Below are 72,089 nucleotides of genomic sequence, written 5' to 3'. Positions count from 1 at the left end.
AAAAAAGTGCATGTCTAGAAAGTGAAAATCACTAGCGGTGCTGAAAGGTTGTGCCACTGTTTTACTGGGAACTCTGTGTGGAAGAGGCTGTAGTTAAGCGTTTAGCATAATAGCATTGCTAACTGACCCTATACACTAAGTACAGCTGAGGCTGTTGGGAATTGTTTTTGCAGGATTTTGGTCACAAACCAAAGTACAAACTAAAATTTTAACCTCATGATGGCACTAGATAGTAAATGAATCAAAACAAAATAATTACAATTCATCTTGAGGGCAACAGGAATGTTTGCACCGACTATAAATAATAGGGTATCACCAGAGCCAGTAGGATACATCGTAGGTGGCAAAAAATTCTATGGTAATCCCTCCAGTAGTTGTTGAAATATGTCACTGAAATCAAAGTGGTGGACTGAAGGACCAGACTGACATGATGGAAGCAAAGATACTCCTACTGTATTGGTTCAGTAAACACATATAGCTCGGAGGTGCAGAGCTGTCAACTGAGTCGTCATTGTGTGTTTTTATGTCTTACAGTTTGTCTCTTGTATTACACATTGCACTGCTGTCAGAGTGACAAGCTGGCTAGAGGGACAGTAACACAGGAATCAGAATCTGTGCCCAGTCTGTTGAAATAACTTCCTCGTCTTCAGGGGTGGACTCCACATCGCCTGATGTTCTGTGGGATTCAAGGCCTCTGAGGCTTTCCACAGTGTGTCATTTCCTCCCTGGAATCCGTGGATTAGTCATATCACTTCCTAATGTCCTTGCCAGGCACTGGCCCTTTTGGCTGCAGCTCTCGCTTTGTCCATGGCTGCTTTTATGGCCTTACGGTTGTGCCACGGTCAGCACATGTCCACTACTGTCAAAAACATTATTTCCTTTGCTTTTCTTTTCCTTTTCCATTTAACTGTTGGAAAATTAAGTGCAACTGTCATACATTTCAATATAACTCCCAGGCTTTGAATGGCATTTGGCTGTGGACTTTATTGTGTGGCCAAAAGCAGACAGCACTTATCCAACAATCTTTCAAAACCATGCCCTTGTATGGTGTTTTGGTTAAACTATTAAAGGAACAGTTCAACTTTGTGTTAAAGTTAAACTTTGAGTGATAAAAGTCTGGAGTGTGTCACTCAAATTGCAGAGTGTTAATGAGAAAACAGTTGCTTTAACACTTTATTCCCTAAATGCTCTCTGTAAGGCAGATACTGCTCTCTTTCCTGAAGGTTGGAGTTGGCTGCTGGTTGGATGAAAAAAAAGGAAAGAAGGGAAGAAGAAGTGAAAAAAAAGAACTTTTCCATCCAGCTCCAAGGCAGCCCCTGGATCTGCATGTGGAAGTTTTAATGGGAGTCAGATGTGCTCCTAATCAAAGGAATATGGCGGGAAATGTTAGTGAGCCCATGCAAGAAGAAATGGGACTACAGGAACTGTGATAAGACGCAAACGACAGTGACAAATTACACTCCTTGACTTCAGAGCCAACAAACAAATTCACTGTAGGGCTATAGTTGTTTTTACCTCAGCTGGGAACATGATCATATGATGGTGTTACAAGCTATTTTATGAGGTGCTGGACATTATGGGACTAAAGTTTGTAAAACAGGGACAGACTGTAGATCTTTTTAGTTGCTAAAATATTAGCATTTGTACATATTATGATTATATCAGCGATGCAGATGAATATTTCTAACATACCTTGGTATTTAAAATAGCTATAGTCAATATTTTCATCATAACAATGGAACAAAAGACTGTAAAATCAGGGGTCGCTTATAATGATGAACCCCTAGAGAATGATCACCCGACTCCTCCCCTTAAATCTACAGAACATTTTAACGTCCTTCAGCTCATTGTTTTGTTTTTACGACCCGCAACTTTAATGTTTTTGTTCACTATCACTGCTCTCATCAACATTCTTTTTGCCTTCAGCTGGCAGCCATTTTTAGCAAAAAAGCATTAAAAACACAACTGTACATTACCCACTGTACATTACTCACTGCAGAGAGTGACTCATTATGTTGGGCATTTAGCAGCTGAAGAGACAGATATTTCCTTCAAGAGTTGATGAAGACCAAAATCAGAGCTAAACAGAACATTGGACATCTGACGAATGTCAGATAGCCAAAAATGGATGTTAATGTTGCTTCATGTCTGGTTGATATATCAATAGGCAAGTGAACGATGTTACTGTTGTAAGATTGGACAAGCCTGACAAAAAAGGGAAATGACAACTTTGGTTCCTTTAAGCCGAGTGCTTAAATATGTATTAGTTGCCAGGTGTTCCAGTGCGAAAAGGACTACAGTACTTTTCCCACTGGGATGCAAGACGACTTATAGGAAATAACACCAAAAGTTACTTTGGGTTAGCATGGAGCCTTACAGAGATAATATAAGCAAAAGAACGTTAGTTACCTCTTCGGTCTAACAATTATCCATGTCATCTAAAAGTTCTGTCAGCAACCAACCTATCTATCCTTTTACAATCTTTTTTTAATTTTACCACAGAAATAAAGAAACAACGCAGGCATATGTTGGTGGTCTGACATTAGGCTAACTCCTCTTGATGTAACATTAGATAGCTAGATAGCTAGTTTTTTTCTAGCATTAGGAATTAAAGATGTTATAACATCAGGCTAATGTGTCCTTAAAGGTTTTGTGTTTCGCTTTTACAGGTCCCTGAGCCATATAGACTTCATGAATGTGATGACATGTTAATGCTGTTTTTACATTTTGTTCCTGCTATCCCCAAGTAGCCGAAAAAGTGTTATTGCAGGTTTAAGTCCGTAGTAAATAAAACTGTAGTAAATATTACTGGCCTTGTGTTAAGGTTTGACTGATATTAATCAACTGCATTCACAGCTTCTCTTTAGCATTCTTTGTCACACAACTGTGTGTTATATTTTCATTATAATGACTTTCTCTTCACAAAAGAACTGTTACAGTTGCTCAGCGTATTTTTACGCTGATGTTGCACATGTAGTTAACACTCTGGTAATACCACAGTAGCTTGCTCCATTCTGTGACAATAGCATACCGCCTATCTAATGACCCACTGCACCAGACCTCGCTCTGTCTTTCTCTCACTCCCTCTGTTTTCCAATCATGCGTCCTACTTATTATATATCTCGGTGCCTGAGCATGCCCAGAGCACAGTGACCACCAGTGAGGCGACGGCATGAAAATGGAAGTGATGATGTCATGTGCTCATACACGTTCACAGGAGAGGAACAAACTCAGCTATTCGTCTTTGTCAAACCACAAGCTCCTTTCCTCTGCCTGTAGACTAAACACACTCGCACACAGAGGGGCATGCACTGTGTGCATGCACGCTCATGAGTGCACACATACACAGACATAAAAAACACATTATGAGACGTACACATAAGCAGCAGACCAACAGACAAGCACGAACTGACGTGCCAAACGTCCACTTGAAAGAACTGTATATCTAATTTGTCACTCATATGCCAGTCCATGGGGTCCCTGTCTTCTGTGGTGACTTTAACTGTTTATGAGGTTTCGTTTGCATCCATCTTACTCTCGCAGACACACGAACCACAGAGCTGCGACAGCTGTGACTTTAAGTCTTATAAAATAACCCCTGGTCATGCAAAAAGAGCTCATGGGAAAGCAGCACTGAGTCTTCGGCCCCCTCTTTCTCCTCAGGCATTGGCTCGATTATAAAAGGACACTTCATTGCGCTCCATTCTCTGTATCCAAACTGGCTTGGTTCACAGAGAATATCTGTGGTTTTTAAAAGTACTAATAAAGCGGGTGGAGTAGGAAAAACCAAAATAGAAAAGAAGTAAAAGAAAGCTAGTGTCACAAAAATAGGAGAACATGTAGGGAGCCTGTTGAAACATGTTTTGTCTATTTACAACACACTCATTGCTGCTGTCTGGAATGCCTGCATGCAACTAGAAGAGCAATAATCAAGGGAGCTGCAGGCTATGGCATCCACACAAGAGAGGTTATGGGTATTCAGCAGTTTGCATGAACTGTATTTCTCCCTCAGTCGTGCCAGTGGGGCACAAGCTTATAAGCATGCTTGTGTGGGATGCCTAAAATAAGAGCCTCTGGTGTCTGTTTTTGTTTAGCGCACTGCACGAAAAGGGCCACAGCAGTATCATCATCCAGGTGGGTGGCTGGTAACAGTGGATAAGGGGTTTTCTTGAGGCGTAGATAGTTTTTCCATTAAAATTGTATGTGGTGAAAAAACATGTTTTCTTAATTGGTCATTGTAAAGAGCAAAGGGAGTTTTCTTTTTTTTCTCGAACCCATATGCCGAGCAGATGGGATTAAACTTAACCGGCATTCACAGACAGTTATGGATAAACAACATGGATGGCCTGAGGTCTAACCTCCTCTTTATAATAACAAATTAGCTCACTTTAAATTGAAAGGGACACTTCCTCTGCACGCTGTGTGAATAATTTGGGTATTGATTCCACATTGTCCTGCCTTGCTAAGTGGCTGTCAGGGGTCAGGTGCAGGAGCGGACATGATCGAGGATCTGGTATTTATAGGCTGTGATGTCAGAGCAGCAGCATCTTCTCCAGACATCCGCTTGAGGTGATGTCTGCTGTCAGTAGGGTGCAGCAGTTGTGGGAAAGGTGTGTTTGTGTGTGTGCGTGTACGTACAAGTACACATTTATTCACACACACATACAGAGTGTAGAGTGAAGCGCCAGTCATCTGAATCACCTGGCTGCAGTCTAACATAGCTCACAAGGGCCTAGTGAAAGGTGGTGTACCAGCTTCAAAGAGTTAATGTTCCTCCACTGCTCTATTGTGCTTTCACAGACTGAATCACCCATCTGTGGTATTAAGGAATGTTTTCAGTCCTGTCTGGTATTTAGTTTCCCAAGTGAGCAATTTTCGGAGTTATGTGTCATTAACAGTCACAGTTGATGGAAAAGAGCCGAGGAGGAGCTTCAGTGGCTTCTTTACTCTTTCTATGTTTGAAAAGAAAAAAACAAGGCTAAAAATCTGTCACCATGCAAACAACTGAGTGAGACTGTAATTCTCATTACACACAGTTGGAAGGATGAAATAGAGAGACTTTGCTGTTCTTCCATATTCCCCACTACAGTTGTCAGATAGATGAAAGGCTTGGATCTATCCTAAATGAAAGAAAAACTTTCAGTTTATTACAACTGTTGTTTTCTTTTCTAGCTCCTGCCGTAGGTTATGATAATACTGTGCAGACCAAAGTAATTGCTGAGATCATAGGACTAAAATAGATCCAACAGAGCTATAAGCACGAGCAGCCAAACAATCTCACAGATTCTAAACAAACCTTCGGGTTATTTAAACTTATTTGGAAGAGAAAACAAGGGTAAACTAGAGACCATCTGGCGATGGGACCACACCAGCCGCAATGAATAATAAGGACGGGACTGTAAAGCTGGAGGGTGGTGGTGGGGCAATGGCCCTGTTTGATCTCAGCTACACGCATGTAAAATCCTGCAACTATCTCGTTGATTAAATCTGTCCACAGTCAGTACGACATAAAAAAACACCTGGCACTAAAAACAGCTTCAGTGGTAGTTCTCACTAAAGAAGTTGTTTCAAAGACCACATTTAGCTGTAATGGACATGCACACAGACTCACAAGGTAAAAACAATACCAGCCACACACTGTCACAGCTGGTAATGATACAGTTTCTATCCAAACTGTCCATTGTAAACACTGGATAACACAGTTTATAGACTCCTGGGGCAACTTTGACCTACATTATCTGCCACCTCTCTGACTACTTGTGTTTGTTGCCCTCTCAGCCTATTTTGTTTCTCATTGCTTCCAGGTTCTGAGATCTCACAATTATTTTTGAGAGTACTATGTGATTACTTCCAATATAACAGACAGCCACCTCAGTAACTACCATATTAATGTCACGTTTGGCAGTAGTTATTTTACACCAAACTTATCTCTAAGCCAAACCATAGTGCTTGACAGCAACCATTTAAAAATAAATATATTAAACGCTGTTGAATAAAACAGACTGATAATCTATTAAAATGTACAGAGAACGTGGTACTGAAACCGAATTGTCTTTTGACCAACAAATTACCAAGAAGTTTATTATAAGGATTATACAAGTAAACATATTTAAGAATCTACTTGTGCAGAGTGAAATACATAATGAACTGCATCTTTAAGAAACAATTACACTGCCATCAGTGCTTACAAGCCCACTGAGCCGTGACTGGCATCGACAGGAGTTCAGAGAGGACACTGAACACCACAGAAGCTGATTCCTCTCAGCATGAGCCGACAGTAATATCGCCTCCCAAAACGCTAAGGCATATAAAGCTGATTAGTCAGCTAATAAATCAGATTAACCAGATAGAGATTCTGGGACGAAATAATAGACTGTGAGCCAACAGATACAAGCAGGGATAATCACCATAATTTCAATATATCCCCCCTCTGCTGGGGACGTAAAAGACTGTCCAGCTGCCCAGCGGAACCCGTTTACTCTCATTTATCACGTGGTACCTCCTATTTTCTAATTAAATCTTGAAATTAAAAAGCATTTGAATCTGATGTTTCATGTTTGGTTTGTTAACAACTTAATCATTGGCAGAATAATTTATGACAATTCTGCTGCTACCTGCCATGTAAACATGACCCAAATAGTAACTTTATTGACTTTGGACAGGACTGTCCCCTTAACTTCGCTATGCCACTCCGCTCGTCAAAATCGATGAAGTGCACAGACTGTGATAAATTGTTACAGAAGATTGGATATTCGCACTGGAGAAGTCTTCTGAAAAGGGACAGCTATCTCTAAATGACACCACAATTTTCCCAAGACTCACTGAATCGAAACCAGTGAAGTCATGTGCTGCGAATGGGATTTCTACCTGCTGGGATAATCTGGGAGCTAAACTTGGAGATAAGTGCACGACTGTACTCCCACAGAGGACAACTTTTATGGATTTAGCTCAGCCAACTTTTACCCCGGGCATCTGGCAGTAAACCAATGGTGGGCAGCTCAACATCAAGATTATAGAAGGAAAACAGGTCTGAACTATTAATAAAACTAAATGAGAGAAATTGAGATGACCACTAATGGGTGTAGACACATGGGTATTGTATGAAGGGTGCAGCCAGGTGATAGAAAAAAGAAAAAGTCTCATGGGTTGTGGTAAACAGACTGGAAACCAAGTTTTAGTGGACTACTGCCATTGGTCAACAGAGGGATACACCGGTTCAGTGTCCTCTTATGACCTAACACATGGCTCAGCATAATGTACAACATATCCTCATGAATATTTCAAATGATTATTCTAAAATATGACTGTTGCATTAAAAGTTGTGAAACGGCCACATGATCGCAGTTCTACACAAGTGAAACTTGGTTAGGTTTAGGCACCAAAACCACTTGGCTAAGTTTAGAAAAAAAGATCTAGTGTGTGCGTTAAAATAGCGATTTTTTAATGTTCACTTAAAACAACAATGTCAAGTGTCGTTTTCATACTGGAGACAAACAGTGGTCTCCTGTGTTGCTGTGCTTCTTGACCCACCTGTAAACTGATATCCTCCTTTTGCATACTTTGTCGTTCTTTATACTATGTTGCCTCGCTTCCTTCTTTTCCCCAGTTGTAATTGCTATGGCCACTAGAGGGCTTCTGCCTAATAACAAACTATATGGGTCATAATAAGCTGTGCCTGCTGGCTCACACATGGTAATCAAATGGTAATGCATTACTTTAACAAGCTCTGAAAAGGAGCAGCTACATTGATAACTTCTATCTGTTCTGGGGACGCCGGTATCTTTTCAGTGCAGATGGCCTCCACCCAAACAGATCTGGAGTTCAAGTATGGATTGTCTTTTTTTGGTTCCATCTGTGACATCCATCAGCTAGGCGCAAGATGATGCACCCTGACACACAGCATGAAAAAAAAAACACTGCAGCCTCAATGTCAACATGTTGACAACCAGCTCATAGATCAGTTTCTTAATTCCTCCTCCCTTCACTCTTCCTCTTCCAAGCCCCACCTTTTGGGATTTGATAGAATGGAAGTGCCAAAATTCATCCCCGGTCACTTCCACCCCAACCAAGCACATTCTGTAACACCAACCTTGCTGATAAGGAAGACAACAAAAACAGCTCTCTCCTCCCCAGGCTGATGAGACTGATAGAGCCAACAAGGTCACTCAAAGTTTCCTTCATCAGGCTCTTCTCCTTAACTTTAAATTCCTATTGCTAGGAACTATTTAGTTTAGTAATGGAATGAAAAAGATAGATGCAAATGAATAAAATATAATATCTTGGGCTTGAATTATAATTCCTCATGCCAAGCTGAATTCTTAAACATCTACACGTCACCTTAATACACTGCAAACTTTTTTGATGACTTTGCTGAACTGCTGTATCATCTGCATTTTAACATTGATGTTGACATCCCCCAGGACAGCAGCACTAAAGAACTGTCTTGTACTCTGAATAACTATGGACTGACTAAGCAAATGACGGGACCCACGCACGATAAGGGGGCAGAGTATCAGATCTTCATATAATCAACACTTCTCTACTCTTAGGTTATTTCCCACAAGCCCGGAATGTAGACACCTCACTAATGAACAACAACCTGGAAAGGCCACCATGGTGCCTCTAATTTTCAAGTTAAGTCATTGAAGAGGCTCTTTTTCAACAGCTTAACACCCACTTGGCCCCTAAACAATTGTTTTGATGTTTTCCAGTCAGGGTTTGGACCACACCACAGCACTAAAACTGTTCTTGTTAAGGTCTTGAATGACATCTTGGTATTATTAGATCTCAGTGCTGCATTTGATACGGTCGAACACAACACATTATAAGACAGACTGGAAAACTGGGTTTTGAGGCACAGTGCTAAACCAGTTTGAATCATTTTTCAAAGTATTCTTTCAGTCTCTTCTGTTCAACATCTGCATTTTCCCTCTAGCTGAGATTATGGAAATTAACAGAATATTTTACCATAATTATGCAGACGACACACAGATTTACATAGCAATATCACCAGGGGACTGGTGAACACATTCAACAAATTTATGATTGGATGTGCAACAAAATTAAGTTGAACAAAAACTGAAATACTTGTCTTTAGACCCCCCCAAAATAACACATAAAACATAAAACTCAGTGTCAACCTCCAAATGTCAGTCCAGACATCTTGGTGTAGTCGTAGACTGAAACTAAATTTTTCCCATCCAGATTGAGACAATTACAAAATCCTGTCACCTTAAGGATACATCAAGAAAATAAAGACTTATGACTAAGTAGACTTGAGAAAACGAAGCATGAAAAAGATTTCTTTGAAAAAACGAAAGAAAAAATGGCAATGTTCAGGTATGATGTATGACCACATATCTCAAACTTGTTGAAAGTAGAATGTGCATATCTTTTAAACCAGGGCTTAAAACTTTCCTGTTTGCTGCTGCATTTTATTAAATTAAACCTGAAACCTGAAAAGTGAAGCCTATGCAGAAGTGCTATAAACCTGCATTCTTTCCAACGGCCAGCCGGGGACGACACCACTGGTTACAAAAAGAAGTTTGGTTATATAAGGGAGAATATAGGTAATATAATACCTATAATAATATAATATATAATATAATATAATATAATATAATAATATAATATTGGTAATATAGGGCGTTTATACAGGCAGCAAAATGCAAGTAATATTTATGTTTTAGACTGCTTCGCCACCATCTTGCGGACAAAATCATAATGATTGACGGCTACATGGAGTTTAAATGGTTCAAATGATGTCACACTTGGAGAGAGTGAATGGGTCAAACAAATGGCGGACTTTCACCCAGGTAAAGTAAATGACTGTTTACGTAACTTCTGTGGCTCACGTCACCCAACTTCACTTCCAACATTTACCTACATTTATTTACTGTTTAAACTGTCTTTTCTAATACCTTACCAGGAGGTTTTGGAGGCCCTAAACCTAGGTAATTGGTTTTATAGCCTAAATTCACAGAAACTGCACCTTTTTTTAAAACTGTAAACTGTACGTGTATATGTAATGACGTGTGTGTTTTTAGTACGCTCCGCTGTACAGTGAGATGCAAAACGCTCACATGTGTCATTATGGGTAGTATTGACAAGCGGTCTATTCTGTCAGTAAGGTTGGAGATTTTGTTTGATTTATTACCTCTGCAAATATTCTTATCATAAGTCTGTTGAGTAAAAGACTCTGTGGCTGTTCATTTTGAATAATGATTGCTCCATAGCTAACCAAGCTAATTGGCTACCACTACTGTTTGCTGAATACAAACTGAAACAAAAACAGCAGTTCCCAGTTTCTCAGAGTATGGGTTGTAAACCACCATGAAGAGTAATATTCTCACATGGAGCCATTGAAATCACAGAAATAAAAGAGGGTGTGACCACTCATCTTCACACACACACACACACACACACACACACACACACACACACACACACACACACACACACACACACACCCACAAAGCCAAAACCTTGTCAGTATGGCTGCCCAGCCCTTCCTTCCAAATTGAGCTCCAGTATTCCTTTACTTTGTAGAAGTCCCACAGAACCTTTTTAAAATTGATGTTCACACAGATTTACTTTGCATGTGAACTCTCCTGAATGTGTCAAAACTTTCCCTTACGTGCAACTGTGATCGAGTTGCCTGTAACTTTTACAGAGGAAATTCTTTCCTAAAACTTTCTGGGGTTTGAATTGGGGATTTTTAAATCTCTCTTACTGGCACAAACCACTATTGAATAAGTCATTGTGGTGAAACAGGCCAATCACTGAAAGCCATAAAAAGAGTTACCAAGCTCCCACTGCTTGTGGGTAAGTTCCATGACTCTTACAAGACTGTTTATCCCAAATTCATGTCCAGATGTACAACTTTTCATGCATTTAAAGCATTATGTAACATTTTATGAAATAGACTTAACACCTCAGTGGGTTGCAGCAGCTCTTCTTGTCAACGCTTATCTAATTCACACCTTCCTGTTGGGCAGAGCTAAAAAAGGAAAACTTTTTCATTTCTCATTGTTCAGAAAGGAAGTGAGAGACTGTTAAGAGTGAGATGGGAGATGCTGCTGCTCATTATCAGGTCCTGAAGATGATTTTTTTCCAGGATGCAGGGGAGGCTGTCTCGGTTGCTGTTAGTCCCATATGTCACCGGCTGGTGGACAGCTCAGATGGGTCCTCTTTAGAAACTGTATGTCTCCTGTGGTCTCTCAAGCCTGCCCAAAGAGGATAAATAACCATCTGTAGCGTCTGATGAAGCAGCTTCACCATGACCCGTCCATCGGCCTCCATGGACTCTTTTAGCACTTTCTCCTTAATGGAAAAGTCATGTCCTTGCCAGTATCTGCACCAAGCTCAAAGTAATGGGATCCACTGCAGGCCAGTGAAAGACCATTAAACCCGTGGAGTGACAGTGATGAGCAGAGCATACTGTGGAGACTCTGCTTAAATGTGAACAGCAGGAACTCCTATTACAGCCTGACTCACCTTCTGGCAAACCTCGAGGCATTACCTGGCAACTGAAATGACACTGAGCTTCAGCTTTTGCTCTTTGATGACTTTTCTGTCTGAATAAGCCCTGTGAACTGATTCTGCATTATGAATGAAATCATTCAAAAGACTATGGCTCACTCTGCACCGCCTTACAACATCATTTAACATGAATGTTTTTGCAGCTGCATTATTTGTACATTAACTCAGCAAATCTTGTTACAGAAAGTTTTCCCAGGTGAGAGATTGAAACCTTCACCGGTGGCTTATTTTCACTGAGAAATGTAGAGCGAGGCTCAGGAAAACCGTACACACAGAGCCTGTAGTGTCTTGAGAATTAATATGAGCCCACAAATGGAAACAAAAAGTCTACCTTGTCTCTTAATTCAGAGTAAAAATATAGAAGGCCTCGCAGAGCCCAAATGGTATAAAAGTATGAATTTAATTGCTTCCAGACATGATGCAAATAGAGGAGGTGCAGTACTGTAACTGCACAAATACACTGATGTGGATGAATATTTTTACAAGTCAGTATGTCTGGAATGACTGAAATTCATTGTGACGACTTGATGAGCCATCACACTGAGGACTGACCTGTACTCTCTGTTCAAAGCCTGAATTGTTCAAAATCAGGTTTCAAAAACTTGAAAGTTGCTCTGTGATTTTGAATTAGATCTGCAGAAACATAAAACACTGTGGCAGCGTGATGACAGGCCTCTGCTGTTGTCACCATAAATGAAAGCTCCAGGACTGGGTTTCACAAGCTATCCATAAATCTATTACTAAGTTTGTGTGTGAAGATATTCCTAAGTTCTTTGTAACTACTGTACTGGCAAGATCAGCCATTTTATACCCCTTTTTCTACCAAGGCAGTTCCAGGGCCGGGTTTGAGTTGGTGTCTAATCTTGTACCAGTTTCTTGTGTTTCGACTGCCAAAGGACCAACTCTTGGAAAGGAAGATTGGTTCCAGAACGGCACCAACTCTTTGCTGGTTTTGAACCATGAACTGCTTACATCAGGGGCTAGGTGATTATGGGGACCAACAAGACCAACTAAAAATTGTATGATTCATTTTATTTTATTTGTTTAACTGCAATGTGATTGATTGTGTTAGCGGGTTAGCATTAGCTTACAAAAAAAGTCGAACATCAACATCTTGTGTTCAGTGTTAATAAGAACCTAATCACATCCACAGTATTCAAGACAAGCAGAACACTTGTTGTACCTGTCATCTTTGGATGCCACTGTAGGCTCGCAAAGCCAGGAGCAACATTTGTAAAGACAATGTAGTCTGCCATTGTTCTATTATTATACTTGCTGAGAGAGCGTAGACTTATACAGACATATACAGTGAGGTAATGATGTTGTTCTTGAGCCTGTGAAAAAAGTGAGGTTCTGAGAAGGTCCGCAAGTTGAATCAACTGTGAACCAACACCAGCATCAGACCAGCAAAAGAACTAGGTTTGCGTCAAAACGGGTATGATTAAACCAGGTTGCACCATTAACAATTTTAGTGATTTTAGAGATTTTAGTCATGTGTTAATTGGATGTAGGAAGCATCTGTATATATGTCAAATCAGTAGCAATGGATTATGTTAACAGGAAATAATAATGGCGTCACAAGCTCATTATTTCCAAAAATAACAGTTGGAGTCAGCCCAACAATACATCAAACTGTTTGTGTTGTATGTATCGTATGTATTACTGTTTTACATCTTGCATATATGGAGATGTGTTTGGCATATTCATGTAGTTTAGCATGAGGCAGTATTTGATCAATGCTTACCTAGCTAACGCTGCAAGACTAATTTGACAGTATTAGAACAAAGTTTTATAATTCGAGATATATTGTGTTGGAAAATGTAATTTAAAATCTTTCTAGTTTAGTGTCAAAACTGCAACCATAACTGGGAGAAAATAACTTTCCCACAGCACATAATTGTCAGGGCAGTTTTTTTGTATGGGAACATCATTTTCAGAAGACAGGGTTGTAAAATAAACTCATGATGGGGTGGGGTTGAAAATAAGATAATGAAAAATGTGTCATTATACTTTTCCCTTTTTCTTTTTCACTTTCTTTGACTATTTCCTCTCTCTCTCTCTCTCTCTCTCTCTCTCTCTCTCTCTCTCTCTCTCTCTCTCTCTCTCTCATACACACACACACGCATACACTGGGGCCTCTGATTTCCTGGCATTTCACTACATTACACATTCACAATGGCTGCGGCAGATATTTTGGGCACAAGTACTAATGTAATTTGCAGGAGGGAAGACGAATAAATATTTTGACAGGACCTCGCATTGTGTGACACAGATTAAGTCCTTAGCTTGTGTGGCAGTGAACCAGATCAGTGTTTGGCATTTTGTTTTTGTCTCCCGGTAAATTTTGATTACATTCTGCAGAGCGTTGATCCAAACAAAGAGCGAGCCTCTTGTTAGGAGAATAATTCCTGCCTTGTTCCTATCCCATCTGCAGTGAGGGCCGGATACTAAGCAGAAAGGCATTTAGCTTGAAATGGGCTGAACCGAACACAATCAGATGGGAATGTCACATTCATTGATCCATACGCTTGTGCATATGCTAAGCTGATGGATGAAGAGCTGCTGTGATAAGTGCAGTTTTAATATTACTGGTGTTTAAACCTGATTGGCTGGGAGGAGGCAGCAGAGGGGATAAAGCCTGGCTGCAGCAAAGTGACAAGTTACAGTGTGTGTGTGTGTGTGTGTGTGTGTGTGTGTGTGAGAGGGTGGCTTTCCCTGAAATACTTCAGCTCCCACCCACTTCCCCTTATTCTTTAACACTTAACATTGCAATAAGGAGTAAAAATGTTGCATGACATTCCATTGAATTAAGTAATGTCCTGTACAGATTAAAACATGTGCTGCATGTGAAATACCTCTTGTTGTGTTGTGCTGCTCTCACCCAGATCACTTATCTGCAATGCCGACCTCTCAGATTATTCAGTGTTACTCAGCAGATGCTCAAATTGCTTTTTAAAATGTGACATTCATGGCCTTCTCCTAGCAAATTGTCCATATATGGAAACAAGGAATCTCCAGGCCTGTTTGTTCTTCCACTACTCAACTAAATCAAACTGACCGAACTTCTTTCCCTGCTACATCCGGTGTTTGTTTGTGTTGACTGCCGGAGCCATGTGAACACTGATGAGTGTGATTTTAAACTGAATAAGAATTTATTAGGTTAAAACACTACAAATCAAAACCAGACTTTGGTAGTGCAGGAAATGGTGATTGTGTCCAGGGTAAGCCCCAGAGATTCATTTGCAGTGATTTCTTATTCCCTCATGTCTGAGCAGCATTGTTGCCAAAGGCTTATTAGGAAGGAGGTGATGTTGCCATATAGCTGATTAGATTTTTTTGTTATGTGTAAACAGCACCGTTGGCTTTGTGTGTGTTTCAACATTACCCAGACAGACAGAAGACTGAGCCAGCTGATTGTGGTTTGGGCTCAGTCTCAGTCTGTGTGTTAGTACACCGAGGTTCTCACCATAATGCTTATGGTCCTGTGTGTTTAAGTCTGGCACACACACACATTTATATGTTCATTTGTGCACACACACATTTAGATGCACACAAAAAACAAAAGAAAGACTCCAGGGCCCTACGCTCAGATGCCCTGCCCAGTCTGTGGAAACAATTTAGACTACTATGCTATGTCGTAGTGGGAGTTGTGCCATGGAGTATATTAAGTGTATATATTGGATTTGGAGAGTTTGTGTGAGCTTTTAATATATTAGCTGGCGCCAGGCTGGCATCCAAGCCTGTGTGCACTTGAGATGTGAAATCAGCGTCTATTAGGCACTTATACACTGGTATTGTAAAGGAATTAGCAGAGGTGCAAGAACTGCTCAGACTTTGTACTGAAGTAAAAGAAGCAATCCCACAGTGTAGTTAAATTTGTACTAAAGTATGAGTACAAAAGTAGTAATTATGCAGAATGGTTCATTTCATATTATAGTTTTGATTAATTAAAGGCGCAATCTTTAAGCTGAAGCCTGAATTTTAGTTTTTTTTCAATTAAATAACATTATGAACAGAATGTGAATAAGTGACAGTGCTGACATGATGTCAAATATGTCTATTTATTGTGTTGCAGAGATATCTACTGTCTTGTAATATAACTTGTACCTAGAAAGATGATAATGACTGGATGCAGCTAAACTGTTACATGATTAGCAGCTTTCTGCCTAAAACTGAAACTAAAATTAAGATCGACACCCTAACTTAGATTTTAAGGGCTGTCGCAATGGACAGATCCCTTTGAAAATCAAGCTCCATCCTGGTAGAGATAACTTGCTGAGCGGAGGTGATTTGAGAAGCAGAAGTGACGCAGGTGAATCAGAATCCATGGTAGGCTGCAAGCGGCCCTGCATAAACCTGATTTAAAGCATCTTTTTCGCCATGCCGGCTCTCTCCTCAACAAGCTGTGCGGATTACTAACCGCTGCAACTATGGTCTTGTTATGGTGATAACGGAGACCTGGCTGCAAAAACAACCCCAACTTAACTTTGCTGTGGAGCTAAAGGCCCCATCGTCCACCATGAAGAACCGATACTCAACTCTGCATTGCACCCAACTAGCCTCTTCTCTGCCAGGCTGTTGTTCTCTGTGCACTTTATTTGTTGATTATATTTATTATTAATCTGAATGTGTGGGGTAACTACTTAAAGTTATTAAATAAATACTCAAAATACAGTACATTACTTAAATAAATGTACTTAGGTACTTTCCAACAATGGGAATTAGGCTTTTGGACTGTCTGTTTGTATTGAAGCCTTACAGTAGTATATACATCATCAAACCACAAGTGGACACACCCTGATTCTACCAGAATTTATTCATCCCTGCTTCTGACCACAACACCCTCTGAGGTAGTTTATGAGAAATACAGATGTCTGGTTGACTGAAAATAAACAGAGGCAGCGCTGAAACATGAGTGTGCCTTAACCGAATTAGTCCTGCATGCATACCGTATCCCAGAAGATTGGTAATCAACCCAGTCGGTATGCAGTTGTGCTCTCTTTTACACACTTTGAGATGTGAACTGAGTTGCGCCTCATTATCATTGAGGAACATCTACCCATCAAAACATCCACAAGCATGGAGAATATTCTCTCGTTCTCTCCGTGTTTATACTGAAGCTGTGCCTTTGAACAGCCCCATGGCTGTATCCCATTACATCCAGAGGGATGAGCTGAGGGCTGGTATGGTGAGCAAGAAAGCAGAGAGGGGCCTGCGTATGATTCTAATCAATTCAGGCCTCGGCTGTAGCAAACGCTCTCTAATAACTTCTGGAGATGGATCTGACTTGAGAGGGAATGCAAACCAGATCACTTTGGAAATTCCACGACGCTCTCTTTGCAGCAAAAGCCCCTCTTCTAAAGGAATGTGTGCTAACATTTCCCCTCAGCTCCCTGCTCTCCCACACACACAGCTGCCCTTCAGAGAGTCACGCCAGAAGAGTACAGGCCGCTGTTAAAAAGGCGGAGAGGGAGAAGAAAGAAAGATAGACACGGCGGCTAATGGCTGCTCTCCCAGCTGCATGGGGTCTTACACATATAAACATGTCAGGAGAGGTTGGGGCAAAGGAGCGAGCAAACAGGAATGGTGATGGAGAGAGGGAGATTGAAGGGGAAAATAGGAATAAGTAGCCTAAAGTGGGACTATAAAGAAAGGAAATACAGAGATAAGGAGAAGGGAAATCGATCAGGGCTGACAGATGGGTGAGGAAAGAGGAGAAAATGATAGAAGAATACAGAGAGGGAGAGCAGGAGCAGGGGGAAAGGGGTGTTGAAGGAGGAGAAGAGGCTGTGCTGAGACGTTACTTAAAGTAGCCTCGAGGTGATGGATTGTCTGAGCAGTTTGGCAGGACCATCCATCAGGTGAGGAAAGGTGGTGAAAAGAAAAGTTCAGATAAACATATGACATAAAAAAAACACCACCAACAACAACTTCAGTTACAAACGATGCTGGAAACATTTTATATTCTTCGGGATGTAGAGCTTGGTAAACTTTGTGTGACCTGCTGTTTGAAAGTGTGGTGAACCACAAGCAAAGTAACTGCACCATTAAGTAAAGTTAGCTTATCCTATGTCTGAAAGGAGATTAAGATGTTACTCTAAAATCCTGGCAGGCGTTCAAAATCCATTTCGTTTCCACCATATGCCTCAGCCATGCAGTCTCCACTGTGGATCCAACAACCCAGTGCCCACGATCAGTTCTCATCTCACTGAGGGACTTCAGGAAAGATGATAAAGATCAGTGAAATATGTCTCTGCAGAAAACTGCAGATATATAAATCTAAAGATCTAATAATTTCTGAGCCTCAGACACTGTACAGTGAGCCAGATGTTGGAGACATTTTATAGCACTTGTGGGAACTTTTGAGTGAATCGATGTTTGAAGATCAGAAGAGATATTTCTAAGGATCATAATTTTATGATTAAGATCCCTGCAGAGAGGCCAAAAGCTGTGTTCTTTACAACAAATATCAACGTACCTGTCCTTGAGTTACTGTCCTGTGCACACATGGTAAAAAACTCTACAGGGTCTTTATATCCGATGTTACTGTGTTTGTGTTTTATTATTCAAAAGCAGCTTGAGACTGGAGCAACAAATTCTGTGGGTTTAGCAGGAACTTCGTCCACATTTTTCTTGCATACTTTTCACTCTTTATTTGGATTTCTCTGTCCGGTGTGCATGGCGGGAAAATGGGTTAAAAAAAATGGGGGAACAGAGTGGGGCCCACTGGTCCCTCAACATCCCTGTGTTGAATATGAAAATATATTATAGCATAATGTGTTCAGTATGCAAGCTTGAAGGAAACCATATGAAAAGATCCCAGACAAAGAGCCTTCTGTGTTCCAACTGACCCCCTCCCACCCTCATCCTTCGTCTGCTTCAATTGAGAGAGAGCGAGAGACAGGGAGAGAGAGAGGTAGAAAGGGGGAGGTGTGTGTGCAGAGTCGTTGGAACTGAAAAGGGGCAGTACACACACTCGCTGCCTCACACAGACAGACCCACCGGAGTACAGGTGAGCAGCATGACTAAACACACCACAAACAGGAAGGAGCTCTGAATCCTGGATTTTTATCTGTCGCTGTGAAACTGTGATTGCTGCAGACTTTATCACCTGCGGCCCATTATATTTATCTTTTACGGGGTAAGACACTATCTTTGTTTGGAGAGGGAGAGAGAGTGTGCAGGAGGAAGGAAGTGAACTGAAGCAGAAGAGGAGAGAAACTTTGAAAGTCTTTGTTTGAGTAGATGACAAACATCTGTGGCCGCTGTTTTTCCCCTCGGTGCAGGCTGCAGACTTGAAGAAGGGGGTTGGCTTGCTACATTAGCGCTATGGTCACTGATATCCGAGCCTATTGTCCTGACTGTGTGGAGCCTGCTGTGAAGCCAGGTTATAGACTTGAACTGCACTGTGTAACATTAGATGGTGTATCCAATTAAAGACCTGGCTGGAGCTGTATTGACTTACATATATAAGTAATTGCTTCCTGTTAACACAACAGGTGAGGCCCATTAACTGCTTTACAGGGGGGCAAGTAAAGTTTTTCTTCAGCCATGTGTTACCATAGATATATTCACTAATGATACCCCTTTAGTTGCTGTGACAGAAGATGCTCTGTAGAAAACTCATTTTGTCAAATGTCTAACCGAGGAGAATAACAAAAAGTCAATACACCTCCAGAAATAATCCCTGCAGTATTTATATTATTTTCACACATCTTACATTTTTAAAAAGTGCTTGTACTTCCTCCCTTTGATGTCTAACAGTTTTCAGATTATGACTGATTGTTTTAGAAGGTTCCCCCCTCTTGGCACCGGATCATACACACCTACTTCAAGTGCTGTGCCTCTTGAAGTCCTCCACCTGTGAGAGTAGGATGCGCTGCACATGAAGCAGACACTTTATTACAAGGTTTTCCTCTGCATGATTTATGATTGCACTTGCACGATTCTGAAAAGAGGAAAGAGAAGCAGAGGGAAAGCGACATCTGTGACTTTTTATTGGGAGTCTGTGCCTTGCAGTGCGTGTTAGATGTCAGTCATCAGCCAGCGCAAGCCCAGGCATGTTGACTATCACAGCCTCCTGAGGAATTATGAACCAGGAATGCCAATTTTGGAGCACTACCCAAAATTATTTTGTAGCGCTGCAAGGGCCCTTGAATGGTTCTTTGTCTGAGCTAGAGCGAGAGGGAGCAAAGGGCCCTGCTAAAGCCTTCAGCATTTACGGCTAAATGATTTTTGCTTGCCAAACTGTAAAGGATCCAGGCAAAAGGAAAGAGATAGCAGATATATAGCAGCTCTGCCCCTGAGGGATGCAATCATAAAGGTTTGCCAGTCAATGTCGTGACCAGATCCTCATTATAAGCTTGGTAACTGATACACTTCAAGTCTTACAGTAGGTGGAATGCTCGCTCACCTGACATCCACACATCTCACATACTTCAACACATGTGAGTCAGGAGCAGCTGATGATGTACAGATGCCATACCAGAGGTGAAAATGCATGCAGCGTATGAGTTATTAGGTGGCTAACATGCTGTCTACAAGTTGGCTATTGATGCAGATGTGTAATAAATGTACAAGACAACGGCCATGAGGGACAAATGAATGATTACAGTTTGTACGCCTGCCAAAGCCATTTCTTCTGTGCGTCATCACTATGCTGCACAGAGCTGTGGGATAGATTTGCTGTCCACATATGGATCCATCATATGTTGACGATGTACAGGAACTCTGTGATTACACACTAAAGTGGCCTACGGGCTAGACTGTAAATGATATCCTTGGCTCTAATCACGGAGGTCAATGGGTGGCACAGGAACACTGTGCGGGGGTGGGGGCTGACTTGGACAGGTGGGCACCATGAAATACCTTTTGAACTTCAAGGTAATTGGAGGGTTGAGGGAGGGGAAGAGATGAGATCAGATCTTAGCTATGGGAAGTAGATAGAAGCAGTTAAAGAGGGGAAAATCTCAAAAAATACACCCAGGGTGGATATTAAAGGCCCCAATGTTGTAACTTTATTCTTATGTTAATTTGGGAGAATTTGTTAATATTTTAAAGATTTATGAGATATATTTATTTGTTGGGGCATATTTGAGTTTAATAAGAACTGAAGTATTTAATTTAAATGTAAAAAGTAAACACATTATTTGCATTGTATCAAGGGGACGTCAATACCCATAATGCTTTAGGAGGAAAATCAGAAGTACAAAAAAAGTTGGCCGGAGAAGAATAATTTTTTTTCTCACCAAGTGATTTTAATCTCTGAGTCCTGTCTTGTCATTTTTTTAATAGAGATAATTTACAATACCCCATATTGTAAAAAAAACAACTAATGTTCTTCATCTTGAATGTTCATCGTCTTTTTGGATTATAAAGTGGGTCTAGGTGCTATGTAGATACTGAAACTGTGCCTGAAACTGTCACAACTATATAGTCGGATGCAGTGATGGGGCTGATGCTGAGGACTCAGAAACGCTGACCAATCAGAGCAGACTGTGCTTAAAGAAAAGGTGCTAAAATGGAGAGTTTCAGACAGATTTAAAATCAAAGTATGAACCTCAAAATGAGCACAATATGTCCCCTTTAACAAGCTGGTACCAATTAAAATATTACAATAACAGACACAGAAAGTGGCAGATGAGGCTTTAGAGAGTCCATGCCAGTGTTATGTTTTAGTCTCTGCTCATGTTAATTTTGAGTATCCTACATCTGTTCTTTGTCCGGCATTTAATAAACATTTGCAGACTGGATCAAAGACGTGTAATCAAAGCATATTTCAGTCAATCTGCTACAGTAGTGTTGACGCAGGACCTCAACACATGTTCACCTCTGCTTTCATTGATTACAGTAAACATGAAATGTTGGAACAACAAAGCCAACTGTGAATAAGAATGCAGCAAGATGAGGTGCTAATCTAAAAAGACAATGCGAGTCTCCGAATGAGATCCAGATAGATGCAAACACATCTGTGGGAATCAAAGAGCTGTTGTCAGTGTCTAAACAATACCAGCTTTCATCTCTTCTCACTTGACACCATCACGCCAGTAAGCGAAATTGTGGAGGATTTTTGTTTTTTTTCTGCAAAGGAGGTGGGGCCGTGTTTTGTTAGGGTTGATTGTGTTCAGGGGCCAATGAGCAGTCCTCCTACAGACTGTCATGACTCAGCTGTCATGTCTGAGGGAGAGCGTCTCCACGAAACACAATCTTGAAGGGATGCAAACAAGTTTACGGCGCTTGCACACCTTCAAAAAAAGATGAATGTGATTGTGGTTGCTATGCCTCTAAGGAATTTGAAAAATAATGATTAAGTGTGTACTTCTCTGCACAGCTCTCCCACTCTCGAGTGTTACAGTGGTGACTCACGAGCTAAAAACTAAAGCAACCGTGATCAGCTTCAAGGAGAGGCAAGTCTGATCAAGGAAAAGGATGTGCAAACACTGGTTTATCATTACAAACTTTGCTAGTGGGTATTATTAGCTTTGAAGGGGAAACATGACACTGCGGATCTAATGAAATGCTTTATCAGATAAGAGGGAGGGATGCCTTAGATGTCAATGTACAATCTTTGTCTCTTTCCTTCATGTTGCATGCAAATCTTTAATCCTCAGTCACTTTCTCAGCATTCTCTATCACATCACAGACCCCGAGGCAGAGATAAAGCTTGTTTCTTTGGCAGGTTTATTACACATTTCCGACCTCTACGCCTAAATGACCTCAGGCTGACCTTCTTCCATCTTTGGAGACAACACTGAGTTTATCAGGTTCAGACTTTTATAAAGGCGTCTCCTCATTTCCTTTTCCACCCCTTTAGTTCAAAGTTCAAAGAGAAGGCAGATCTTCATCTTTAAAGACAGAGAATTAGAACTTTCATTGTCTCAAAAATGGACATAGGTTGAGTTTTATGCTTTTTGGAAGTAAACCAATGTTCATTAAAAGTATCAGATGAGCCAAAGTGAGTGTATTAAAATGTTCTTTAAGCCTCTTTTCTTTCTCTTTGGAGTCACCCACTTCAATTTGTAGACTCTCTGTGGGTACAAAGGTCAGGTCTTTTGGACTGCTTTCTTAAAACCATCAAGGATAATTCTTTATATTCCATACAAAGCAGTGGGTTGAAACTCGTGCTCTTACACAAAGGGCGATGATAGAAAATCGAGTAGGTTTCTTGTACCAGCTGTTTGCCAAAATCGTGGGTCGATGTAACATCCAGCTTTTGTCTTTGCAAATGTCACATTTAAATAACTATAATCATAACTGAAGAAAAGTTTGCATGGCTAAATATTTACCTGAATATTTCTATTTTTTTGCAGGTGGTTCGGGACGGGAAAAGGACACAGAGATGAATTAGATAAACTACAGCAACCTTTTATCCTTCCATCTACAGCTGGAGCTTGGCATGCCAAACTAAAACTGTTTTTCACAGACTTTGTGAACAATAAGACAATCAAGGACCAAAACAAAGAAACTGAAAGTCTGAATGGTGGAGCTGCAGACCGCAGAATTACTGTATTCATGACAAACTCCTAGTTCTAGTGTGCTGAAGCATTTCAGCATTAATCAAAGCTACCACCAGAAGAAATAAGAACTTTCCTTCTAAACTGCGGTTTTGTGAATAAACAAAAGAACAAAATGGATTATCCTGCCTTCAGGGGCTGTGTCTGGCTTTAATGTATAAGAAATAACACAGAACACCAGAATAAAGCAACTTTAATTGAATACATTGGAGCTCTGAATACAAACCAGTCTCTGAAATGACCTTTCCAGAGTGAAATGTTATTCCTCACATGCACCTAACAGCAGGAAGCTGCCATATACACAGTTCCCCTTCACGTCACTGTAGAGTTATGATCTCCAAGATAAAGGGCAGATCCTTTTCTCCGAAAGAAAAATAATCTGCAGGCTGGAGATTGGGATGCAGACAAAAAGCATGTTTTGGTGACCAAAATAGCTGAGGAGGAAGAGCAACGTCTGGGAAAGAAAAAAAGGGAGTATTAGAGAGATGTGAATAGAGAAGACTGGATTGTTTCTCAGCCTTTTTTGCCAGATTTTCAACAGAGCAAAACAAACTTGTGCAATTTCTGTGGCAGTTGTCCATGGGAACTCATCCAAGGCACATCGGAGCTGACCCTCATGGGAGGTCCTGTTAGATCGACAATAATACTTCATGAAGCCCAAACTAAGAGCACACTTTTTCCGTCAAATTCCAGCTGACTACAGGACAACATTTGGAAGGATTATTGCTGAGAGTGGAGCCACTACCGGAAGCAGCAGCTTGGAAAGCTGAGCAACTCCTTTCCTTGTCCATTTTTGTTTGTTTTCTTGTATTTCAAGAAGTATTCACTGCCTGCCAGTAAGGACTAAAAACTTCCATCTTCCAACTTGACCGACAGTTTCATCTTATCAGGAGAGAAGATTGAGCTGACTGGAACGAAACGCTCACATATCCTCCCCGCTGAGGGCTTTTGTTTCTGCTGCAGCTGAAGCATTTTAGCATGGAGATGGAGAAGGGACATACGTCTATCAGGAGAGGAGTGAGCTGGAGTCCAGGAGGATTGAGAAAACCTCTCCAGGCAACGCAAAACATGCACACCCCTGGGACAGATTGCAATGCATCATGGGAGACGACAGGATTCAACAAAGAACAGATGAGCCGGAAAACAAGTAAGTGTTTGTTTATCTGACGTTTATTCATCCTTTTTTGGGGGAGCCTAAGCAGCAGCAGCAGCAGCAGCAGCAGCAAGAAAGTGTATTGTTGTTTCTTCATAACACAGAAATGTAGTTGTAAATCCATTTCCGGTGGTTTGTTTGCAGGGCTGCCTTAATGCTACAGTGTGGCTTCAAATGCAGTATATCATCATATCACAAGACCTATAACTGAAGGGAGTAGACAGCAAATAGAGAAAACAGGCAGCCCTGCCTCCTCAGTGCAACTTGAAGCTCTCTATGAAACATCTGTTTCCATGCCGTAAAAATACAGGCTGACCCAACAGCAGTGGAAATGCAATCATGCATCACTGCTAAAGGGCAGTTTTAATATACAACACAGCCACTGACAATAATAGGCTAACTTGTGCTGTTTGGAAACTTTCTTGGACGTTTCTGTTTACTTTCACAGCTGTCAACCCCCCAAATAAGTATGAAAAACGGGGGAGTTCACACTCCATAATAGCACCAACGACGTTTAATTGCGAAATGGCAAAATGGAAAAACGCTAACAATACTCAGCTGGAAAGATAATTACCTCTGGGTTGTTGGAAGTCTGTCTGAACAGTATTCAAAGAGAATAAAAAGACATTGTGCCGTGAGGAAACATAACAGAAAGGTCACGGCCATCAGATAACTGCTCTTGATAAAGATCTATAGACTCAGTACCTCCAACACTGTTCCCATCAGTCATTACTTGCTAATTAGTTTCCTCAAATGGAACACAGATCACCGACAACAACACAGCAGAGCAGTTAATAGTCGAACACACCTCTGCAGGGACTTTTCACAGGAGTAACAATATGAGCCGCAGAGCCTCGTGGTGTTTTATTTCCCCCATGGGATCCACTGAGAGTTTAAGTCACATTCAGTCGGGTAAGATCCCAGGACCCCTGTTAATCCTTGTCTTTCCATACCGCTTCACACATCACCCACGGGGGCCGGTGCTGTCATCCCGCTCACCCCACAGCCATCGCCCGGAGAAAGATAACATCCGACAGGGTAATCTGACCTTTGATACACAAATACAGGGCTGGCCTCCTGACTTAAATCCTCCCGCTGTGGGGGCAGTTTGCCGTCTGCTCTCACCCACGCAGCAGGAGGATGGGACAGAGGGCAGAGGGATGAGGTAGGGAAAAAGGGGGGCGGACAATGAGATGTGGAGGTTCTTGCATCATTGACGAGGGCTGAGTTTTGTCTCTGCTGGAGGACAGGAAATTCCTATCCTGCCCTCACAGGTTAGAGCTTAGGGCCCGGAGAGTTCAGAGAGGGCAGGCACTGGGTTGGGGGAAAGTGTGCAATAAACACACACATACATGGTGATATCCAGACAGACATGGAGGGCAGAAGAGGTCAGGAGCTGGATCTCTGGAGTCTCAATGGTCTAATCCATACACACATTTACTGGAGTATCTCTGGTCTCCTTTTCCACTTCAAAGACTGCAACATGGGTCAGACACTTCCCTTCCATCACAGGACATTAGACAGAGATAAGCCGCTCAATACTCGCCATTGATTGGACACCTCTCCAGAACTGTCAAAACAAAGTGCAGTCTGTGTGCAACATCAATACTTTCGCATCAGAAGCCCTGAGCTCTTTCTCAGAGGCATGTCTTCGTTTTTTATAATTAGCAGAAACTCTGCGGAGGCGCTGGTGCAGAATTTGAAAAAGTGAAACGGAGCTGGAGGCTGAATGACAGACAGCACAGCCTCCAGCTATACAGACCACCCCCCTCCCTCCCTGCCTGCCTGCCTGCCTGCCTGTCTGTGTGCCGGGCTGCGGAGGAAAAGAAATCCGATCCCGTGTCTCGCTTCAGAAAGGGGGTGTGAAGCTATCAGGCGCAGTTAAATTGAAAACTCTTGTGGAAGTACAACAAAACAGCGGAGCTCTGATTTTGAACATGAAAAAGGTAAGGGATTAGGTACTAAATTGAATCCAGCAGCAAGATAAATTCAACTTTTAGTTAACTTTGGGATAGTTTATAGCCTTGAATTAAAGCTGAGGCACTTTTCCTGTTTTGTGAAGAAATATGATTTGTTAGTAGCAGGGTGTTGTTTTTGTTACTGGAGACATTGACTACCGCCTATAAACTTTAACTGATTTTTTTTTCATAAAAGAAAAAGTTGTAACCAAAGTCCATTGAAGTTTTTATTTTTTATTTTTCTTAGCTTTTCTGTATAATCACTCTCTTCTCAGATCTTCAGTAGGAACTATAACTTTAAAAAAGAAGATTCATGCATTTATTTAAATCAAGTCTATTGTTGTTTCTAGGTTATTGTAAAATTTTCATTTCTTCACACATTACTGAGATTGGCACTAATTGCTTGGTGTCATTTAATCAGACAACAACCAAAGTTTTCACTGTAAAAATCTAAAACAAAAGTCCAGATTCAATAAAAGTACAATTTGTTTTCATTATTCTGGTCCTGGTATCAATCACTGATGGGATTTGCACCTGCGTGTTACTTGATAACCGGTCTGGCTCCCACTAGAGGTAGATGCTGACAGTGAGGGGACTTTTCATTTCAAGCCTCACTGCTCTGGCTCTGGTATATCAAGGTAGTCTGAATTATAAAAAATTAAATAGCCAATAAATATGTCATTGGGACCAGTGGTGGTATCCCACCCATATTGATAAAAGGCGCTGACTATACATTAAGTACCTGTGTGGCAGGTTCTCAGCAGCAGTCTTTAAAGGAAGGTGATTTATGCTTATGCCAATAGTGGTGAGAGGTGTGCTTGTTTAAAGGGTTGTGTGATAATGCTTTTATGCTTGTTATATTGTTGTCACAAATATGTAAGGTGGTTGATATATGTCCCTTTCATACGGAAATTATATTCCCCTGTCAGTGTCAGTGATTGATTTAGTAGATGCTGACGCTGATGTATTTCCTTCCACATCATCATCAGCAAATGTTTATAATTGAAACGGGCCCTTTTCTGTGTATTAAGATAATAAGATAATAAACATATGCTGCTGGATTTTAGATGGGTTCTTGTTATAGGGACTCATGTGTCACTTACAAAGAGTTAATTCAATTATTGTGACTGAAAGTCTGTAAAATCAATGACATATGCATATTATTCCTTTTCACTGGGCGAATGATCATATTGGCTTCTCTATGCCAGGAAAACCTGCATGCAGAATGAGCTCTATAGCAAAGCTTTACAAGTGATTGCTTTACACGTAGTTGTTGTGATTGGCACATGATTAGATCAAATAATATAGCTGTCTGGATCCGTCACCTTATTAAATGAAGAGAGAGTCATGGCTGTAGCAGCTGTCTGAGAAACCTCCCGGAGAGACGTGGAATAACTTTCTTCAGCCGGAGTTACATAAATTAGATGAATAATCTACCAGATGTGTCACCACAACCACTTGAAATGTCCATCAGAGACATATAACTTTTTTATTCTGTTAAAAAAAAGGCAAAGATGCAGCTTTGATTTTCCTCCTGTGAACTTTAAAGCATGATGCAGTCGCTATATTTAAGATGGGAACACTTGATTGTATAGTATGTTTATAGACAGCAGTCGAAAGATGTCATTTTTGGGAGCCGTGGATTGTAAAAATGGTCTATTAAGGGTTCGAGCTGCAGTATTGCACAAATTAACTACAGAGAGAAACCAAAGGCATGTTGGAAGCTCAGGCAGGGAGTTTTCTCAGCGGTGGAGGAATGCTCAGGGAGGGACTACTGCAGATGGCAGAGGAAATAGCTCTGCTGCCTGGAATGAAGCTCTTAAGCTCAAAAAACAAACTGTCAGTTTGAACATAGACACAATTTCAAGGTAATCAGCAAATCTGCAACCTCAGTGTAAGACATGACTGACAACCATTTATGTTGGCACTGTAGGAGACCTTGACCTACATCTTTTTTTATTAACTTTAGTCAACAACCTGATTAAAATGTTTCTCCGCCTACGTCTGTTAGTTCTCTGTCTACAGTTACGGTCTGCTGAGTCAAGTGTCCACAAAGCCGTATTTGGAATCAAAAGCGCTGCAAAAAACAATCAAAACCATATGGTGCAGGAACAATTATGTGGGTTTTTAAAGAGAATATTTAATCCCAGACTTGTTAAAAATTTGTCCTTGCTGGTTCTCTCTATTTGTACATAAAAGTGGTATGGTGAGATTTAATTAGATGATGAGGGAGTTGTTTTTGTTTGAACAGTGGATTTTACTAAGTCTTCTAAAGTTAAAATCCCTTTAATCATTAATCAAACATCTCTTACACAAAAAAGGCAAGATCCCCTGTTTCTCTCATTGATCAGGCTTTTTGTCTCTTTCACTCCAGATCTGACCAGGAGTGCCAGTTTATCAGAGAAGGAGCTAAAGGAGGCTCGTGTCAGGAGTCAGATCATCGCTGCTCAACTCACCATACCTTCCAACTCCAGCTCCAGAGGCGTGCAGCTCTTCAACCGGCGCAAGCAGAGGGTCAACGCCTTCACGCTCGAAAGCTGCGGAGAGGGGTCAAGAGGGGACGGAGCTGAGGATGTGAAAACAGAGACCTCATCTAACAAACTAACATGGGCAGAGAGGAGCACTGAGGACAAGGATAGAGACCTGAACTTTAAGAATACAAAGCCGCTCTTTTCACCACCTGGGAGGGTTCATTCAGTAGGTGAAATTATGGAGGAGCCAGGTAAGGGTTTTCACAAGGGAGACGACATGGAGGACAGTGTTATCCAAGAGAGACATTTCCTCCCTGTCAAGGAAGAGCAGGAGGAAGAGGAAGAGGCAAGAGATAAAATCCATGAGGAGCTCGAGGAGAAAGTCAAGGATGAGATTCCCCCTGAAAGTAATAATACTGATCCAGTTCTGATGGGGCATGCTGAAGGGGAGGCAGAGATAAATGGAGGCCACTCAGGGCCAGTTCCCACTGGAAAGCTCCATAATGGCTGCCACAGTACCTCTGGACCTGAGAGGGTGTCTGTGCCCTCATCCAAGCAGACAAGCAGCATCATCAATCGAACTGCCAGGCCCTTCTTCTCACCGCTGACAGTGCAGTCTCCAGAGACAGCCAGCCCCGTCATGGACATTCCCCCTGCTCCTTCTTACGCTACTCCTCCTCTACCTATTTTTACTGCTCCACAACCTATGGCGTTCTCACCACCACCTCCTCCGCCTCCATCATATCCCACACCTCCTCTACCGGCCTTTACAAACCAACCCCCGCAGACCTACTACTCCAGTCCACCCCCAGTGTCTCCTGTCATGTCCCCCTGCTCCCCTCCACCAGCCCACCAGTCTTCTGTATCTCAGTACCCACCCATGCCGCATTATGGCCCTCCAACAGCCCCAAAGCCCTCCACCTTTGTTCCTCAGCCTACTGGGGAGAGGAAACCAATAGCAGCGATCAAAACAGGAGTACTCGAGGAAGGTGCTGCTAGAAGAGGAAGTCGGAAGTCAATGTTCACATTCAAAGAGAAGACGGTGGTACCTCCGAACCCTGAGCTGCTCTCTTTGGTGCAGGGGGCGGATGAAAGGAAGAAACACGGACTTAGATCTGTGCCTGAGCCGGCACACGAGGAAGAATTGCTGGCGCTTGGGGCAGAGGCCTCCAATTTCCTCGCCAAGGAAGAAGACAGGGCCGAGGAGGCAGCAGCTCCCGAGTGGGCTTCCTGCCTCAAGACTTCCAGGACACGCCCGAGGGCAGAGCACAAGCCAGAGCAGACCCTCACCAATGTGTCAGGAAAGGGGGCTGAGCTGTTTGCCAGGCGTCAGTCTAGGATGGACAAATTCGTTGTTGAGAAGCAAAATGCAGGACAAATGAGGTCTCCTTCACCCACGATGTCCCTGCCACCGTCTTGGGTGTACCCATCTAACATGCCTGGCAGGGTCAAGGCCATTGCTAAAAACTCTGACATGAGTGCTCAACTTTCACAAAACCTAAAGGCACAACAAGCCGTCAAGCCAAAACCAAAGCAAAAAGCTCCAGCTCCAGAGCCAGTTCCAGAGCCGCCTCCTTTGGAAAATGGTTGCTCCAAGATAGAGATGGACCTGTCGAGGCACCGGCCCTACCAGCTCTCCTCTTCACTCTTCATCCTTAACCCTGTCAAGGACCCCATTAGTACCCTACCAAGAGGAGCACCACAGTCCAAGAACCTGATATCTACCCAGCCTTTGTCTAGACAGACTTCCTTACCTAACCCTCCGTCTCACTTCAGTACCCAGTGTATGTCTCCACAGCTGCCTCTCAGCCCCCCAAGAAGAGGAGCAGAATATCCACCAAATCCAGCCTATGGGCAGCCAAGGATCAGCTCACCTATGTCGGCTTTTTCTCCAGAGCGAGTGTCCTCTCCCCGGTCAGGGGTCCAGGCACCGAGGCCCACGTTCTCTGCCAAGAAAGCAGGGATTGCACCGCAGGTGTGGAGACCCTCTCTGTACTATTATTAAAAAATGTGTTTACATCTGAAGAATGGTTGGAAACCTGAAACTGAATTTAGTAGGGCTAAAATTAATTAATTAATACAGTTTGCTGCACTTCTTTGTTTAACTCGTGCCTTCTGGTACTTTTTCTTGTACTGTAGATATATAACAGAGTGAAATATTTTTACGTGTGAAATGTTTTAATCCTCACATGTATCAGAAAGCAACTGATGTATAAGAAACGCAATAATAATTGCAGTTAGGGCCAGACCTTGTCTGTTTCTTCCAAAATTACCAAAGTGAATTGTTGAGAGAATTTCTAATTGTATTTTTTCCACAGTAACAAACACATTAACAGCAGTAATTACCCTCTGTTAAAATAAAAATGTGCTTTGATGTAATCAGAACCCAAAGCAGCTGAGCATGTCAGCACTAAAATACTCTAATTTTCAGTACGTTTTGAATTATGATGAGAAACAACCTCACGCTTTTTCCACTTTGTCTCCCAATTCTGTGGGCACAAGGGGGATGCTGCTTCACAAAGCACTTTAACAGATGGTCTGGCATCTGCTTTATGATCTATGATTTGCAATTTAATGCTGCTCACTGACATGAAAGTTGCAGCGAGAGAACTCCTTTTATGTCTTTATGTCTTCAGGGTAATTTACTCTGCTTTCCAGCATTTTCTACCTAAATATATGGTGTGTACTTGGATTCTTTGATGTTTCAAATCTGCGTGCTGCATACTAATTTGCATCATGGACCTACATATATATTGTTTCCGTGACTTAAAGCAGTAATTCCAGAAGTATTTTTTTTCACAGGACATCATCAATCACTTCAGGGTTTATGTTTGTTTCATTTCATAAACTTTGATTCACTGCTCTTTTCTGCTGTTACTCTGTCTGTTATGATTGATTTCTGTGTGTTAGGGTGAGTGTTTCTTTCTCTGATTAAAACTTTATGCTAACACTCTGCTGTGACCTCTTTCTCCTTTTTCTCATTTCCTGTCTGGCTTCTTTCAGGCATTCTTTTCACTATTTAGTGTTTGTTATTCACTTTTCTGCTTGCCTTGCAGACACTGCAAACACTTCAACATGCTAATAAATGTTATGCCTCCATTAAGTACACAAATCATTTCCAACAGGATAACAATATATTTTTTTACACAGTACGTGACATTGTAATTGGAAATTATCATTCCAGCTTGCCATTGCAAGGTCTTTTACACTTTAATAAGAATTTCAGCAATGTGTGTTCATGTTAAGACTTGACCCCTGGTCTTGAGGGAAACAGACATTCAGACAAATGGAGCGACCTTTGACCTGGGCCTTGTTTCTTTCACAGATGCCCTGAACTTTTGAAATATGATCAGCAACGTAAATCTTAAAAGACCATAACTTCTCAGGATACTGTGTGTGCAGTTCAGTCTATAGCACTAAATCCAGTCTTCATATTATTATCATTCCAAGTGGAGATAGTTTGATCTTAATTAGTTTGTGCATAAGATGGAATGCTGCCCTTGCTTCAGTCGAGTAACTTCATATCCCAGTAAAGGTTAACCACCTCAGGAAGGCCAGATGCCAGTAACCTGAGAGAGACACTAAAGACCAGGCCTATGTGTGCTGGCAGCTTGGCTTATAGAAGAATTAGAAAGGAATACACAGAGATGACCTGAATGCCACTGGGGCTTAGACTGAACACATAAATACTGTTTTACCAAAACAGATTCACTTTCACTGTCTCGTTGCATAGAGCTAGTGCCTGCTGATGCAGAACAAAACAAATCAACTTGATAGAATTTATGTAAAAAGGACATGTATTTATTCCAACGTTGCACAAGAATTATAGAAAACAAAAAGAAGTTTGTGTGTTGTTGGTTTGAATATATGTCTCCAATAGACTAACACATATTATTTGTCATGACCCAACAGACACTAAAGGATTCCTCCCCTGCTGAAACCCCCAGTGAGACTCCCACGCCAACCAGGACACCCAGCCTAACTCGACGGTTCAGCAGCCCAGAGGGCCCCGCCACTGGGACATGGACTCCCAGCCACCAAACTAATCGACCCTCCACCAGCATCCTAGCTCATCGCTCAGTCACTTCCCCTGTATCCTCTCCGATGGGTACGAGATGCCAATCCCCTATGGCCGGTCAGAATATCCAATTTTCAACGGTTACCTCCACCACTACTCCCAGACCCTCTCATACACCTACAGTTACCTCTCCATGCTCTCCACCTTGGGGTTCAAGATGTCAGTCCCCAATGGTGAGCCAGAATACCCAGTCCTCCAACACTCCCTCTGTTCCTGGCTTCAGACCATCCCAAATGTCTACGACTACTTCCCCTCTTTCTCCTCCTTGGGGATCCAGGTGCCAGTCCCCAATGGTCAACCAGCAGTCTTCCTCTGTCACCTCCATATCCACGTCCAAACCCTTCCAGACATCTACAGCCACATCCCCACGCTCTCCTCCATGGGGATCAAGATGCCAGTCCCCTATGGTGAGCCAGAATACCCAGTCTTCCAGCATTTCCTTTGTTCCCACTTCCAGACGAACCCAAACAGCCACGTCTCCTGTCTCTCCTCCTTGGGGCTCACGCTCCCAGTCTCCTGCACTCTCTCAGACCAGTTTATCCTTCTCTGCCACTAAACCTCTGTACACATCGTCTGCCACCTCTCCTGTTCCCCCACCCAAAGACAGTCGCTGCATGTCCCCCATTATTAACAACCCAGACTCTAAAGCCAACCATCGCCTCCTGGCCAAGAACATCATTAATGCAGCCAAACGTAAAAACAGTCCCTCCCCTGGAGCACTGAGCGGTCACAGCCTCCCCATCTCACCTCTGGGAAATTCCCACCATGGCTATGACTGTCACAAACCACCCATGAGCCCTTTCCAGTCCAGGGCGTATGGTGCCCAGTCCCCCACGTTCACCAGCCCTCCTCAAACACCAACACAGAGGATCTGCTCCCCTGTGAGGCTGTACAACACTCGCTCCCTCACAGACTCTGATGCCTCTGTGGAGTCTGAAGACTCAGGCCTCCGATCGCCCGGCCTGCACTCCTACAACACCTGTCCCCGCGGCTGGGGCGGTAGCCTGAGGGTGAAGAGAAGCACCGTCTCCACTGACCTGTGAGGGTGTTATCGGAAGGCAGCCAAAGCATGACTTCACTTTTAAAAGACTTTTGGGGCATTGGATCAACCAGTAAAAGAGTTTCTGACGGCATTTCATCTTCCAATAGAAGATACCTTTCTGTAACTTTGAATACCGATCCTGGACAATGGTGAATGTTATATCAAAGTAGTATTTTATATGACTCACATTCTTATTATGGACTGACAAGAACAAGCTTTTAACATAACGCAGTTGCTGTGGCTTGTACGCTTCTTACATACCAAAAAGACTGAAAATGCAGTAACCAAAGATATTTGAATTCACTTGAAATAATGTTTTACTTTCTTCACAGCATACATTCACAGCCTGTTCCAGCTAAATAGTGTCTAAGTAAATTGCTTTTTAATGTTATTAAGGAATTATCATTATGTTTGCTGGTCTGATGCAAGTCAAAATGGGAAGAGACTTTTTTAAAAAGACAATTAAAAGGCATAGAAGGGACACATGGAATGAGTAATGTGTAAATATATAGATTATTGGACTGACGGTTCTTACAATATGGCATTCTCATTGTATTAGCAAAGGATCAAATTTAATTACAGTGAATACTGATTTAGATAATACTGCTTAAAATGAGTTTCTGTCATTTTTCCACAAATACACAGTAGTAGATGGGACACGTGCTATTCATATTATCATACATGGTCACAATATTCACCAGTTTATTATACGTTTTAATCAATGGGGAAATCAATCATAATTATCGCAGTGCAATAATCAGTTTAACAGTGTATGTTATGTATGTTATATGTCGCTTTATGTACTGCATTTGCTAAAATGAATGTAAGCTTTACAGACAGATTGACAGAGAATGACATGGAGATAAAGAGATGAAGAGTCATGTGGAAGTTCGAGGTTTGGGTATTGATGCACCTGTTCAATCAAACACTGTTTCCATAATTCACATTACAGTTTGATGTTTGACTGCCTAAGTTCTGTTGCTTTAGCCGACCATCTGTAATGTTTTTCATGAGGAAACAGATTAACATATTTCGTGCCTGTACTTTTTGTACAAAGTGCCTGTTTGGATGTGGTTTAGGAGCAAATGTGAGAGAAGGTACAACAAAATGTTGTCAAAAAGGGTTAGAAGAATGTTGTATGTTGTGAAATACTAATCTAAGTGTTTGTGAGAAAAGGACAAGAGGAATGGATCGTATTTTAAATACATACATAACTCTAATGTACATTCTGTTTAACTTCTGAAGTTACTTTTTATACTTGATTTGCACTTCTGTTCATTCCAGTTCAATGGCTTAGTTGGCATTGTTCAAAACTTAAGTTGCTGTTATTCATAAATAAATAAGCCAGCAAAAATATACACGACTGTAAAAATCGGAACATTCCTGCACAGTTCAACACGTTGACGTGATGGTAGCAGTTAGCTGTAAACCCGACTGCTGCCTTCAAACCACAACCAGCTTTCCATTTCAGCCATTTCACACCATTCCCATCTTGCTCAGTCCTGCACCAGCACACACAAGAGATCAGTCCTTCACTCTGTGACATGCAGGCCAAAAGCATCAGCACATTTCTGAATATTTACTTCTGTGTGTCTTCTGAGTGACAGGGACACCTGCGGCATGGTGACCTGGCTCCATCAGCAGGATTAAGCATATTACTGTCATGGATTGGTTTCAACCTGGGTCACCTCTGGACAAACCAAACACTGCTGACATCCTACACAGAAAATAATCTTTGCATTTATGAGTTCTGCAAGAAGCAGACTTCTTTTTTGGATGGGTTCTGTGATTGCATGCCTGCATTCTTCTCAATACAGCTAATATTTTTCTCATTTCAAAACTGTATGATGTCTAAAACTGAATGCAAAATAAAAAGAGATGACACACCAATTTAAGTAAGGTATATTTGTCTCTTTTTTTAATTCATTATTACACTTAATAACTCTGAACTGAACATTGTGGAATAATTAAATCCCCCCTTTTCAAATATACATAACCAAAATAAAACAATATGTGTGTTTTCTGTGTGGTCAATTCATATTAAACACATGAGTCTATATATGTTTACTGTTAAATTGTCTTTTAATTATTTAATTCTCATTAATGACCCACCAGGAGTGTGTGGTGGTGTCTGTTTCTGCAGAAACCCTGCCATCTGCCTGTTTACTCTCTTTTCTTTACATTTTGCTGTGTCGGGGACATATATGGGTGTCACTCTTGATTTGCTTTTACCCCCACTGAGCTAGTGAGGAGGGGTCAACTATGTAGTGTTTACAAACAGTAAGTGACAATTCCTGCATAGTGTACCTTTAAGTGACCCTATAATTTTAGCCTGGGATAATAAAGTTAAAACTACTGCCACAAGTGTGACACATTGAGGACTGCAGTAACTCTGTACAGTGCTATTTAAACAAGGATTCATATTTCATCTGGTCCTTACATAAACCCTACATGCACCTTAACAGGCCCTCCATTTATACTGTATGATAGTTGGGTCAGTAGGCTAAGTTTTGAAGCAGTTTAATAGTTGGAATGAGATGTTATGAAAAGCGTCTTCTCTGTCACATTAAAGCTTTTCACTTTACAAAATAATAACTAGATGACTAACGTTTGAATAAGCTCAAAAATGAAGTACTGACATATTTTCAGGATCACCCACCACGATTGTAGACTATTTCTTTGCTTTTGCAGTCTTGTGTCATGTATCACTGTTAGTGCAATATAACTCATATTTGAGGCAACAGTTAAGGGACTGAAATGTCCCTCACAGCAGCTCCTCGGGGTGAAAAGAAAACCAAAGCAACATTTATCATAGGTTCATAGACTGCCACCTGTAGGACTTCACACAGAAGTTCAAATGAGGCTACACTGTTTGAACTGATGCAACTGTTTCTGAATATAAACAGTTTATATATTTTTTTGTCATGGCCTCTTATTTTCTTGTAATATTAGAAATAAAAGAGGCTAGGATGACAAAAAACTGTAGAAACTGAAGATAAAATGTCTCTTTATTATCCCTTTTTTGGAATAAGAATGTTATCTAAACAGATATTTTTTACTGCAGACATTTTAACACGTCATAGCAGCAGGGAATAACTAAATGCACCCATGTGATTAATGTCATTGTGTTTTTCCTACTATGACAACTCAATATGTCTATGAGATCTATACTCTCTCATTTTCAATGTTCACCATAATCATAACTGCAGTGATCTACTAACTGAGATACTCACATATTACATCCCATAATTACAGCTCATGTGACCCTGGAACAGATGCTTTGCACAGGGAAAAAAGGGTGATTTGTCTGTGTTAAATATCACAGATCTATCAAACTCAAAAAGTAAAAGGCTTAGAAGGACCTGCAAATAAGGTGACATATTGGCTTACTCAGCAGATGTGCAAGACAGTTTTTTTTTTATGGATTCTTAATGCCAAATTTAAATGACACCATAAGTTAGTTAGCATGTTATTTTTTTCATTTGATATGGACATCCAAGTAGCATTACAATTGAAGCATATGTTTATGCACAATGATTAAATACAGTGTTGTTAGGGTTTGTAACAAAACACCAATTTACAACACCACAGGAGGCTTTAAAAAAAGTTTTTAAAATAAAATCGGCTTCCACACAAATACATCCACATATACCACTTACCACTAGTACATCTACGAAGACAAATCTGCAGCTACATCCGGTTACATCCACAATTAGGCTACATCCACAAAGATATACAAATACCATAAAAACAACCACAAAAATACAACAACAATTACAACAAATACAAATGCAAAAACCGGTCTGCAAGTAGGCCTAAATCCAGTTGCATTCAGAAAAAACCTACAAAAATACAACCACAAATGAAAACAACAAGGTACATTCACAAATACCACAAATGCATCTAAAAAGATACATTCAAGCTATATCCACAAAAATATAATCATAAATGCATACCGTCACCCTGTTAAAATAATCGCCTAACTAATTTTTTCAAGTTTTGCAGGATACACAAAAAACTTCACCAAAAGTGTATTTATTGATAATTTCACTCAAAAAAGATGTAACAAAGGATGGCTGTTGGTATAGTAATAACACTGTGTGTAAATTATGTAACTTAAGAGAAATAAATGACTTAGGTAATTTTTTGAACATGCCTTTGTGACTTAAGTAAGATATGGTAACACTTTATTTTGAAGGTGTCTACATAAGAGTCACACAAGCCTGTCAGAAACATGACATGACAATTAATGTTCATGACACATCCCATGTCACGTTTCTGACACGCTCATGTCACTCTTATGTAGACACCTTAGAGTAAAGTGTTACCAATATTAGTGTCAACAATAAAACACTGATAAACTGAACTGATAACTAAACAATCTCCCTCTAGCTCTTCTTTGCTGGGTTCTTATCTAATGCCTATGAATGTGGCAAATTTTCAAAGAAGTGATGATCTTACAGGGGTCAAATCACATGATCTGATCAACTGAGGATGTAGGTGATTTTACCATAGGTGGTCGGCGTCATGAGGAGATGATTTAGGCAAAAAAACAAAACAATTTTGACAAAAAATGACTTAGGCGATTATTTTAACAGTGTGACGATATATTTAGCATACTAATATATTGTTAAATATAACAATAACAATGTTAAAATACTGTTGCTTTATCATATTTCTGCATATTGCACATATTTTTTTATTATAGCCTGAAATAAAGTGAACACAATTAGGATAAATTGACCTTGCGTTCCACTCAGTAAAGTGAAAGGCGTCATGAAGACACAAGGGGCCGCTCTTGATGTGAAAAGGGCGAAAGCCAGCGCAGTGGTTTCCTCATTTGACAGCAGCGGCTTGTTTTACAGCACAAAACAACAAGGATGAAGATTTCAAGGGACGATGCGGCAACACAGATAATCGAGGAGACGTTTAGCTGAAAGGCCTTCAGCTTTATCTTTATCTCCCGGCGTGCAATACGAAATTAATGCCAGGCAACTTGATCGAGTGACCTGCAGATGAATGTCGGTGCCTTAGTGTCCCTGTATTTGTTGTTGTTAGCCGTGAATGCTAACCATAGAAGTTGCGAGCTAGCTGGCCGAGCGAGCTAATGGTTAACACGAAGAAAAGATAATTAGCCGCATATGTCTGATTTACTTAATGCTGTCCCGGCGAGTAAACTCGGCGTTGTGTAGCTAATGGAGCCAGCTAAGCTTGGCTTCAGTAGTTCAACAACTGCAGCTTTGGTTGAGCTTTTTAAAGTAGTAGTTACCTAGTTAGCTTGTCAGTTAGCCACCACTATCCTTGGAAGAATGAGTAGAAAACACCATCATTTAAAAGGTGCTGAAGTCAGCTGCTGCGTGAAATACTTCTTATTTGGATTCAACATTTTATTCTGGGTAAGTTTATAAAGTCTTTATTATGTTTCATGTGTCGATATTATGAGAAAAATAACGCTAATGTTGTGAACTTAAAGTCTCATTAAATAGTCCAGCAAAGTTAGCTTAACGTTAGCATAGTTCGAGTTTGAACTGAAATGATCCCCGAGGTGTCAGTGATATGATATTTTAAGTTAGAAGAAAAGTATGAAATTGTTTTTTCTTTTCGTCTGCCATGTGTTGTTGTTCTGTTTTCATTGTTGTTGTTTATGTGTGGTAACTTGCATAACAGATTAGCTTGTTTACTTGATCTCCCCAGAGGAAGTCACTAATTAATGTTGGCGAGTCAGGTGTGCTCTAAGTCTTTAAAACATTCTTGTGGTGACTTTAAAATATTACATTTAACTTATTTTAGCAGAATTCCACTTAGTCCCAAGTCTTTTACTTTATTGGCCTGTGGGCAGCTGCAACATTTCCTTTCATGAAACTCTGAAATTAACTTCTGGCTTGTTAATAGTGCCTATTAGCTGAGCCACAAATATGAACACTTGCTTTAAATAGTTCACTGGCTAAGTATAGTATGTAGAGGAGGAAAGAGACCTCTGATGAGGGTGTGATTATGTGTGGCTGGTGGAGATACACACTAAAATAGACAAAAGCTGGGCTGATGTTAGTTTCTCTCCCTGTGCTGACTTAGTTGGCAGTGAGGATTGGTACCATTGTGTTTAAGTTTGAGAAATGACATGAGTCTGTATTGTTACGCCAGTGGCAAGCGAGCCCACATCTCCTTCACAATGACCCCCTCTCCATATTTATCCCTCTTTAGTCTAAAAAGTTCCTCTGTTCAGTCTCCTTCACCCCTCCCTTCTCACCCGTCTGCACTGCGTCTGTGCGGCTGCTGTATTATAATGTGTCTGTGGGTGAAGGAATGGCGTGTCTGTGTGCCCCAGAGGGTCTTCCCACACACTGTTGGAAGGAAAAGGCCACACGGGCCTGAATACCACCCGACCCTCCTCTTTTCAAGCACCCCTTTTCACTCCCTCCTCCTCTATGGTACTCGGGCTCTGTGGGACAGCATTGTTTCTCTCACTCACACACCCACAAACGCACAAAGCGAGATGGTGATAACAAAGACTTTGGGGGTAGGACAGGGTGTGATTCTGTGTTTTCTCCCCTCATATGCTTGTTCAGACTGAATCATCACACACACGGGATCCACATGCAACTGGATCTCTTCCTATTTCTCCACCTTTCATCACTACCTCTTCATTCCTCAACACTCCCCTTCAAAATGTAGGAGTATTCCACTATCTCTGCCATGTTTTTCTATGGAAACTGAGGTGGTATGAACTGCCAAACATGTCACAAGCCAGAGGTGTTTTTTTTCAAAGAACAATGCACAAATTCATTTGTTGGCCTCACAAATGAAAAGTGCTCACTAATTCAATTGGACAGAGAAATCAAGCAGGAAATCTTGAGTCATAGGGCTGTTGCGTTGTGTCTGAGTCATATTGTGTTTTCAGACTGTTTTGACACTCAGGTCAAGCTAACAGTCGTGTGTCTCAGCTCTCTGTGAAACTGTAGAACAAGTTCCAGCTCGCTGGCTGTTTCCGTTAATAATCGCTAGAAGATGTTCTCCTCTTGTCTGTGTGCTGCGAAACAGGATTTGACAGACAAGCCAGTGCATTGCCGAAATAAAGAGAGATGGGGTTTATTCTCTGCAAATCAACCCATTTGTCTTTCCCATAGTGATCTTGTCAGGCCTGAAAATGCTGCCTAAATTGAGACAGAATGCTTCTAAGACCCTAAATTTTGTGAACAAAATAAAGCAGTAAAATCCTGCCTCCTCTTCTGTGTGAATTCCACCACTGCCAGAGCTTGCTGTTGACAGCCAGGCGTTCTTACCCAAGAACAAGATACCTCCTCTCGTCCTTACAATAGACACATTCCTCTCATCCATTTAATTAATCATATTTTCTGCCTGAGCTGCTAAAATGTTTGGAAGCTCTGCATGCTGTAATTAAGAGCTTGTTAAGCTGTAACCAAGTTGCTGAGTTGGTTGGATACTGGCTGCGTTTTAGTAGCCAGCTACAGCTATAAGTGTCCAAAGTGCACACTGGGTTATCGCATCATAAGGTGGACAGCTGTAAAGTACCAAATGTGAATGCAGCCATTTGAGGACACGTCACTCAAGCTACATTTAGTGGTAGACGGGTTCATGTTTCCACATCGTGTTTACACGATGCATCTCTGATTTTGCCTGTGCTTATAGTAGAGCTGAATCTATAAGTCGAAATTAAAAATGTAATGGTTTAAAGGGAAACTTAAGATATTTTGAAGTGGGTTTGTACGAGGTTCTTATCCATCAGTGTACTAGAGCAGATTATGGATTGCATGCCTCCAGTTCAATGAAACTGGCAGGATTACCGGCTAGGAAAGTGTGTAACGTTGTGGATAGGGGCAGCAGAAAAACATATTATAACCATGCAAAGAACGGCCCACAACAAAAACATCAACAAAATCAATATACGGTTGAGTGTATGCTTTATTGACAATATTTTCACCACTTTTCCTTACCGCTCTCTTTCACTTTACATAGGGGGAACTAAAGCGGTTCTCTGCTCCATTGACTCCATTGACAATTTGCTTCCAAGCAAAAATGCTAAATATTTGCTTGTTCCAGCTTGTTATTGAAGCATTTGATGCTTTTCTTTGCTCTGTGAGGTCGTAGAACCACATGGATATCTTCCAGCTAATCAGGGAAGATCAGGCTATGCTACACATAGTGACACCTTGGCATCTGATCAATTAGTACAATAATATAATTATAATAATAATAATGATAATTACTCAATTGACCTTGATTGAAACATTTTGAAAAAAATCACAATAGTAAAAGTCATGTAATATCCTCTTAACACTTGGTTAGGTTGAATTTTCCAATTATTTCGACGAGTGCCCTGTAAAGGGCTACTACTGTAAGAGCTGTCCTATTTTCAAGCACAAATGTGTTTTTCTGTTTAATATTATTTGCCTTTTCTCACAGGTGAAATTAAATGTGAACAGGGAGACAAGTCTCACTCACAGGGGAATTTCTCTTCTGATTCAATTTGATTTCTCTTCTGATACTCCATGTGAACTGTCTCCTTTGGGTCTACACAATATCTGGATATATTTGGATACAAGATAATAGCTTTGAAGAGGACCTAACCTTCTCTTCTATTCTATTACCTCAGCCTCGAGTGCCCATAGTCCAATTCCAGGCAGATTCATTCTGGTCTGGAAACTTGTTTTAGTCGAATGCTGTTGTAATTAATCAGACAAATTGATACATTGATTATGCAGCATCAAGTGTTGGGAAGTGTGAATGAATGCAAACTATGTAGAAGCTTCACATTTTCTTCATCCCTGTTGGCAATGCTGCTGATACATCATCAAGAATGGCTGCGTTCACACGGCCGACCACATTAGAGATTCAACTTTTGAGGGAGTCAACGAAAGGGCAGTCACACTTGAATAAGTCTATACCCTGTGCATTTGTGTGTGTCCAGGCAGCGTGGGGCTTGGTTTGTCTGCTAGTTAGTTGAGGTTAATGGGATCAGCTGGCTTAGGGAGGCATCTTCTCAAGTGTTGATAATCTCTCTGTCCACATGGAGAGAATGCCCTCTCTCTGTGACAAACACATCTTGCAGCAGCACTTGACAGAAAAATAACCCACACAGCCTGATTTTAAATAACTAGGCAGATACAGGGATGTATAGTTCAAGACTTTATCTATTTCGTGAAAAAAGCACATAGATTAGATAGAATGATAAAGATGTACAGAAGAAAAGAAAACAAATTACTCACTAGAGCGGGTGATATTTAAAGAAACAAATCTAAGGGTCTTCTTGCCTCCAAATAAACAAGCAATCGAGGATTAACAAAGCAAGGATAAAGATGCAGTACTGTGCTTTTTTGGGTATAATGCTTAATTGCCTAGAGATACAAGGAGATAAATGTGGATCTCGTGTCAAATTAGCATTTCATGTTTATTTTTCACCTACTTTTCATCTGCTGCTCACTAAAAAACACAGATTATCTGGAGAACATTTTAGTTTCGGGGTAGCATTGACAGAGTTTCACACAGGTAGTGTCTTTCAATGCCAAAGAGTGACCCCAATTTGACTCTGGCTGCCAACACTGTGGGAAAAGTTGGATAAAAGGAAATAACACAAGCACTGTACAAAGGCCGGTTCAGTTCAGTTTCAGTGTACTCCACTTCAATCCAAACCTTATCGTCCCACAAGGGAAGTTTGGTTTGTTAAATTGTGTGTTAGGCTTGTACAGTAGCAGACACTTCACAACACAGCAGACTGAGACTTTGAAGTGGCCTCTTTCATAGTTTGATCAAAAAAGGAAATAAATTAAATTGAGTTTTTTTCTTTTTGTGCTTAAATTGCCTACATTTCAGTTGTGGATTTTAGGTTTGTTAGGCAGTCTGACCTCTCTGAAAAGGGGCTCAATTCTTGTGTGTTTCACAAATAAAGTTAAAGGAGCTATTTACTGACTGAGAAAGAGATTGAGAAATAGTGGAAGAAATGGTCAGCCAAAATGACTGGTTACCAGGCATGGACACCTCCATAGCTGTCTCACTTAATGCTGTCTTCAAGGTCGCCTCAAGCTCTAGCAGGGGGAAATGGAACTTGACGTGCATTGAGGTACTTTTCACCGGAAATAATAACAAAATTGGCCATATAATAGAAGTACTTTTCTGGTGTCTGGCTGGTGTTTTATTTTAGAAGCACCATCGTATAAGGGGATTTTTTCCCCTTTCTGCTATATTGGATAGTTCACAGTAGAGAACAAACAGCAGAAATGGGAAAAGAGACTGATACATCTGCACTCAACCTCCAGGGCATCTTGTTAAGAATATGCAATTAGCCAAAAGTAGTTGTGTAGTTATTTTAAGTACCCATAATTACATTGACTATTGCATGATAAACTGCATGACACATGCCACCAGTCAGTTTGCACTTTGTCCCAAATATGTTGCATTTCTGCAGCTTCAAAATAACCAGTAATGTCTGCTTTCCCCACATAATCTAGTTTTTGAAACACTCAAAGGTGGCAATAGATTCTGGAAATGTTTCTCCTCAAATCTAAGCTGCTTTTCATGATCATTGCCAATTAATGACAATTTTACTGCAATTTCCCAAGTGTAGTGATAGTAGGAAATTAATTCATGTGAGCATATACTTTGCATCCTTCACCAACTCTTCCTGATTTTCTGCTGAGGGCAGAGCAATGGGAATGCAACAGGAAGAACATCTGCCTTATGCTGATGGGCGGGAATTTGCGAGAAAATGTCCTCCTACATCCTTCTTGGGACTGCTACCAATCCTCATTTTAGCATTGAATGACTGATGTTGGGAATGGAAATAATCATGCAGTTCATATAACAGTGATGAGTGATTGGCACTTGGCACCAAGTGTTCACAATTCAAGCCACTTTGTTGCCCATTTGAGGACAATTTACTGATGATAAGCTCTGGAAATTTTAAAATCAAGGTGCTGCTTTGATTTTGGGCTGTGTGTCACATTTGGGAAGGAGCCACAGGTTCCAGGTTGGCTTTCAGCCTTGCTGAAGGACACTCTTTTTGTGGGCTGCATTCTCCTTAGAAAGTTCCAGGCCATGAATTGGAATGAACAAAGAGTTATATAACACATACAGGTGTTGTATTGTGCTACAGTGATTGGCAGTCATTGATTCAATGACATCCAGACTATTTGTTTTTCATTTGAGAAATAAACATTGTGGGTGCTGCCCTAAACTGTCAGCTGAAATATAACCAATTACAGCTTTAGCTTGATGATAACATACTGCAGACAGGTCTAGCTATTAGATGTCATTCATGCTGTAAATGTGCATATTGGATTTTAATTCTGTAGAGCAATAGTCCAGGGTGGACGTTCACGTGATGCCTTCAAAATTATTTTGTAGAATACCATTATGGTTGTTTTTGTGAAGGAAAAATGAAGAGTGAATTGTCTGACTGTGACTGACATGGCAGTGTTGTTACTGAGCAGTATCAAACACACACGAAAAACAAAATGCCTCAGAGATTAACATACAGAAGTGTTTAAGCCTTTTTCAAATCCAAGTATTGAAAACATTTTCTCCTAATAAAGTTTGCTTACCCAAAGAGTCATACTGGATTACTGATAGCTTAATTCAAGTCCATGTATTTAACAAATAAAGATTTTCATTTTGATATAACAGATTATAAATTTGTTGAACTGTAGTCCTCAGTGTACATACATTCAACAAAGTCTGTCTCAGAATCAGAAATACCTAATTGATCCCTGGAGGAAAATGACTTTGTTACAGTTGCTGCTGTATAAGAATAGAATTTAATAGAAATTAGTCATTCTGTAATTAAAATAAAGATTAGAAAGCATGCTTCACTAAATTTACATCAATATTAAATACAAATGCAAGTCTTAAGTAAATAGAATATGTATAAATAGGAATAAAATAGAAATATGGAAATATAGACATAATTTGAAGTTTATCTTAACTGCACAGTATCCCATATTTTTCTTTGGTTTAAAATCAAAATTGTTAATGAGTGTTATGAACTTAATCATGATTAAGTATGGTAATAAGCTGGTAAATGGCCACAGAGAGTACATAGAGAAGCATTCTGTAGCATAATACTTTAGATGGAGTTGTGTAACAGTAGTCTTAATGTTGTAAGTTAAAAAGTTGTTTTCACTGTCTCTGTTTTTAAGGCTCTCTTTTTAATCGTCATGGATTATTGGGAGTCAAAGGGTTAGTGGTTTAATACTCTGTCAGTCTAATCTCTCTACCTGATGTCCACATGCTTACCTTGACTCTTCCTGATAGTCTCTTTCCAGCTGAAGCCACCACACCCTTCACTACAAGCGCTTGTGTAACTACCAGGCCAACCCTGCGGCAACCTCTCACGGTTACTGCTGTTGTGTGGCACACAGTCACATTGTTGGTTTTGTTATGTGTGCTGATAGATTGCCATCCGTTTACCTGCTTGCCCCCAATTTAATCAGCTTCCAAACAATATGATTTAATCCAATTTCAGTGGAGCTATTATATTTCAGGCTTTGCCATTATAGTGTGCCTCAGTTAAGTTCATTACCTTCCCAAATCTCTTAGGAATGACATTTTGTGGCAGCTAAGCAGTTGATTAGACAATAACATTATACAAGTGAAACCATGGGTGATTTTTATTTAAATGCTGATTAGTATAATGCTGAAGCCGTAGTCTTTTATTCTTCATTTTGTTTTGTTTTTCCGTAGTGTTGTTCAGTATTGTGCAGTCACCCAATGCTTTTCAAACTTCTCCCGTTATTTAGCATGTTTTAAACTGTGAGCCCTACATCCATCCTCCACTGGGACAGGAGTCTAATGCCAAAGGGATTTTCCTTAACTCTCAGGATATCAGATACTCCTCTGCCTCTTAAGCGGTGCACCCAGTGCAATGACTTTAACCTGCAATAACCTGCAGATGTAAAGATTCACCCTGACCACAGCAAGTTAAGACTTCTTTTCAGAAGGCAGTTTTACTCTAAAAGCCAATTTTCTCAATGAGCTTCCTCCTGGAAGTGAAGCGGTTTTACACGAACACAAGAATGCTGGATCTTTTCAGTGAGAGATTTCTGTATTTGTGTTTTGACTGTGCTCTTCTACGTGTTTGATGTGGGTTAGGCCTCCAGCAAAAGTTGATGTCATGGATTACTATGTGGATCAATCAAAGTTTAACAACAGACAGTTGTTGGGTTGTTTGCACAAGTTGCCAGGGAGACACCACTGTAAATCAAAAGTTATCTAACCACACCCACACAGTCCTGATAGGCAGTTCCTTCTAATTTGTCACTGAGAATATTTTTCTCTCAACTTTTATTGATGCTTATTAAGTCTCAAATATGTAATTCCTTTATTGTTTCTCTGTTGCTTCCCATCTGACAGTGGATCCTCTTCTGTTTGCTTTGTTTTACAGTTACTGGGAGCCGCATTCTTGGGCATAGGCCTGTGGGCATGGGCGGAGAAGGTAAGTGTAAACACATGCACATAACCACGCACTGTTGAAGTATAACACGGTTGCCTTAGAAGCATAGCTAAAATTCTTTATCATATTCCAGTGGGAATAAGCTGGATGTACAATTTGCAGGCGAGTGTTAAGATGAAAACAGGGCTTTTGAGAGAAGTGGCGTGGAAAATAAAAGGCACTATTCCTGTAACACTCTGTAGCACTTTAAAGCAAATTGCCCAATAATGGTTCTGGTAAACATGTCATGGTTGTCTAAGGAAATGAAATATGTTTCTGCAGCATAAGTGTGATTTGTGACTGTTAAAGTTTTGCTGAGACAATATGTTTTTTTCCAATAGTGGAAGAGTTTATCCAAAGATAGTAATAGGCATAGCTACAAATAAAGAGCCACAAGGCTACAGTTGCGAAGTCATTTGACTCATTGGAATTCAGTGCCTTTGCCCATCACAGAATAGATGCTTTCAAACTGTTTTTTGTTGATCTTCCAGTACACTAACTACAAAAGTCAGGTTTTGCCATTAACCTTTCATGTGCAGTGGATCGTGGCCACATCCAAAACTCTTTCCAATCGAGTTAACAGTCAATTTGTTCATTAATTAGCCAGAAATTGTACCAGTCTGTTCAGTAAATGCTGCACCAGCGTGGAAGCATGTACTGATTAGTAACGTCTGGTCATGAACTCTGTGCAAATAGGCCTGCACAGGAGTACCTTGGTGGAACAGCGTGAATAATTTAAAGGGATTAGGCCGAATGATGAATAGCGGGTCCTGGAAAGGCATAATGGTGAGTTTGGGTCTCAGTGACTAAGATGATTAGTTTATGGCCTTGTGCTTTCAGCCAGACTACATTGTTTCTGGGATTCATGCTTAAATTCAAATGAAGACACTTAATTCTGCATGAGGGCCATAAAAACACAAGAATGCAGTTATGCCTTTCTCCTATAGTTCTCCTCTAGCTCAGTGCAGTGGGAGCTTAACTTAAGCAGTATGAGAATTCTGCTTCTCTGGCTTTAGCTGCAACTGTTTGACATGTGCACTATATGTGACAAGCAAACGGTGTCAGAACTGAAAACAGGCGCCCACATTTCTAGATGATAACCCTGTTGGGATCCTTTTCAAGATGGGTGTCAAATGTATAGAAAGAGGTGGTAGAGATCTTGCATGAAATAGGACACAGATTGTATACAAACACACATTTTTACCCTCCATCTTACGTCCTATCCTGTGACATTGACACATCTCACAGTGAGCCCACTCTTTGGCGTCAGGGTGTCATTTCTGTTTGAGAAATGTGTCTCTGCGAGGCGTGATGCACAGCAGAGACTGACAGGAAAAGATGTTGGACTCACTGTGGCCCTGGGGCTGTGAGGGCAGGATATGCAGAGAGGAAGGACAGATGTCGGTTTGTGAATGTTTGCTCTGGACTGTGCCTCTTGTGATCAAACTTGTTTCATAGGTTGGACAGAGATCTGCCAGAGAGGGAAATGGTGTTTTAGATGAATGAATCAAAGACATCTGTGAGGGTCCATTATTGTATTTACACTTGGTAGATCTTGGTAGTGCCTTTTTCTGAATCTTTGAATGGGGCATCCCCAGCTGGCCTGTTGGCTGTCTCAGTAGTTACATTCTCACTATTTCTCTTTGATATCATAATCTCTTTTCAAGGTTAACTATGTGCTTTTGTCGAGGGAGGAATTTTGCCGGGACCTTGTAATAGAGATAGTAAGCTATGAGTTTGGAAGTGTTATAGTCAGAATTTTAACCACTCTCTTTTGTCTCTTTTCCTTCCCCTCAGGGCGTGTTGGCCAATCTGTCGTCCATCACAGACCTAGGGGGCTTTGACCCCGTGTGGCTCTTCATTGTCGTAGGAGGGGTCATGTTCATCCTGGGCTTTGCTGGCTGTATCGGAGCACTACGAGAGAACACCTCCCTGCTTAAATTCGTAAGCCAGCTCCCGACTTTCTGTGCACAGACACCATTTCAACCACTTCACAGTCGCTTATTTCTGCAGTTCACACCAGAGCTGAGGCTGTCACTGCAGCAGGTGTCACTTTGACTCACCCGAGCTGAATGCTATGGGTGGTTGCATGGCACAAATATGTGTTATCTCGTCACCAAACCAAGCCCTTTTTCATCAGGAAGTAATGATCCGCGCCTCATAAGCCACCAAAACATTTTCTTTGTGTCAAGTAATGTTTTTTTCTCCATCAGTTTTTGCTTTTGTGGTCTCTGTCCCCTCCTTTTTTGTTTTTGTTTTTTTTATCTGTAAAAAAAGTTAAGAATTATTATACACCCCATAGCCATGACAACACCTTTTCAGGAGGTTGGTTTGGGTTCAGCTGTATTGATAACTACATGTGACTGACGGAGACAAACTCGCCTTGTTGCTGGCTGCGATTCTGAGTAGCTATTAACTCCAGCCGATGTCCATTAGCAGCAGTAAGTCAGGCGTCAGAGCGAGGAGCTAATGTGGCTTTTGTGCATTTATCATTAGCCCTGTCTCCTCCTACATTTACTGTAAAGGGATGATATAACGGCACCTCTGGGACTGCGGTTTTTGTTGCCACACTTTCACTCAGCAAATCAGGACAAGCCCTACAACCCGTCCTGCAAAGGGACATTACATCAGAGCTTTTGTCCTTTTAATTATTTTACATGAAACGCTGGAAATAATGTTATAAGTGTTTTGATCCTTTAGAAAACAGGATTCTCTTCACCACACCCAGATTAAAGTGACTGACTTTTTTCCTTATTTATTTTCTGGTTGTGTTTCATGTTTGTTTGCGTCATGTACTCTCCAGTTCTCTGTGTTCCTGGGTTTGATCTTCTTCTTGGAGCTGACTGCGGGGATCCTTGCCTTCGTCTTTAAAGACTGGATCAAAGATCAACTCAACTTTTTCATCAACAATAATGTCAAGGCCTACCGCGACGACATCGACTTGCAGAATCTCATTGACTTTGCCCAAGAATATGTGAGTTCACTCCTGCTTACTGAAACGTATGCGTCACTGACAGTAAAACAGCAAACTTCCTGATAACGACTCATATTTCATAACTGGAAGAAATTACTCCCTTCTTTCGAAATTTTTTTGTTTATATGAAATTCAGAGCTGGTTATGAATCAGTTCTGGGTAGAGAGGAGAGTCACTCAGCCACTGCAATTGTGGAGTGAATCTCATGATAAATGTAATTGTATTTCCCTCTAATGATTATCCAATTATATGAATGAGACAGTTTAGATAATTGGCTCCCGTGTGTAAACACAGAGCTTTGTCATGACGTACTGTAAAGGCGATTAGATTCTCTGTTGTCTCGCCATTTGTGTCTCACTATCAGTAGTCGCTACCCACCACAGTAAGCTGGCTACCCACCCAAGCTGACCTGAGCCAGACTCTAAAGAGCTGTTTCGAGACCAGATCAGAGGAAATAAATCTGTCCGTTAACCAGAGTTAGCTGCTTAATCCCTGCTTGTTGTTGCTGCTCTCAGTGGTCATGCTGTGGAGCTCACGGGGCCGACGACTGGAACCTGAACATCTACTTCAACTGCACGGAGCAGAACCCCAGTAGGGAGCGCTGTGGAGTCCCCTTCTCCTGCTGCGTCAAAGACCCTGCAGTGAGTCATTCGACCATAATAATGCATGATTAATCGTGTGTAATTATACATCATGACTTGAATTCATAATCTAGTATAGAGCTGAAACAATCAGTCAATCAAAAGAAAATGTATCTGCATATTTAGGCAAATATGCTGCATTTTCTGGTTTCAGATGTTCAAATGTGAGGATATGATTATTCTCTTTGGCATATATGATAATATATTAAAAATCCTACCAGATATTTATATATTTTTTTGAACTCTTTGTATGCCAGTTTATATACATAAAGCTACTGTTGGTTTTTATGAAGATAAAATGTCTGGGATGGTTAGCAACAACATGCAACTGCTGTCTTCCATAATACATCAGCAATAACCCTGCCCCATAGGACAAATCTGGTGAAAACTAGAAAATAACTTCAACCGTAACACTTTTACCAGTAGCTGAAATTGAGATTTTTGTGTTGTTCTTGCAGGAGGATGTCATCAACACGCAGTGTGGTTATGATGTTCGGCTTCAAGGGGTTTGTACCTCCAGTCTCTACCACACTCTATATACTTAACCCTATGTTTTTTTTATTTCACTCTGCACTTATCCTTTTTAAAATTCATGTGTTTTTTTTTAAATATATCCAAATAATTTGATAAAATGATTGCAGTTAAACAGAACCAGTTCTCATTGAGGGTATGGTCCCTGGCCATCATGGAGCATGATTGTCAGCCATTCTGGTTAAAATGTCGGTGAAGCTGCTTAGTGAAATTACGTCTGAGTGAAAGTTGATTGACAAGTTGCAATGGGATGGATAGAAGCATTTAGGGTGAAATGGCAATCAGGTTCATTTGTATCGGCGTTTATTTCTTGTCTCAAACCCAAGTAAAAATAGATTAATGGTTTACATTTTAACGACCTGTTTTTAAGATTTAGAAAGCAAAAATGTTGAAATGAGGCCTTTTCTGAAAATGCAAAAACATGTACCTAGAAATAGTTGGCCCACACAGCAGGCACAGAGAACATATAGGGTTAAGTCACTCACAGCCTCATCCTCGTGCTTCTTGCTTTAATAACAGATTGTTCTTCTAACAGGGATAATTAGACTCCAGTTATAGCCTAGAGAGCAGCCTTACTACACTCTGTAATTGGCGACTCAGTGGGTTATGCCAGTCCATTCCCTTTTCCTCTGTGTGTGGGTGTGGTGGTTACAACTCACTGCACTGCAGTCAGAAAGATTGCTGTTGCTAGGCGCATAGCAATACAGTGAACCACCTGCCACTGAGTTGGTATGAATTAATTTCCTCTGTGTGCTCTTCTGCTAACGCCCTGGCCATTGACATTTTGCTGAAACTATCAGTGATGTGCAGTAAGTTCCTGTGCAGGTTGTTTATAGGGTGCGGGCTGGGGAAGAGGAAGAGCAGGAGACACTGTGAGGACAGCACCTCAAAAAAAAAGGCACAGGGCTGAAATAGCTTCAGAGGAAGTTCACAGCCAGAACAACATAGTGTTTCCTGCTTTTTTATTGGCTGCCAAGAGCATCCTGTTACCTCCCATTGGTTGAAAGCTAGCTTTCAGGTTTTGCAAGAGAACAAAGGGTTTGCCTGGTTGACTTGTCTTGAAGACAACAAAGGGAGCATTGTATAGGGTCCTGTTCACGCCCATTCTTTCTCCCCATTTTAGTGTCTTTGCCGCTCTAAATTACACCTTTTTATGTCTATCTCTGAATAGAGCATGTACATCATCGTGTGAATCTGACAACACAAACAGCCATCTGTCCGGTAACAGGAAACAGCCTCTGACTGTTTGTTCAGCCCTGACAAGGTCCTCCGAGAAACTGAATACACAGCCTTGATATTCTCCCTTATGCCCAGACACTGATACGTTGTAATCTCAGAGTGACTCAGCTATCACTCTATCCTCATGCCCTCCTCAGTGGGGAAGGAATGAGCGGGCAAAATGCTATCTGTGTTGTTTGTTTTGTTCAGCATTAGTCATAGGTCAGAGTTTGTTTAAATCATGCAAAAGGCCACTGTCCTCTCTGAGAACAGATAATTTTTAATGTGAATTTAAGAAACAATCTATTAATTATTCATTTTAATTTACTTCTTATCCGTTTTTGTCTTTCAAAAGGACCTGGAGCGGCAAAAATATATCTATACAAAGGGCTGTGTGGGACAGTTTGAGAAGTGGCTTCAGGACAACCTGATTATTGTAGCTGGAATCTTTGTTGGTATTGCACTTTTACAGGTAAGAAATCCTTGTTTCTAGAAGAATTTTCTTTTGCAAACATTTACACCAGGGAAAAAAAGCTATTTACCTATAACTAACAACTGATTTTGTATCATCACTGCCATCTAGTGGTGACATTGGGTAACATCAAGTAAATCTCTGCAATACAGCAGTCTGTTCTTTCTCTCTCTCTCTCTGTAACATGCTTTGTTTTGGTTTCACTTTGTAAACAGCACCTACCTGACCTAATTTCCTGTGTGTGTCCCTCTTCAGATTTTTGGTATCTGCCTTGCTCAAAACCTGGTGAGTGACGTCAAAGCTGTCAAAGCCAACTGGTGACATGAGAGGTGAAGAGAGGGAGCCCCGCCCCTGAGCCAGGTCAACACAGCACACAAAGAGTTCTTTCTAGCTGAGGACGGCGAGCCGAGAAACTTTCAACTCTGTCAACTTTGCCATTGAGCTAAGCAGCACATACGCACTCTCACACTCGTGCAGACACAAAGAGTTAACTTCAGTTGGTCAGTGACACTTGAATTGGGAGAAGAGTGTCCCACTTAAACCAAACTATCAACACTTTGTTTACCAATCAGCTGGGATTTTAACCCAAATATACAAAGGGCAGTCCTGCCTACTTCATAGTTAGATCCTTTGTTTTCTGTTTCCTCTGATCTTGTACTTTGGACAAGTGTGTTTATGGGGTGCAGATGCACAAGGACTCCTGTCAACTGGGATTGGAAGCCATGGATGAAGCAAACAAAAACAAAAAAGCAAACGAAAAGGGACAATGAGTCTCCTTTTCTATGTCAAGTGTAACATTGTCACACAGCCTCTGTCCACTCAGTGAGCGGGTGACCATCACCTCCTACAAACTGTTTTTAACGACCACACTTCCTGCTGTAGGGAATGGTGGCTGGCTAGTCAGGCCGGCCAACACGCGTATGGATTCTGCTTCATGTCACTTATTTCTTCATCTGGACCTTTTATGACCACTTAAAAGACTCTGAACACTGTCTGCAACTTTAAATCATTTCAGGTGATTGTCAATTCTAACTCAAAATGTAAAAAAAAAGTGCCATTCATTTCCAGTAATATTTCTGTCTCCTTCCTGTTCTTTACATGGAATTTCTGCACCCCGCCCCACAATACCTCAGGACCTCGCCGAAAAATGTATGCTTTCTGCCTCTGGATAAAAGCATATCTATTATTTTTCCATCCATGTCTGTTGAATTTAGAGTAACTTAATGCAGAAAACACTGACAGTTCCTCGAAAGTTGCCCCATTTGCCCTGCAGTGATTATATTTTCCGTTTATTTACTGAAGGATGTATTGTGTTCTATGAAATGGCCTGTGGTGGTTAGGACTGTAGGAGTACGGTATACAGGGAAAGGGGTTTAATGATAGCTGAGATTGTTGTTTATCTCTTAGCATCCCTCAGGCACATGGGATTGCTGGTTTGGGGCCTTTTTTACTTGACTTATATTACCACATTTGTCTTATATTTTGTCCTCTACATATTGAAATAAGAATATTTGTCTGTTTAAAGATGTCCTCTATCCATCCTTATTTTCCCCTTTTCTTTTATAGACACATATTTTAATCTGGGTTCATTGTTTGACTTCAACAGGCACCTGTTTTACCTCGGCCCCATCAGCCAACTGCAAAATAGCTTGTTATTGCTGATGCTGTTATCAGTCCTAATGAAGACCAAATAATATCAGCTGGCCGCAAGCTAACTGCCAAGGTTTTTGTCTGGCTACAATTGTGATTTTTATTAGGAATGCCAAGAATAACAAATTGCATTTCTAAATAGCCAAAATGTGAATTCATTGTCCCTTTTATGTGGGAAGAGCCAGTTGAAATGAGAAGTCATACAAAAATTAAAACTTTTATAGTATCTCTTTTATCTTTTAATTCAATGTCTTGTCTTTTGTTTGGACTGTTTTTTAAATAGAGTAGTTAAAAACATTGATATTAGCAATATAACATGAATGCTGCTTTATTGTTGACTAGATTGATAAGTAGTACAATAACCAAGCTAACAACACATCTCACATGATGGCATTTGAACAATTTGCCATGTTGCTATTGTTTCCAGACTGAGGAAATACTCAGATGATTTGTTCTTTCTCAAGTTTACACTTTGTACTCTGCTTATGTCGCCCTTTGTTCATTATATAAAAAACTTGGATCACAATAGTAAGTCGCCCTCGCAGCTTTTCATCTTCGTCCACGATCCTCACAGAATTTAGTTTCTGGTATGACTGGGTTCACTTGATACTTTTGTATATTTCTGTCAGCATTTAACCACTATGCTTGTTTCTGGTTGTAGCAGTATCATTTAGATACACAGCACAGGAATGTTTGGGTGGGGTTTGCTGGACCACACATACAGACACACTCTGCTTTGAATTGCGATGCACATAAGTTGAAAGATGAGTAGCATTAATATTCTGTCAACAGTACACCGAACCCTTTCCTGCTTCACTGAGTCTGTCTGCAGAATATATAGGAGCTTGTTCAGTACCAGCACCTTATGATCGCCTGCTGTGCTTACATGTCGTATGTTGTTTCGCCCACTCACTCACTCTTCAGAAAGCTACCTGATCCGACTGCACCTGTTTCTGAGCCTGTCATTTTGATGTATTTTTAAACGCAGGCCTCCTTTGAAAAAAAGAGCAACACAAGACAAAACAACAGTCATTTGAATTGAGGTGTCGCAAATGCGCAGGTAGAATAGATCCACAGGAGCACAATGCATCTGTAACCGGAGTGACTGAAGTGAATCTTAATGACTTTCCTCAGTTGGAATGGATGAGTCTCCGTAGCAGAGGCTCATTCATTTCACCGCTTTCAGTGTAATCAGTGAGAAAGAGCCTCAAGCAGTCTGAGAGAGCAGACATTTTCCCCTTTAAGATCAAATGTAAAAACATTTACAGGATAAAACGTGACTCACTGTCCAAAGTTGCCGTGTTTGACTGACGTGACATGATTTCTCGCTTTTATTCTGTGTGGGCTTCTTTGATTTCACTCACTGTTAAGAATCAATCCGTTCCTGTCGAGTTTAGTAGATCAGGAAGAAACCCGTGTTTATTTTCCCTCCACCTTTTCTCAGTCGAACCTTTTGAAGTGGGTTGAAACAGATAATGTGTGATTAATTAGTTCAACAAATCTTTGAAGTGTTTTCATTTTTTTTCTTAAATCACCCCTAATTGGAAGTGTTTGCTCAGGGTATTAGACACCTCTACCACTCATAAAAGTCTCCTTTGCTTGTGCATGCCAGATGATTCTCTGTTGTACATGATAAAATGGTGGGCTGCTGCCTTTTGAGTGATGCTAAGGATCTGGCTGAAGGCAGATGGAGGCCACGGGTGTCAGTTCTGCTGCAGTACAGAGCTGCAGCTCTTAAACAAAAAGCACTCCCGCTCTCTCTCCCTCTCTTCTCTCTCTCTCTTTCTCTCTCTGCAGCCACCACCGTGTCTGGATGGATATGCCAATAATCAGACAGTCACCTTGGTAATAAGGACAATAATGCCATAATAATCGGTTGTAGCAGCGAAGCTTTAATATGCGCGCTCTACAAAGGTGACTTTCTGGAGTATGTTTGTTTTAACAGCTTTGGGTATTTCTGGTTTTGTATTCCTTTAATGTAGGGGAAAGGGGGAGGGAGAAAACAATGCTAATTATGCTTTGTCCTTTATCATAATGGCCTTGCATTATGAAACGCCCTCTTAATTTCTCTGCTTTCCCTGTGGGCAGTTAAATCATTCCCGAGGAGGAGCCTTATGCATACCATGAATGTAAAAGTCTGTATCAGCATGGACCTACTGCTCCACGCTCAGTTAGAAATTCTTATGCAGCGCAATGCACAAGACAAGTGAAGCTTAGGAATGTGAAATATAAAGGGTTCGCTTTAGTGATGTTTAAGATGTTATTCTAGTTTTTACATTTTTAAATTTGTTTTAGTGTGCATGAAAGCAGATGAGCATTCCATTTCTTGTGTTTGCAGGCATGTGTGCAGACCTTATATGCAATCACAGAGCATTTAAATAACCCGAAACAACCAGTTAAACAATGTTTTCATTCTCAATCTCTCTTTAGTAGCTGTGGATGATTTCTGAATATCATTAAAATCATCACCTTTGTCCCGGTTTTGATAATTCTTTATTGAAATAAAGCTTATTTTGCTACATATGCATTAATGAAATGAATTGAGTGAACTTTTTCAAATGTCCTTTATGCATATAAATACAGAGTGATGCTGATAATCTGCCCTGTGATCCTCTTCGAGCTTTGAAGTCTGCAAATTTTCGGAGGCGTTTTCTGTTGATGATTTCATAGAAAAGTGAGCAGCACGTCAGCCATTTATAAGTCTTACCTCATCGTGTGCAGACCTGGTCTCATCAGAGCCCAAAGAAGCGACATAATTGCCTTGTTTGTGAGCGTATTAGCAGCAATCTCGCAGTACAGACATTACCATACCCGGTCATGACATTTGATCAAGACACGAGCGTGATCTGACTGGAACGAAATAGCGTTTCGAGTCAAAGATGCGTCTTACAGTAGAAGAACACAGATACAGTAGTTAATGATCATTTAGTCACACAGAAACCACTATGAATATGTCTTTGTCCAGCAAGAACAACTTTTTAGCTTTGCAATGTACTTTTATTTTGTAGCTGCAGTTTTAAATTGCCTCTTGGTTGCAGCAGAATACAAAGAAAACCATGTTCTGGATCCATCCTCTCAGTTTAGACCTGTCCACTCAGATGGATAGCCTTGTAAAGAAATGTTGTATATTGAAACTGTGGGACATGGTCTGTTACACTGTATATTGTGTTAAAATATGCCTCTTTCATATATTAAAGGATTTATCAAAACAGAGCAGTGTTTTCTTTCTTTTTTTGTGAAGATTATGGGCAAAAAGAACATTCGTCCAACTGCTGTATTTTAGGGCTGCACATTTAATTTAAATAAACATATGGACAAGTGCAATATCCAGATCACAGGCTAATACTTGTGAAAGAAAATATGTGTCAACATGTGAATTGAATATTGTGCTGCTCCAAATAATTTCTGACCTACAAATCATATTCTTCAGACTTTGTCATCATGCTAAAAAAAAAAATGACACAATGAGAATAATAATACAAAAAATAATCATTCCCTTCAATATTATATTAATTAAAATACCTACAAATACATTTTTTCCCACATCATGCAGACCTATATTGGTCACAAGTTCAACACCATTGTACTTTCCTTTTTTCAAAATATTGCACATTTGCAAAAATAAAAGCCATAAATATTAGTGATACACACACACACACACACACACACACACACACACACACACACACACGGCTGTTCAATTCTTTAACTGTGTAACTAGGGAGAGTTTATTGATTTCCTATTTAAACTTGGAGCAACAGGCCTTGCTTCATCACCTTCTACTCTCTCCACTCTACATTCACTGTATTTGACAGCTGTACTGACTGATTCAAATTGTACATAAGACCGGCTTTTTAAATATGATTTTGCTGATTATTGATTTACTTTTTACCCTGTGGTATTCTGACTTTGAGTATCGGAATGCTTCTTTCACAACTAAACTCTCCCAAAAGGGTTCAAGCAACTACGTCTTGTTACACACTGACTAAAAATTAATAATGAATGCTCCACTTATTGTTCCAGTTACACTCAAATGTTGTTTTTAAGGGTGTTTGTGATTAGAAAATGCTTTAATTTTCCATATGATGGATGAGTCAGCCAATAGAGGGAGACAAATAGTGACTGAGCGACTCAGGCGCTGACACACTTCTGCTGTGACTTCATCTTTTAATCCGTTAAGGCAGCAAAAAATGCAATGCAGAAACTGCTAAGAGAAGAAAAAAGAGAAATGGAAATTAGTGTGTGTATTCTATTATTGTTTGGCTTTAGGAGAGCAGCTAGAAGCTATACATATCCATTCAGTTACTTGCTATTACGGCTCTGCCTTGATGTTGAGATCAAAGACTAACTCTTCATCAAAATTAAACCATGAACTTCACAGACTATTGACATATTCTCTTACTGTGCATCTCAAAGACAAAACACACCAGCAGGTTGCACAAGCTGCAGCTCTCACTCGAACAATAAACAAATGAATGGACACAAGGTTCAGTGCTCTTACTGCCTTTATGTTATAGTTTCTGGCCACAGTGAACAGCAGCGAATGATCATTTGTAAACCCAGCCATCCTTGAAAATTCATAAATTTAGTGTCGCACCTGTTTACATAAAGCATGCAGCTTCAGGGCCACAAGGACAGCTACTGCAGCTGAGATTCCTCCTTTTTTGATTTGATTTAAAGCAGCTGCTACCATGAGCATTATCTGTCCAATAAATATGACTGTCCTTGTGTTTTTATCTGCCCAGGAAACATCATGTACAGTAGGCAGTGGCAATCAGCCTCCATACATCCGCACAGCTGTTCATAACTCAGAACACAGACCGTGTAATATTATTTTCAGGATGCAGTAAAGTGATATCACTGATGCATTTCCTTTTTATAAGTGAAGCTAAAAATTGTCATCCCCACACTGAATCACAGATCTGCAAAGCCACCCTGGACTGTAATGCTAATCTGACTTTACATACAGTTGGTATTGATCCACATTTAACAGCAGTACCTTGTTGTTTTCATATAGCTGGTTGGAGTTTAGCAAAGTTGTGATTTAAGCCTGAATCCATGCAGTGGTTTGCAGATCTGTGAGATTATGGCGAAGTCTGGGCCGATTTGTCTTCTGTCTTGAGGGTAACGTTAGATTTACTTCACCACTTGATAATCTACTCTGTTTTGCGGTTGACTGAACACAGTGATGTAGTGTCAACAGCAATTCGGCTTTATAAATAGTGATCTTTAATGCATTCACATACAAAAAATATTGTGTAGATCAGTGGTTTACAAACTTTTTTTTTATCTCGGGTACCCCAGAGCACTGAACTCATGTAACCCTAAAATGTGTAACAAGATACATTTTGTTATAGTGTATTCTGTTGATTGTACAGCAATTGTACTATTTATACTACTATTGTTTCAACCATTTGTCGATTACTTTAAGCTTATCATTTGAACTTTTCTAGTCTATTTTTCCCATTTTATTTTAAACTTTTTGTATTACTAGATTGTAATTTGTAATTTTGTACTGTCAGTAGATGTCAAATGTGATCTTTCCCATTTCTTTTTCAAATTGTTCTTACTACACGGTCACCCAAAAATAATAATGGAATAATTCTGTTTTCAGACACAATCCTCTGTTAATTCTGATTTAATTTTCATTGTGATATGTTTGGAAGAGATTGATTAATACAAGATTGAGAAGATATACACTTTATCTGTCAATAATAAAACACATTGTCACAATCATTTCATAGAAAATTCCAACAGTTTTTTTTTTAATCAAGAGAATTCAACTGTAGCATTCAACAAAGTAGCATAAAGGATCAACAAATCATGGAATTTCAGGTTAAAATAACATAAAAATTGTGTATAAAAAACATAGATATGTACATTCTATCCACACAATATAATAAACAAAATAATAAACAGGTACATGCGATATACTGTACGTACTACAGATAGTACTAGTAACTATATATAAAACTCACCCTATAGTCCGCATTGTCATCAGAATAGTTTCAGTATGCTTATCCCCGGTTGAGCTCTATGACTTTTGTTCCTTTAATGTCAACTAGAAGGCAGTCACTTCCTTCAAGGCTGCTTCTTCAGAACTAACCACTACGCACACACTATTCGTATGAGATGCAGTTAAACAAGGATTTCTGTCTTCTCTGAGAATTTAAAATGTGAATGAAATTAAACCATGAAGCTGTATAGATAGAGGTCATGCATTGTTGCCATACAGGCTTGAAAACCATGTGACACCGTGTCTGGCTGATCTCTCCAGGCAATGATCTAGTCAGATCTCTATATTGTGGTAGAATTGTACATTGCTCCTTTGTTTTTGTGTTGAAGGTTGTCATCAATGACTGGCATTCTTCTGCTACTGCAGCTAAATTCTGTCCCAGCTTATATGATCCAAATTCACATCTGCCACACCCGAGACTTTAACCAGAAGTTCTGGATCAAACAGGGCCACCTTCGTGCAAGGAAAGTAACAGAAGCATTGTTTTTCTTTTTGATAGCTGTTTGTGCGGCTGTGTCGCATTTTAAACCACCACAATAAGTTTTGTTAACTGCACATCTTCTGCTCAGTACTTGGAAGAATACAGAGTTTATTCTATCTGGAGTTTCTTCATATGTCCTGGATTGTTTTTGCCTTTGGCACTAAATATGTTTAAGTATACACTTGTGTTGGTGTCAGTAATACACATATACATCTATTGTTTATTGTTGGAATAGTTAACTTTTGACGCTGGCTCAAGACAGTTCAAAGTGTTATCTTCATGTTAACCCTGATGAAATTAATCAGGATCAATAATTGTAAGATTGATGTATAAATATATATACGTAGATATATATATATATCTACGTATATATATATATATATATATATATCTACGTATATATATATATAAGGATAAGGATAGGATAATTTTCCTATTGACTTACATACATACTCTACAGGTGCATCTCAATAAATTAGAATATCCTAGAAAAGTAAAGTAAGTAATTCAATTTTAAAAAAGTGGAAATAACACAGTAGATCCATTACACACAGAATGAAACATTTCATGTCTTAATTTATTTAATCTCTTCTAATTATCATGATTATGGCTTCCATTTAATGAAGACCTAAAATTCAGTGTCACAAAAAAAAAAAAAAAATTACAAAAGAACAATGTTAAAAAGCTTAATATGGAAATGTTGGCCTCTGAAAAGTATGTCCATCTATATGCACTCAATACCTGGTTGGGGCTGTTTAACTTGAACTACTGGAAATTGACTTTTTCATGATATTCTAATTTAATTGAGATGCACCTGTATACTTACTTGCTTCTTTTTTATTGTCACTAGAAAAATGCAGGTTTAGGGCACTTCCACATTGGCTTCTCTTTTCAGACCGGGAGGTTTCTGGTTTGGAATGAAACACAAATGTACTATAACTGGATAGCGGACCCAGAGATAGTGTCTGTTCAGTCCAATGGGAATTGCCAACCCGCCGCGTTTGCCAAAAAAAGTTTTCTAGCTCTTGGGTTTACTTCCACAGTATACAACCTGTGGAATATGTGCAGTAATGTTTCTCCCACTGACCCTTTCTGTTCGAGTTGTAATTAATATAAAACCAACATGGATCAAGAATTCATAATGGAGTCATATTGACCCTTAAGTGTTTGTTAAGTGTCCTGTCAACATTTTAGAAGACATCTTTTCTTTTTTTAAATATAGTTGATTTTGATGATAATTGATAATGATTTTTTGAGCCAGCTTGTTCTTTTTTTTTGTAGTTCTTCAGTTAAAAAGGTGTATTTACAGTTCATAGTTGTGTGGTAGACAACCACATTCAGTCTTTTGTCTCCAAACAGTCTTATCTGGGACTTCCTCATGGCATGTCTCAACGCTAATGAGTCACAGGCACGAAGTGTGACATCAGTCTGACCCTTTCTCCCACTACCTGTCTACCTTACCTACTGTGGTAGAAATAAATGTTCTATCATAGCTGTATTAATAACCATGTTACTGCATTATCTTGGCTGCTATGTTCAAATCAGGGCTTAAACTAACCAACAGACTTTGTTTTGTTCTGCCAAGTAGGGCTGAAGCCTTGCTCCCTTTCAACATTCATAGTCTGTTAAGTTTTTAATAGAGGGACTTCCTATACTTTGTTGCATTATATATATATGATCATGTGAATGACTGCAGGGGCCCCAGTCACATATCCCTGCAGCTCTGCAGTGCCTGACTCAGTCCTTAGCCCAAGAGCCCCTAAATTTGTCTTCAGGGTTTCACCCAGTTGTTTTAATCCTTGGCTGAGCAGCTGAGTTAGATCCACACAGTTTGTAATTAGCCAATTAAAGAGCATGGTGGAGCAACAGTTAAAGGGGCTGACTGGCCTCCTTTTGACAGGCAGAGAAGAAAAGTCTCTTGTTCCTGAAGGTTTGTCACCCTGAGTTAAACCTGGATTCACTGCATTTAAAGTGGGAAGTCAGGACTGCACACTGCAGCTTTGAGGACAAATTGGATTTTAGATTCCTATATTTCCATTTGATATACAAGACATTTTTTATGCAATACATACAAGCCACCCTGCACACTATTTCATCCAATCCCTCAATAACAACAAAAACAGAAAAATTAATCAGACAGATCATAACACAAATATGGTTACGGCTTCTCAGCAAGCATAGCAATTCTTGGTTCACACGGGAATGAGACCAACAACTTATGAGTAATAGTCAGAAACTCACTACAAATGCATTGACTGAGTTAAACAAGCATTTGTCATCAAGGAACAGCAACTTATTAAGAGGCAGTGGGAAACGTTCCTGTGGTTTTCCACGAGGGAAAACCATGTCAGCCTCAGATAGGGCTGTTAGTCCCGCTGGCATGGGCGGCAATTGATTTTATTGATGCTCTCTGTGGAGCAAACTTTCTTAACTAAACTGTCAAAGGCACCTATTCAGTAGCGGGTGACGTCACATTTGCGTCAGCTAACTTGGAGAATCAGACATCACATGACAGCACTCAGCTCCTCGGCTTTTCATGTGGTGTGTTAAAGACACTCTTTGAGAGCAGCCAGGGCAGAAACAGAGTGGTACTGGGAAGTTATTGACAAACAGAAATATTAATCTTCTGAACTATTTGAGAAAAATTTGCATAATACTTTCTTTGAAGTGGTGCACTCCTCCCTCCTCATGATTTCTAAAAAATCTAGTTTAAAAATTATCTGATTTTTATCCCGTATCCTTGAATTATGACACCACGTGATGCATAGCATAACAGTCGACTGTCTCCACTTAAACAAGACGGATAGACATCAATGAGGTCATCATGTTCGTGGCGTTTGTTGTGGTCTAACATACCTGATTGGTTAATGGTGTAATTTAATGAATTTCTGTAATTACCTGAAAGACTGATTGGATCAGAGCCCAATTTAATTAATGGCAAGAAAGATTATGGCCGAAGCACAAAACTCACAGTCCTGCTCTTAATCTGCCGGCACCTCAGTCACAGGAGCGTGCCGTGGGGTTAAGTTGGAGGATGAAGCTTCTTAGGCCAACCATAACTCACCCAAGTGGCTCTGCTTTAAAGACAGAATCACACAAGAGCTAATTGCATGTCACCCATTTTTAGCTGGAATATTTATCTGCGCTATATATATTTATAGTGCTCAAGGTGGTCGACTAGAAGAGCACGATGTATGTGTGTTAGTGTGTGTGTGCTTCTGAACTAGCAGGCTACTTAAGAGCACACAGTCTTACATTTTAACCAGTTAATGGATGTCTGTTGTTTCTAAATGGTAATTGGTTACACCAGAATTGCATTGATTTAAATTATAAAGTTGTTTCTGTTTCCATTAGAGTTAGGGTCAATGCTGAGGGGATGGTTCAAGTTGGACATGTGTTCGTTAGAATGGGAGTACTGTACGTCAATGTAGAGTCCCTGATGGAGCAGTTCAATATGTTCATTCCCTTTGCTGCTGAGTGCCCGCTCGTTTCCTGGAAAACTCACGATTTCAACAAGACTCTAGGAAGTCAATGCATCTGGTACAATGTTCCCTAGGACGACCATATGTTTAAACCCCCAAACAGGGACCCTTAAGTGTATGCGTGGCCATGCACATACATAAGGACATGATGAACTACATCTATAACAACACTGAAAACAGGCATGATATCATAATTATAAGAGGTGCTACATTCTCCAAATCCATAAATCGATTTTAGTATCACAATTAAATTTTTTAACTTTTCCCGACACCACTGCAGGTAATGCCAACGTTGAAGTCTCAAGTCTTGTTTCAAAACTGTTGAACAACAATAAAAAGAGCCAAGAGATGACATGGAGGAACAATATCTAAGAGTTTAGAAGCTGCACCCGAATGCACCATGAAGTCCTTGTGTTGTTCTGCCAAGCAGGGCTGAACTCTTGCTCCCTTTCAACATTCATAAAGTCTGTTAAGTTTTTATAATCTGCAGAGTGTTTATAGTGGGACTTCCTATACTTTGTTGCACTATAGTTATGATTATGTGAATGACTGCAGGGACTCCAGTCACATATCCTTGCAGCCTTGCAGTGCCTGACTCAGTCCTTAGCCCAAGAGCCCCTAAATTTGTCTTTAGGGTTTCACCCAGTTGTTTTAGTCCTTGGCCGAGTAGCTGAGTTAGATCCACACAGTTTGTAAATAGCCAGTTAAAGAGCCCTGACATCTTGTAATAATAACTTAGTTCACCAGTCAATTGGAACCAAACTGTTAAACAACAAAAAAAAAGAGCCAAGAGTTGACAAGGAGGTACTTTCAACAATACCTCAAGTTTACAAGCTGCACCTGAATGCACCATGAAGTCCTTGTCGGCATTCACGCGCTTATATGGTAACTCATAGGGAAAGCAAATTGTTCCACACTGTGTCTTAGGGGAAATAGGAAGATTTTCCAGTTTTGCTGTTCGTCCTCATCTCAGATTCTGGCAGTGGCCATGTTGAAAGCGTTAAATTACACTGTGTTGTCCTTTTAGTGTCTCTTTTTTTGTTTTTAACACAATGCTGCAGTGTTGTACAGATATTTGTCAGGACTCTGGACACCTGGCGTGAAACTAGGACAATTCCAAGGTTAAAACTAGGACATATGGGCACCATATGTTAATCATCATTCTAGTCATCTGCATTTTAGCCTGGTCATGTTAACATTTAACATCAGCCTTTAAGCTCAAAGTACTGCTGTGTATAGCCTCACAAAGCCACTAGCGTCTTTGCTGTGTCTCTATTTGCGTCCGCCCATACTACACTGGCAATTTTGACCTCAAAAGTGCGTTCCCACTGCAGACTTCTCACCCTCACTTGTTGCCATTGTGTCGACTTAGCTGTAGAGTAGGGACTGCCAAATTTTTTAAAATTGTGATGGAGGACCCTGCAGCGATTGCAGTTTCTCTGGAGGTTAGATATCAACCAGATCCAATAATAATTAATCATAGTTTCTTCATCAATGTCATAAGAGCAATTTTATTTTTCTGCTTTTCTTTCAGTCATCTCAATTTTTCATGCCACATCTATCCCTGGTACACAATATTGCCTTTCTTTAATCACTGTTTGCAAAGTGTCATGATTAATATTATGAAAGATCAGATCAGTGCATCCCTAAAAGTAAAATAATTCAATGTGTGGGTTTGGATGTGATCTTAGAGGAAGAGGAAGTTGGTGTACAAACACAAACTGTCCCTCCCCTCACCACAAGTCTCTGTGAGGCCTAAAAGTGTCTGCTCTTGTTCCCCAAACACAACAATTAAGATGTTCCCTGGGTGCCCCAAAAAGCATTATTTCTCTTCATAAATACTGAAGAATTAAGTGTAAAAGTACAGCTTTTTAAAGGCTTTGAATCGTGCTAATTAACAAGTTAATGGCTGCCTTTCCAGAATATTAATCATGTCAAACTCCACCATGAAGGATTCAGCTAATGGCATCCTGAAAAGAGCTCAAAGTGAAGTGCAGAGTTCTTCACACAATTCGTGTACCAAAGACTTTAAGCTTTATTTAGCATGAAATATGGAATCCTATCTACACAGCCTTATGCTCATAATAACATCATTCCTCCATATATCATCAAGGCAAGGTTACATAACATATGTAGCTGCCAACAAGTCCTCCTTAATCATATTAGTGAGAAATGGCTTCTTCTGACTTCTTCCTCACCCTCTTTAGTGCTGCAGATGTGTTTATCTCCAACCTTAACATATATTACTACAAGGTAATTTAATCACACTTCTTTTGATTTTGGTTTAAGTGAAGCTGTGGACTGATACTTACTGTAGCTGAGAGCTACGTAAACTGAGTCACTCTTTTTTGTGTGGGATTGATGCCCAAACACTGTGGCAGCCTTGTTGAAAGGGACCTTTGTAGAAGTCGGGAATGATAGAGGGGGATGAGGAGGCGCATGTAGCTAAGTCGTAAACACGTACACAGACACTCTGCTACTCATCCAGACAACAGTCCTGATGTTGACATGACACGGTGCTGAAGAAAATTACCATTACTATTACATTTATATCTGCACTCTGCAGATATTACACATTGTAGAGACCTCCTTATGATTTAGGAAAATCCTTTTCTAAAAAATACAATTTTAGGTTGGCGGACTGCACATAAATATAATTTGTATGTCTGTGATTTCTGTGAGTTTACACCTATTTGGTAATTATTATAAGTGGTAAAAGGGATAGAGGATTTGGGTCATGGGGGGAAAAGGTATTCAGGAAAAGTGGCTATTCGTGTTGACAGAGTTTTGCTTTCTTTTCTTCTATTATGCATCAAATCCCTAAAAGGTATTCACAGTGGAAAAGCCACATTTCATCAAGACATGAACAGATGTGTTAACCACCTGTATCAAAACTTGAGGAAGAAGCACCTGTAGATTTAGAAAGGAATAGCATTGTGTCTATACATTACAGCATATTGGTGGCATATACTACTAAATGAACACTAGATAAACCAAATGCTTGGAAAATGCATATACAAGAAGACACTGAAGATACTTTGAGACTGGAATGTTAAAGAAAAGAAAGCCCAAGAAAAGAACAGTAAATATAGGACTAAAATACCTCAATGTAAACGGTTAATAAGAATACGCATAACTCTTTCTAAGTATATACTTCACCGCTTTTTATTAATCATCTTTGGAAATGTCCAAACAACCTGAACTTATAAAAGGATGTTATAAAAAGGCCCTTTAAATGTCAAACTGTGTGGTCGGAACATAGCTAACCCCTTTCCATACCTTAATAAGTTATTATGCAAAGGGCAGACAGAAAGTTAAACTCTGGGAACCATATATGAACGTGTCTGTGTCTGTGTGTGTATTAGATGTGATTTTATAGGGCATTCTGGCCAGGAGAACTGCCGCTAACTGGATATTTTCCCTTTTTCTGGCCATTCTCTGTAAACCCTCGAGATGGTTGTGATTGAAAATCCCAGCAGATCAGCAGTTTCTGAAATACTCAACCAAGCCTGTCGAGCACCAACAACCATGCCACGTTCAAAGTCACTTCAATCACCATTCTTCCCCATTCTGATGCTTTGTTTGTAGCTCAGCAGAACACCTTGACAACTGCTGCATTCATGTGGTGAAGAATAATCGCAAAAAATGAGTTCCCAGCCTTAAAGGTTCACATGAATGCCCCCTCAGGTCAGAAAAACAACTCGGAAAGCCGGTGAAAATGTTGGTAGTCTACGCAAATTGCATATGGTGGAGGAAAGTAAATGTTTGGTTGATTGGTTGAAAACTTTTAATTAAATCACATAATGCATATGAATATTAGGTTATAATAATTAAGAGCTGTCCACCTCGAGTCTCGAGGGTGAACATAATGAGTTGCTGCCAATTGATTTGCAGATTACATATTTGCGTGAATGAACTGTTGAACATGTGAGGTGGTTATATAGTGGTGTGTAAAAAAAAAAGTTTTCTCTAATAGCCCCGAGGCTCTACATATCTGTACTGTTGCGTGAACCTTTACTATAATGAGTGCTGGCAGTTTTCACATTTTCACTTGAAGCATTACATGCTCTTGTGTAGAAAAAGCTCTGACTGGATGAACTTCTTGAACCTTGTTAAAGTCCGATCAATAACATCACAAAGTCTAGCAGCCTGCCTCGAAACCACATTTTGTAATGATTCCCTAAAAAAGTTGACTTTTCACAGATATAAAGTTCAACTGTATGTTGTACACTTGTCTCCCTGTATCACAGTAATGCGCCTATGGACACCTACTGTACATAAACTGCAGCTGAACCAACACACAGATGCCACCAGCTTGCCAAGACTGTTTGAATGATGTGTGGTTAACAATCTATATACTAAACGATTTACTGTAGTCTATGTGAGCCCACCAGCCTTGGTCTCGTCACCGCTGCTGGCCGTATTTATTCGTTAAACTTCAGAGCAGATTTGTGTGTCTGCACCTATTAAACTGGTCTACTGGTTTTTGCTGCCAAAACTCTCGTCTTCTGGCCTTTTATAGCCTCCTGAGCTCCGAGCCAAAACCTTAAACCATACTCTCCCCTTTAAGCGCCACGACGAGAACAGTACGTTCTCTGGCAAGCCCGCCGCAACCACAACCACTTACTCAGTGATTCTTTATGCAGATTCACTTGCTTAAGTGAACATTATTCAATTTAGGAATGAAAAATGCAAATCACGTAGACTTGGTTGACAAACAAAAGTTGACCTTTTTCCGCTTTTGAAAAAGTTTTTGGCCTTAAATGCATTTATGGGTTTGTGTGGCTGTGAAACAGTACAGAGTTTAATAGAAAATAGCATACAGACAACAGCAAGAAACTTTGAGAAACATGTATTTATTGGCAGTCGTCCTGGGCTACCAGTGTGCACTGTGTAAGGCCTCAGCAGGAGTCCCTCTCAGCAAGACAAACACCCCAGCGTCTGGCTGTGCGTATGAAAGCGGAAAAGTGTTTTTCAGCGCTGAAATTGAATGTCGAAATCGATGTCCAGATTTAGTTTTGATATGGCTTAGGGTTGTCATATCACATTAAGATGGATACCCTGTGGGAGGTGTTGCCAGGAAGTGTGATGAGGAGGATCCTTTCCTCCAGGAGCAGCTAATCAATATGCCTCTCAGACACTCTCTTTTTTCAGCCTGAGCACATCTTTTTTTTTTTTAACACTGCTGACACAGTTCAATTAAACTTGTGCTGCAAAAGAAAAAAAAAGTCTGGATTCAGTGGATGGAACTGAGTCTAACTCATTTCAATTTCAGTACACTCAAGCATTTCCTCACTATTTAATCTACATCTCACACCTTCCTTTAAATAGATGATCAAAACAATTAAGTTATGAGGCATCTGGATCAGCACTTGAATGTAACCAAATCTCATAACTAGTTTATGTGTGTGTGTGTTTGTGTTCATTGAGTTATGACAAATCACACCTAGTGCAGAGTGGTTGCATCCTCTGTCAGCACTCCATCGGCCACACTCAGAAGGAGACAGAACAAGTGTGGAAGTGATTATATTGAGGTGCCCCAAGGCTGTACACAAGCACCTGATCAATATTCAATCTCAGTTATTTCACCCCACATTAACATCCCCCACGGGGCTGCTCGATGACTGGAAGGCCGTCGCAGCTCATTGAGACTGAGAATCGCTTAATCAGAGAAAGTAACTAGATTTGGTGGCGTCAATAAGTGAAGTAGGCCCGCGTGTTTAAAGCAGGTGGAGATATTCTGGTGAGCCTTTGATGCCGTATGACAAATTGAGGAGAAGCGCCTTCAGGATATGAAAAATAATTTTCAGTAGTTGTGCCAGACTGTTATGTGGGTAGATGTGTGAGATATTAGTCAGATTTTAGAAGTTGTTGTTTGTCTTGTGGATGATGGATGGATGGATGGATGGATGGATGAATGGAATATTATCATATTCTATGGAATGTGAAATGTGACAAATGGCGTTTTAGAAATGTGCAGACACACGACCACAACATATTATCGCCGTTTTAAACACATTGTTTACTGTCAAATGGTTAGATTATAGGCACCAAAACCACATTTTACCGGTTTGAACAGGTTTGGGCTAAAAACTGGGGCTGGGCAAATTCATCAAAAATTTTGCGAAACTGACATCCAGAACCTTTAACAGACGTAACTTGGCCATAACAATTGTTACGATTATTCCCTCTTTAATCCCCAAAATGGAAGCAACATGCAGGAAAAACTCAGACACATAGCCAACTGAGCAACTCGAGCGGCTTGTACCCAAGAAAAATGCCATGTCTGTCGCTTGGACACATTCGATGACACCAAACAAAAGAAGTCAAATGTTAACACTGCGTAAAAACTTTTTGTGTGAATTATTAGTTATTATTAGTTTTCAATTCAAGTGATGCATTGATTTCCGTTCGAAATATTCAATAAATAACTACAAAATAGTTCATCTGTATGTGTCTCCTTAATTTCTTTAAAATCACAAAGATTTACAATTTTTCATGAGAGAAAATATCCCAGCTTTAATAGTTAAGCACATTTAAAGTAGAGACCATGTCAGTGAACTATGAGGGCAAAAACCTAATAATTGTTTATTAATCGTAATTGAGGTAAATTGTTTATTTAATCATGATATTGCTTTGAGGTCATATCTCCCAGCCATACCAAAACACTTCCAGAGAACAACAAGCCTGGTTAAAAGTCCTGGGTTTGTCAGTGGAAGAAGTCACTGTTCTTGTTCTTAAATTCATAGAAACAAGAAATTTTTAATTAAAGGTTCATTCTTGAACTTGGAAACAGCTGATTTCACAAAAATTCTCAACTCAAGGTCCACCAATGCACTCGGTGGAGCGTCAGCACTGACAAAATGTAGCAAAATGTCTATTGAAATGAAAACTATAGAGTGTTGAACACACTTTTGTAAATTGTATACACAAGATGAGAAAAGTTTGTTAAGTAAGTATTGAAATTTGTATTCACATTAGAGTTGACTGGGTAACACATCTGACGCATCCACTGTTATTACACTTTTATTACAATTAAATAATCATATTTGTAGACAAAACACCAGACTGTTGCCATGTTATTGCTCTGTTTTCAAGAAGAGCAGCATGAGGCTGATGCTGTGTGTTAACACAAAGTAAATACTAAATCTAAAAATAGACCATTTATATTTCTAAATGTTGCCCTGAAGGTGCTCCAAGAGTCACAGAGAACATTCCAAAAGCTTCATAAAAGTGATAAATGTTGTTCACATACAGTTTCATATGTACATAAACATAATACCGACTTTGTTTCCATTGTTTGGCCATGTTGTTTACTTGACCTTGCCTGGAAACATTGCTATTGACTTTGGCTAAGAGGGAGTAGGGGATTCACATTAGTTATTATATGCATGTCTTTTAAGCCACAGTAACACAACACATTCTTA

The 72,089-nt window shown here is 40.3% G+C and overlaps 3 protein-coding genes across 3 annotated transcripts; all 3 read left to right on the top strand.

Annotated features, from left to right (window-relative positions):
* Window positions 1-18,586: 18,586 nt before the first annotated feature.
* On the top strand, window positions 18,587-29,516 carry LOC131981402 (synaptopodin-like; the record flags this gene model as incomplete). Its single annotated transcript, XM_059345674.1, has 3 exons — window positions 18,587-18,682; window positions 22,851-24,201; window positions 28,540-29,516. Coding segments are annotated over exons 2-3 (1,146 nt in total), but the record flags the coding sequence as incomplete, so codon positions are not given.
* Window positions 29,498-35,472, top strand: LOC131981737 (mucin-2). Its single transcript, XM_059346168.1, has 2 exons — window positions 29,498-30,611; window positions 32,549-35,472. Exons 1-2 carry the CDS (start codon window positions 29,517-29,519, stop codon window positions 33,755-33,757), a joined length of 2,304 nt encoding a protein of 767 aa, XP_059202151.1. The 5' UTR covers window positions 29,498-29,516; the 3' UTR covers window positions 33,758-35,472.
* A 3,135-nt stretch (window positions 35,473-38,607) lies between these two features.
* tspan17 (tetraspanin 17) lies at window positions 38,608-57,894 on the top strand. The gene is made up of 8 exons (XM_059346013.1): window positions 38,608-39,152; window positions 47,150-47,200; window positions 48,995-49,141; window positions 50,001-50,171; window positions 50,687-50,812; window positions 51,271-51,318; window positions 52,917-53,033; window positions 53,289-57,894. The coding sequence occupies exons 1-8, from the start codon at window positions 39,066-39,068 to the stop codon at window positions 53,352-53,354; spliced, it is 813 nt and encodes a 270-aa protein (XP_059201996.1). The 5' UTR covers window positions 38,608-39,065; the 3' UTR covers window positions 53,355-57,894.
* Window positions 57,895-72,089: the final 14,195 nt, after the last annotated feature.

Source organism: Centropristis striata, chromosome 12 (assembly GCF_030273125.1).
Source record: "Centropristis striata isolate RG_2023a ecotype Rhode Island chromosome 12, C.striata_1.0, whole genome shotgun sequence".
NCBI classification, from domain to species: Eukaryota; Metazoa; Chordata; class Actinopteri; order Perciformes; family Serranidae; genus Centropristis; species Centropristis striata.
This window is presented reverse-complemented; position numbering and strand designations above follow the sequence as displayed.

Coding starts and splice junctions, on each gene's coding strand:
- LOC131981737 (XM_059346168.1), top strand. CDS start 29,517: ATGCCGCATTATGGCCCTCCAACAGCCCCAAAGCCCTCCACCTTTGTT. Junction 30,612..32,548: donor AAGCAGGGATTGCACCGCAG/GTGTGGAGACCC, acceptor ATGACCCAACAG/ACACTAAAGGATTCCTCCCC.
- tspan17 (XM_059346013.1), top strand. CDS start 39,066: ATGAGTAGAAAACACCATCATTTAAAAGGTGCTGAAGTCAGCTGCTGC. Junction 47,201..48,994: donor TGTGGGCATGGGCGGAGAAG/GTAAGTGTAAAC, acceptor CCTTCCCCTCAG/GGCGTGTTGGCCAATCTGTC. Junction 50,172..50,686: donor TTGACTTTGCCCAAGAATAT/GTGAGTTCACTC, acceptor TGCTGCTCTCAG/TGGTCATGCTGTGGAGCTCA.